Genomic DNA, 72,089 nt, shown 5'->3' on the forward strand with positions numbered 1-72,089 from the left:
CTCAGCAAAGTACTTGCACAAGTTTTCATTAGTTGCTCCAAAAATAATATCATCAACATATATTTGAACAACTATTAAGTCAGTTCCTTCAGATTTTAAAAACAAAGTTTTATCTACTTTACCTCTTTTAAAATCATTTTGAAGAAGGAGCTTAGAGAGCCTCTCATACCAAGCTCTAGGTGCTTGTTTTAGCCCATAAAGAGCTTTATCAAGCTTAAAGACATGATTAGGAAATTGGGGATTTTCAAAACCAGGAGCTTGTTCCACGAACACCTCTTCTTCAAGAAAACCATTTAAGAAAGCACACTTAACATCCATTTGATATAGTTTGAAACCCATAAAAGAGGCAAAACCAATTAAGATTCTAATAACTTCTAATCTAGCAACAGGAGCAAAAGTTTCTTCAAAGTCAATACCTTCTTGCTGATTATAGCCCTTCACAACAAGTCTTGCTTTGTTTCTCACAATTGTTCCATATTCATCCAGCTTGTTCCTGAATACCCACTTGAGCCCTATAACCTTTTTGTATTTAGGTTTTTCTTCAAGATGCCAGACCTTGTTCCTTTCGAACTCATTGAGTTCATCTTGCATGGCAATTATCCAGTCAGCATCCTTTAGTGCTTCATCATGATTCCTTGGCTCAATAATGGATAGGAAGGCTTGAAAGGCACAGAAGTTCCTCAACTGTGATCTGGTCTGAGTTCCTCTACTAATATCACTTATAATAAGGTCTGTTGGATGAGAGCCTCGATATCTGAATGGCTTTGGTTGAAATTATCTGGCAGGAACTTTTATTTGAGGCACTTCTTTTTCAGTTTCTTCTCCATTTTCCTTGTTTCCAGGTTCTCCATGATCTTGTTCCTCCGGGTTTTCTTGATTAGGAACTTCAGCATTTTCTTTATGTTCTTGCTCAGGTTCCTCTCTTACTTCCTTGGTTTGCTTGGAGGTTTATTCATCTTCTTCCCTGTCTCTAATCATACCAATTTCATAATCATTATTGTCTTGTTCCTACACATTCATAAACATATTAGATTCATCAAATATCACATGAATGCTTTCTTCTACACACAATGTATTTTTATTGTAAACTCTGTAAGCTTTGTTATTTGATGCATAGCCAAGGAACACAGCTTCATCACTTCTTTCATCAAATTTTCCTATGTTTCTTTTCCCATTATTATGAACGAAGCACCTGCATCCAAAAGCTCGAAAGTGAGAAATATTGGGTTTCCTGCCTTTAAGCAGTTCATAAAGAGTCTTATTGATGATTGGTCTCATCATAACTCTGTTAATAATATAACATGCAGTATTAATAGCTTCAGCCCAGAAGTTTCTTGGAAGACCGCTTGCTATGAGCATAGTTCTTGCCATGTCTTCTAGAGTCCTGTTCTTCCTTTCAACTACTCCGTTCTGTTGAGGAGTTCTTGGGGCTGAAAAGTTATGATCCATGCCATTTTCTTTGCAAAAGTCATCGAATCTTGAATTCTCAAACTCAGTTCCATGATCTGATCGAATGTGGATAATTTTATTTCCACTTGACTTCTGTACTCTTTTGGCAAAGGACACAAATTCATCAAAAGTTTCATCCTTGCTAGACAGAAAAATCACCCAAGTAAATCTAGAAAAATCATCAATAATAACTAAAACATATTTCTTTCTACTTCTACTTTGAACACGCATGGGACCACACAAATCCATATGAATTAGCTCCAATGGCTTTGTGGTGCTGACCATGTTTTTGCTTTTAAAAGAAGACCTGACTTGCTTGCCTCTCACACATGCATCACAGATATGTTGTGTGAGGAACTTGACTGAGGGAAGCCCTATAACCAAGTTCCTTGCTCTAAGTTTATCCATGAGTGAGAAGCTAGCATGTCCAAAACGTTTATGCCATAATAAGGGATCATCATTAATGGCACTCAAGCAGGTAAGGTTGTTCCTTGGAATAGAGTTTGGATCCACAATGTATGTGTTCCCTTTTCTAGTTCCTTCAAGAACAACCCTTCCTGTTTTATCATTAATGATGTTGCATGAATCAGAGGTAAAACTTACAAAGTTTCCTTTATCACAAAATTGTGATATGCTTAGCAAATTGTGCATCAAACCCTCGACCAAAAGTACATTTTCTATTGAATGAGAACTGGACCTTCCTACTTTTCCTTTAGCAATTACTTCACCCTTTTTGTTGTCTCCAAAGGTCACAGTTCCTCCTGGATAGGCCTCTAGTGAGAGAAACTTTGATTTATCTCCTGTCATATGCTTTGAACAACCACTGTCGAGGTACCACGTGTTGTTCCCCCTTACTAGGACCTGCAAAAGAACTTATTGGTTAGATTCAGGAACCCAGGTTTCCTTGGGTTCCTTGGACGTTGAAGCAATATCAGATTTCTTTACCCAAACTTGCCTAACATTCTTACTAACAGACTGTTCCTTCTTGTTACACGTGGCAACAAGAGGACCAGTTTTACCACAGAAGGTACATACTTTATAACTAGGCAGGTCTACATATTTTTTCTTGCCCTTATGCTTAGAACGTATGAATCCTAGACCTTCAGTTCTTTTGGTTTGAGCATTCTCTATCCACTTAGGAATCCCAAACTGGCTAATGTTTCTTTCTTTTCGAAGCTCAAGTTCCTTCTCCAATTTTTCCTTTTCAATTCTTAACTCGTCAAGATCATATTTTAATTTTTCAAAATCCTCATTAAATTTAGGCAAAGATTCAGAAGAGGAACTTGGAGACACTTCAGCATTAGCAAGTTTGTATTGAGTCAGTTCTACATTAACCATGATATTCTCAAACTTGAGTTTCTCATTCATTTCTTTTAATAGAAGATTTTTGTCAAAAATTTCGAAAAATCTACTTTTAACATCAGTTCGTTGATTCTCAATCCACGTACTGTGTTCCTTGCAGACTTTGAGAGCTCTTTGACATTCACCTAGATGAATACTAGTGTGAGTCCAGTCATCTTCCAATTCAAACACTAAATCAATGAGAGCATCTTTAGTATAAGTTTTAAGCACATTAGGATCAAGGAATACCTCTTTAGAAAGCTCATCGTTGTAAGCCTTTTCATCACGTTTAGCCATCAGACATAGATGAGTTGTTTCTTCTTCAGGTTGTTTCTCTTCATCCTCACTTTCAGAATCTCCCCAGGCAGCAATCATAGCCTTCCTAATGTCTGTTTTATTGAAAGGATTTTTGTTGTAGTTGCTCTTAACTTGTTCCTTTGCCTTCCCTTTACCTTTCTCTGTATCCCAAAGTGGACACTCACGAATAAAGTGCTCTAGAGATCCACATTTGTGACAACCAGAGTCAGCTTTTGAAGTAGAGGGTTTCTTGGTGAAGTTCCTTGACTTGTTGTTTCGGTTGAACATTCTTTTGAACCTTCTCACCAGCATAGCAGCCTCTTCTTCATCGACTTTAGAGTCTTCTTGATCTCCAGCTTTGAGAGCCAAGCCTTTTCCTCAGTTTCCTTCACTGTTGCTTGTTCCTAGATGCAACTCATGAGTTATGAGGGAACCAGCAAGTTGCTCAATATTGAACTTTGTGAAGTCCTTTGTTTTCTTGTAAGGTTGTTACCTTGGCTCTCCATCTTTCATCTTGGGGGAGGCTTCTTAGAACTTTTCTGACCTGCTCATCAATAGGGATTTGCTTTCCAAAAGAAACAAGCTCATTAGTAATGTTAGTAAATCTAGTTAACATTTCCTGAATTGATTCTTTTGGTTGCATTTCAAACCGTTCATATTTTGACATAAGCAAGTCAATCTTAGAGTGTTTTACTTCGTTAGTTCCTTCATGAGTGACTTGAAGTAAATCCTAAATTTCTTTAGCATTTTTACAACCCATAACACGGTTGTGTTCATTGGGTCCAAGTCCACAATGAAGTAATTTAACAGCAAGTGCATTAATTTCCATTTTCTCACAATCTTCCTTATCAAATTCAGACATGGGTTTAGGTACTACCTCATTTTCACCAGTGGTTTTGGTAATTTCGAAATCACCAACTTCGATCACTCTCCAAACCTGGTAGTTGTCGGCTTTGATAAAAATCTCCATCCTGTTTTTCCAATGGGTGTAGAATTTTCCATTGAACATAGGAGGACGCTGCGTAGAGTAACCTTCTTCCAGTTTCTCATGATTGTTCATCTTGATTCCAGGAACTTAACTCGTCAGGGTTTCCTGATTTCTTCGAGGAACCAGCTCTGATACCAATTGTTGACTCGAATGAACAATACAAGAGGGGGGGAGAATTGTATTGTTGAGGAACTAGGGTAATTTTTGCGGAATTCTTAAAGAAACTTAAACAAAAACTTTAAAGTGCAAGAGAGATTTTACGTGAAAAACTTCTTGGCCCTAATCAAGAAGAAAAACCACGACCACAAGGGATTTTAATCACAATTCTTAATAATAATAGGGCAAACAACCTATTACAAATTAAGACTTCTAAACTCAAGTTCCTCAACGAACTTTAGTTCCCCCTCAACTGATCCCTCAATCAGTTGAGCTCTCGAATCTCTCTTTTTCTCCTTGCTTCACTCAAAGCAATAACACACTCTAGAGTTTACCCAAACTCTACCCCAATACAACTCAAGATAAAACTACTAAGATGCTAAGTACAAAGACACTCAAGGACTTAAGTGGATTTTTGACTCTTTTAGAAAAGCTAAGAATTGTAATGCTCAAGTGTGCTTTACAAAACAGAAAATTGATCCTATTTATACAGGAGGAAAGCAGTTGAAAACCTTACGTTTGCCTTAGCTCCCACTATACCACAACTTCCATGAAATAAGGAAGTGCAGTTTGTGGATGCTTGGGCAGCAAGCTGAAGCGCACAATAAGGAAGTGGTTCCTATATTTTCTCAACCTCCTTTACCAAGTAAAAGCCGTTTTTAAAAATAGTTTTACCAAGTCAGATTTTCCAAAATGTTAGGATAAAATCAGAACAGAAAATCTTTTAATAAATAAGATATTTTTACTTAAAAGATATTTTTCCAAAATAAAATTAAATCTTTGTTAAAGAAAGGAAAAATAAAATCTTTATAAACTGAAATTAAATCCACTTAAATCCTATCAATTAACAATGTACTTAACATATATACAAGAAGCCTAAAATAAATAATTAAAGATACAATAGACTCCTTGGAACACAATGAAGCTTCGACTCTGGAGCTTCAGTTCCTCACTCAAGGAACTTGGCTTCTGATTGTCTTCTATGATCGTCCATAGCTCATCCTTTAGACTTGTTCCATGCTATGCTCCATTCTAACTCTAGAACTTCGTTGCATATAAGAACCTGTCAAGTACATCAAAGCTAATAGACAAAAGTTAAAGCCCTTATGGGTTTGCTTAGGTTCCTTGAGTCATCATCAAAACTTAAGATCAACAATATTCCCCCTTTTTGATGAATGACAAACCTAAGCAAACTCACAAAATAAAAATTTTAAAAGACAATCAGAAAACGAAAAACTTATAACAAAAATGAACTAGCTAAATTTAAACAAGGAACTGAATGAAAGTCATAGTTATACCTTCTATTATAAACGGATGGAGAGCTTTTCAACAATTGAGTTTGCCTTCTTTTCCCCCTTTTGGCGTTCATCAAAATTAATGCACACAAATATATATATCTAAACACAGCACCATTTTATTTGTTTGTGTCCAAAGCATAGAACAAAGCACATATAGGCAAAAATAGTATGCAAATAGTCATAAAGCAAGCAAGCAACATCCATATAAACAAACTGATGTTCCTCCAGAACATCAAAAACAAAAGAAAATACCTTGTTTAATTGTTTACATACCAAAAGAAGCAAAATAAACCAAGTTTAATACAGACCAAGATCAAAAGATAGTTTGATATATGAGATAGGCAGAAAATAGGATTAAGCACTAAGTCAAAATTAAAACGTGCTTTGTACGCGGAATCATCTTCTTAATACGATTAAGGAGCTAATTCCGCGTTAAGCAGATTAAAATCATATTTGTGACAAATCACATATTTTATTCAAAATAAAACTCTTTATTATATAATTATCAATCCTAATCTCATTAGAATTAAAAAGAACCTTCTAGATATTTCTAGAGGATTAAAATCAATCCTAACAAATTTAGGAATAATAATTAATAGGCTCTCCTCTAGATCATTGGGCCACATATAAAATCATTTTGGGCCAAATCTAATTTAATCCATAACTTCCTCTTTATTCATCGGAATTGGGCTTATAATATATTGTTGGAAAGCACTTTTCGAGCCCAATCCAACTACACTATTATTGGATCCTTATCATGGACCAAACTAAATTGGACTGGCTATTTTCATAAAATAGAGTAAAAGAAGAAATTTTTTTGAAAACAGAAAGAGAGATATTTTTAATAAAAAAATATCCACATCACTAGACTTTTCACACTTTTACTTCGTTCGATAATCAAATGACGTGAAAGGTATTCATCACTGGGTTTGGTTTTGGTGAGACACATTTGGGTGTTTACACTAATATAATTTAATTTGGAATTAAATTAATTGCTTACTTTTCTCACCCTATCATTTCTCCCATATGGAAAGATAATTGATGTTTTTGGGAGCCTTTGCCTATAAATTCCAACTTTAGGAGTTGGGATTATTCACTTGAGTTGAACTTGATAAGGCATCTCCCAATAGATGGGAAAACCTAAAAGTTCATAATACTATATAGTTTTTTCTGGGTTTAGCCCCGACTAAGCTTTGGGGTCAGGGCCGTCCGGGTCGGGTCTCGAGGGTGTGAGACGTTGGAGGCTTGCACATTTGCGAGACTCTACCCTTTCAAATTCGAGCTCTAAGAAAGAGCCCAGCACACGTCAAGGGTATGATCGTCTTTTCCTCTTTCTCTCTATTAGTTAATTAATTATGTGGTTATTGCTAACTAATATGCATGTTAGTTACTTTAATTTTTGTGCGGATTTTGGGAGGGTTTTGTTCTGAGTGATGTCGGACATCACAAAACCCAACAAAAATAACATTATGATTCAAATAACATAATTTTTTTTTAACAAAAGGTTTACATGAAATAACACATAGTTTTAGCAAAGTCGTAACATGAGACTTTAAGTTAAATAAAACCTTAAGTTAGGAAAATGATGCAGGGTTAAGTAAAATAACATAAGCTTTTAACAAAAATAACACAAGGTTTTAGCTTACAAAATAACACTAGATTTTACGTAAAATTACATGATATTTAGGTTATTTTAGATTTTAACATCACACAAAAACCCGAAAATGGTTTTTAATTAACACCTCCATAAAAAAAAATTATTTTAACACCAGACAAATTTCCAAAAATTTGGTATTACCATCACTTAACTGATTTCGTTTAGGATTCCGTTAAGTGGGCCATAAAGCCACGTGTCACGTTATTATTGACCAAAAAAAGAAAAAAAAAATAAAGATGAAAAACCTAAAACTACCCTTGCCACTACCAGCCACCACTGCGCCACCACCGCCCTCCCCCCAACCCACCACTGCCCTCCCGAACCCACCACCATCGTTGCACCTGCATCCCCAACCCACCTGAACCCTCCGCCTCCCTTTCCCGCAACCACGTCACCCCCAAAAACCACCAAACCCAAAACCCTCGTTCCCCAAAACGGCCACGAATCCGACCTTAAAAGGACGAAATCGTCCGATTAAGGCCACTCTTTCCCAAAACCGACCAATTTCGGCCATTTGTGGCCGGATTCGTGGTCGTTTGGAACGAGGGTTTTGGGTTTAGTGGTTTTTGGGGGCGACACGGTTGCGGGAAAGGGAGGGGGAGGGTTTAGGTGGGTTGGGGCTGCAAGTGCGATGCCGGTGGTGGGTTTAGGGAGGAGGGCGGTGGTGGCGCAGTGGTGGCGTTGTGGTGGTGGCTGGGGTAGTTTTACGTTTTTTTTAAAAAAAATCTTTTTTTTAAACAAATAAAATGGTGACACGTGTCAATGTGGACCATACTTAACGGAATTTGTGGATGGAAATCGTTAAGTGGTGGTAATACCCATTTTTAGTAAGTTTGTCTGGTGTTAAAATCAATTTTTTATGGGGTTGTTAAAAACCATTTTCAAATTTTTGTATGGTGTTAAAATCTAAAATTTTCTAATATTTAAGCAGAATTACATAGTATTTTATTTAGTAAAATAACATAAAGTTTGCATAAAATAACATAATGTTTTAACAAATTCAAAAATAACATAGATTCGATTGAATCAAATCAAATTAACATTTTTAGTTCAAATTAGTAGTACAATTTCAATTAATTAAATTAAAATAAAAAATCAAATTTAAATCTACTTTGTTTTGCTCATTCTTGTTCACAATTGTTGAATCCTTATATTATGATGAATATCAACCATTTTAATGTAGTGAAATTGATTTTCAACTTTGATTGAACAAATTTGTGCTTGTTTGAGTGGTTAAAATAATAATCAAATTTTTTTTTATGGTTTTTGTTGAGAAGAATGAAGGATTTGATGATGCTAATTTAAAATGGTGGGTTGGGAAATTAGAGAGAAAAAAGGTAGGGAGGGAGAAAGTGGCCTCAAGAGAGAAATGATATTGAAATTTTTATTATTTTAGGTTTTATATACTCTCATAGCTTTTTATGTTATTTTATTATAAAGATTTGTTATTTAACGTAATATGTTGGAGTACCGGTAGTACCTAATACTAATTGGAGAAAAAGACCAACAATTAAAAGAAATAATAACTTTCCTTTTAAAGGGATAATTAAGAGGCCATAACAACCAACTATTGATGAGCGTAACTCCCAAATTAATGACATTTTAAACAAATTAATTTAACTCAAGCGAATAAACCTTGAATCTTGTAACAAATACAATATTCTAATAATAATGAATTATCAAAGAAAAAATGGGTACTAAAAAGATAAGAGGCCAACAACCCACATACTTAGCAGTGTATTAAACCACTCCAAAATATACAATGCAAAGATATGGTATTTTATCAATGTGAGACTATCTCTTTTTTTCTTTTTAGATTAATACACATTGACTTGCGAAGATGATTCCATTAATATGTGTCTGGTCATACGATGTGGTTGGTCATACGATGTGGGTGGGTTACTTAGTCGGTCAGTGTTTACTCAATTAGGGGGTTACTTGGTCAGTCATGGGTCAGTCGGCGAGGTTGTGTAACCAGAGTTACTCTATCCGAGGTTACTTGGTCGGTTAAGGGTTATTCAGTCAGTGTTATGGTGTGTGCTACCAAAAGTCCAAAACCTTGTAAAAAAAATAGTTTTAATAATCCCAATTTTGATTGATTTTATTTTAATAATCCTAACTTTGCATTATTCTAAAATAATCCCAACTTTAGAGGGCTGTTTACTTTCTACAATCCCAAACCAGTCAACAAAAATCAATGACATGATACGTACAACAGGTTATGTGTCACATGTCAAAGTGTAATTGATCCAAAAAAAATATAATTTTTATTTAAAAAAAAAAAAAACTAGAAAACCCCTTATCCCTACCAACCTAACCCTCACCCCCTGGCGCCGGCTCGCTGCGCTCATTCCTCCCTTCCCTTGCCCAATGCTGCACCGGTTTCTCCCCCGTCCCCCTACGCTAGTGTTGCGACCCACCCCATCCATAATATCCTCTTTGGTTCTCTGCCTCCATGAAAACACCCAGTCGAAACTCCCTTGACACCACTCCCTCCCTCCCAAAAATCCCTAATTGTCCCCTCCCCACCATCGAAACCACAATGGTTTTGGTGTAGGGGGAAGGGCGGTTAGATGTTTCCGGAGTAGGGGAGGGGTTTTCTTGGTGGTTATATATGTGGGTGTTTCGGGGAGGGGGATGGTGGTTTAGAGGGAGGCGAAAGGGGTGATTCCAGGGGTGAGGGAGGGGCGGTGAGCTGATGAGGGAGGGGGTTGGGTTGGGTGGGTGGTCGGATCGTTTGGGGTGGTTGGGGTTTGGGTGGGTGGTTTTTTTCTTTTTAATTTTATTTTTTTTAACCAATTAACTTGCGACAGGTGTCACTTTAAAAAATCGTTCAACTGATCATCGGTCTTTGTGATTGAAGAAAGATAACAACCCTCAAAGTCGGAATTATTGCAAAATAATCCAAAGTTTAAATTATTAAAAGAAAAGGGAATTTTCCAACGATAGCCCCCTACTTTTTTAGTTTCTCAATGTTAACTTTCAATTTTTAAAATTATCAAATATAACCCCCAATTACTAATTAGCCATTAAATGTGACATTAGTAGGTAAAAAAAGGGTTTAAATTACAATAATTTCCGTTAAGTTGAGGATGAATGAGTTAATTTGCCAACCATGGTTAAAAACAATTAGGGAGAAGCATTAGTGCTGCCAACCAAATTCCTTTTACACCATTTTTGGAAATTCTTGATTATACTTTCTCTGTCTCACAACTCTAGACTCAACATCTCATCAAAGTTGCAGATATTCTACATACTCTTCGTCAAAAACAAGCAAATTCTTCATTCTAGCTTTTGTGGAAAACGATCGAAAACGAGGGATGCAATACATTCGAAGGGTTTTGTGGGTCTTGATGTTTTAATCGAACGATTTATGACTTTTTACCTTCGTATTTTTTAGGGATTCATATTACAAGTAAGTTGATTATACTTTCTCTGTCTCACAACTCTAGACTCAACATCTCATCAAAGCTGTAGCTATTCAACATACTCTTCGTCAAAAACAAGCAAATTCTTCATTCTAGCTTTTGTGGAAAACGATCGAAAACGAGGGATGCAATACATTCGAAGGGTTTTGAGGGTCTTGGTGTTTTAATCGAACGATTTATGACTTTTTACCTTCATATTTTTTAGGGATTCATATTACAAGTAAGTGCATGCTCTCAATTATGGGTAAATAAACAAACTTTGTCAACATTTTGGCAGAATTGTATGTTGGGTTTGTATGTGTCAATTTTGCTAAAAATTTCATATTACGATGATTCATTTTTCTATTACAATGGATTGCAGAAAATTTGAGAGAATCGGGTTGACACTTTGCTTAAATATATAGAAATTGGTGTTGGATTATAAATATGATAATAGAAATTGGTGGAATTGTGAGAGAAACCTTGTAAGTCGTAGCAATATAAAAGATATAGGGAAGAAGGCATGCAAGGTATACGTAGCCGTCACCTATCAATAGGGATGACAATCGGGCGGTGCGAGTGCGGGTGCGGGTACCCCCTCCCCCATACCCGCACCCGCCAAAATATTTTATACCCACCACCTACCCGCCACTCGCGGCGGGTAAAATTTCAATATCCACACCCGCCTAAGAGAGTAGAAACTTAAACCCACACCCGCCTTTTACCCGACAACTCAACATTTTTTTAAAATAAATTTCCTATATAACTTGTCATTATACACTTTAAGTTGTTGTGAATATATAATATAATAGCATAATACAATGTAGTAGGCAATATGTGGGCATTTAGTCGGGTATGTGGATAAGTAGACGGGTAATGGGTGGGTCATGCGGATAATAGGCTGGTATAGCTCAAAATCCACGTCCTACCCACTACCCACAGGAGTAAACACAAAATACGGTCCCTAAACTTTGCCAAAAGTTTGATTTTGGTCCCTATACTTTCAAAAGTCTGATTTTGGTCCCTCAACCACCAATGACTCATCAATTGTGGTGGTTATTGTAATGAGTCAGCAAAGTTTAGGGACTTTGCCATATTTAATTGCCGACTGGACCAAAGTTTAAGGACTTCTAATACTGACTGGACCAAATTTAGGGACTTTGCCTTTTTAATTCAATTGCTACGAACTATGTTAATTAACCATATTTTTAACTTTAATTAATCTAATTATTTTACTCATTCCAATCTTGAATTTATTTAATTTCCCACGTTAATTTTAATAACTTTATGTTCTCTCTCCTCAACTTCTTACCTTCCCCATTTTTTAAGCTCCACCACCTTACATATACATACTACTTCCACTGCCAATCTAGCACCACCCTCTCCCACCGAAAATAACAAGGTGGTGGTCGTCGTGAACTTGACATGGGTTATCCTTCAATTTTTTTCCTTGATTCAAAACTTGTTTGTTTTCAATTTGATTTTTTATTTTATTTTTTTTGTTTAATTTGACTGACATTTTAGATTTGTTGGTAATTGGTTTTTTTTTATTATTATTAATTTTAAGACAGATGTGGTGTTATAATGGTGGCGCCCAGTGGTTGTTTATGTATTGGCGATGGGCTAGTGGTTGTGGTGGTGGTGGTGACTATTGTGGTTATGTTTAGGTAACTGGTAAGGATAAATTATTGAGTGAGTTCGACAATTAGAAAGGTTAATTTTATGGGATTAATACTTGGAATGCATAGAAGTCCCTCAACTTTAGTCCAATCAGCAAGAATAAAATAAAATAAAAAATGCAAAGTCCCTAAACTTTGGCCATGTCAGCAATTAAATAGGCATGAGTCCCTAAACTTTGCTGAGTCATTGAAATAGCCACCACAAATTATGACTTATTGGTGGTTAGTTGAGGGACCAAAATCAGACTTTTGAAACTTGAGGGACCAAAATCAAACTTATACCAAAGTTTAAGGACCGTATTTGGTGTCTGGCGGACCTACCCTTGGTCCAGGTAGGTCACGTGACCTAGCAAAAAAAAAAAATAAAAAATAAAATAAAATAAAAAACAAAAAACACGGACAGTTAGTACTGGAAGGGGAAAAGAAAAACAGAGACCAAATTCAAAATCACGCACTCTCATCCTCTCAAATCTCAATCTCTCTCTTCGCTCTTCGCCACCGCACCGCCACTCGCCGGAGTCGCCGCCGCACCGCCTCGCCGGCTGCTCCATCCGCATACACACACACTCGGCGCTCTTCGACTCTTCTTGCTGCCAGGTAAGTTTGTTTTTAAGTTTTTAAATTTGTAAATTATACCCAAATTGTTGAATTGTTGGGTTGAGTACTTGAATTTGTGATTAATTGAGTTGATTATGTAATTTAATCTAGTTAATTAGTGTGTGTTCTATTGTTTTTTGAAATTGTTGATAATTTATCAATTTAGGGAGTTAGGGTTTCTGATTTTTTAGGAATTGAATTGCTGCTTTTTTTTTTTAGGAATTGAAATTGTTTCCTGTAAATTGATAATTTGATATTATAAATTGTTTCCTGTAAATTGATATTATAAATTGACAGTAAAATTGAGTAATTGATGATTTCATATTAGAACTTAGGGTTTCTGTTTTTTTTTTTTTTTTTGGAATTGATTAGTTTGGATAATTGCATATGTGGATTGTAAATTGAAGCATTTGTGGTTTTCTTAATCTAATTGTTAATGTAACTTAATTTTCAGAATGAAAAGGAAAAAAAATGTGTGATATCACAAGTTTCTTTGGTCCGAAAAATCCTCCTCCACAAAGTCCTCCTCCTCCACAAAATCCTTCTCCTCGTAGAGAGCGAGATATGTTTTTGAATGTTGACATGAATGATATTATAGATCAATATCAAAACATGAAAACTCGTAGTAGAGAGCAATTGTAATTTCCTTTATTTGGTTGTAATATGGATATTTATTACTTTTGGAATGTATTTTTTTTTTAAATATTAGCTTTTTTTTTAATATTCTTGCATTAATTATTGATTAGTAGTCGGTGGTGACCTAACACCCGAAAAATCCTGGATCCGCCCACAGTGTGTATGACTTTTGTATCCATACCCGCCTAGCTTGTACCCATACTGCCCCAACTGGGGTGGGTGCAATGCAAAATTCGCATTTTTATACCCACATGCCATCCCTACCTATCAAGGAGGAAGATCATGGTCAGTTATCATAATGTTGCACCAATGCATGATAATTTCTTGTTAGTTTGTCAATTATCATGGAAGAAATTAGCTTAATTATAATAGTTAACCATGATTAGGATAATTATCATAATCAAACATGCATTTAACCTTTTTTTACCCACCTAATGTCACGTTTAAAGACTAACTAATGTGTACCACCGAGTTTTATTTTGAATTTTGAATATGAACAAATATTATTTGACCTATAAAATATAAACTATATAATTAAAATAAAAAGAACAATAATAATTATGAAACCAAAGAAGTGCTCTCAAATTAAGTATTTAGTATGTTTTAATAGTATATAAAACATAATTAAACAATAGAAAAAATGGTTAGAACATCAATTTATTTTTTATTGGTCTTGTTTTCAAATCTTATAATAAGCATTTTTATTGCCATTAAAACATGTTTGTAGTTTAAAACATGTTTACAGTATAGTGGATGATGTGGCATATATCCAATACATGTGAAGGGTGCCATGTGGCACATATTTCGTTTTAGGAACACTTTTAATTAATAATAATAATAATAATAATAATAATAATAATAATAATAATAATAATAATAATAATAATAATAAGTACAAATTAGTAATTGGGGTTTATATTTGATAATTTAAAAAATTAGAAGTTACCATTGAAAAACTAAAAAAATAGGGTTTTCTAAGCTATGCCCCCGTAATTGTTGAGTTTCTAAGGTATGTCCATACTTTTTCAAAATTACAAAATGCACCCTTCCAACTTAAGGTATTTATTTAATCGTACTCTCTAACCCAACATGAGTATTTGTGTTAATTATTAATTACTCCACTATGGAGAGAATTTTCACACCTAAATTGGGTTAGATTTTATATAAGAGGATTAATGTTAAACATTTTTTCCACATTTTCTCATCTTTTCTTTTTTCTTCTAAAAGCAATTATTAATATTCTCTTGGTGTAATTCTTCTTTTTTCTCATCCACTTTTTAATACTTTATATGTTATTGAAATTACTAACGTCGAGTTAATGTAAAAGAGTACGGTTGATTAAATAATTTAAATTGAAAGACCCAACTTTACTTATAATTTTGAAAAAGCAGGCACACTTAAAAACTCAAGAAAAATAGAACCCGGCAAATCAAAAGAAACAAAAAAAACATTCAAAAGATGAAAAGAGACGGAGACGAGAAGAAGATGAAGAAGAAAGTGGACGAAAAACCATCAGAATTCGAGTTCTGCAAAATATGCAGAATCAACCACAATCAAGGTCGTCGCCACAATTTCTTCCCACGCCACACCAATTCACTCTCCTCACTCTTCACTCGCTTCCATCAGAAGCTCTCCTTCGTCAAATCTTCACTCAGAAACCCTAGCTTCGTTCTCTCTTCTTTGGATTCTCCTGATCGTCTTTGGTGCATCTTTTGTGATTCCGACATTGTTGAATCTGATTCTGCATTTGTTTGGTAAATTTTAATTTTTGTGATTTTTTTTTTGAATTTTTTGGCTGGAATTATGATTGGAGTAACTGTTAAATGTTGCATTTTTACATATATTTCACAAAATTTGGTTATGTTTTCATGTAATTAGTGGTAATGTAATTGAGCATTTGGCGAGTGATGATCATCTGAAGAATTTGAAGCATTTTCTATGGAAGTATGGTGGTGGTATGAACAAAGTGGATTCTTTCAGAATTACGGTTGCTGAGTTAGCTGAGGTAGTTAACTAATTTAGCTTCATTATTTAACTGGCAATTTGTTATTATACTTAATTGTATGTATACTTGTATTTATTTGATGCAATTTTTAGTTTTTGATTGAATGATTTGGTGATCTTTTGTATGCCTATTTACTTTGAACTTTATGATGTGTTCAGATTATTTAGTTTGCAAAAGTGATCGAAAACAAAGGGAAATAACCTATTGTTTAGAGTTTATGTTTAAGGATACATCTATATTTATTTAAGAGATAATAAATGTCCTATCTATCAAGAGTAATGAGTATGTAGTTATAAGTCACATCAAATTGAGATGAAGGGTCTATCTATCAAGACTCAAGAGTATGTAGTTATGTATCACAACTAAGTATTTGAAATTCTATTGTCCAATCCCGAAGATAATTTTGATGAAATTCTTATTTGTGGGAGGATGAGAAATGGTGTTTCTACCATGAAAAAAGTGTTTGGTTTAATTGGCTTGTGTTTCCATGAGTGATTATGCATCAAAAGGCTTCATAAAAAAAAAGGTCTATTGTTGACTTGGTAGCTTAGTTATATACTTATATAGCTTTTTCTCCGTTGTATTTTTCTTGCTAACATCATCCCGACCCCATCGATCATTCTATGTCGCGAAAAATTACCGATGGTGGCAACTACCTCATAATAATGTACTTCCTCCGTTCTTTTTTACTTGATTCGCTTTGACTTTTACACTATTTACCACTCCTCATTTGACCGGGTTTTGTGAATAATATTTAAAGAAAAAGATATTCATGTAAGATATTTTTAAATTCGTCTCAACAAGTACTATCATAATATATTACTTTTATAATTTTTACTTATCGAGAGTTAAAGTTATTGATCGTTAAAGTTTTACATCGGCAAGCGTGATAAAAGAAACAGGTCAAGTAAAAAAGAACAGAGGAAGTATGTTGTTACAGAGCATTCTGCACTTTATACCTTATTATCGTCCATCTTAGAAAGAAAACTAGTTTTTGGCCTGGTCCTGGCTCATTATAACGTGAAATAAGCACTTTCGCTAAGTATGTAAATTCTGAATGAGTTGGAGATATGATGGTTATATACTATAGCAACAACAAAGTCAAGTTATCAAATGAATCAAAGAGAGATATATAAGTAGTCCCTCTCCCACCTGAGATGTAGAGACTCATGGTTGGGTCACTTGGGTGTGGCATATGGCAATGTGGCAATGGAAACTATGTCTTTTTTTCTAGAAAGGGAAGGAGGAGGCATTGGCTTGTCACACTTGAAATATAGGACTGATCATATCATATATTAGTAAATTACCATAAGCCGGAGCTGCCTTTCTTACCTCTTTTAGAGTAAGTAAGAAAATAGACAAATTGATGTTGCTTGGCCTGCTCCTATTTCTAAGGGCCTCCGTTAATCTCAACTACCAAACACCAGATAAAGATGTCTTTATCTATTTTTTTATTTTTATGAATTTCATGAATTGTTGTGCTTAGAGTGTAATTTATGTTATATGCTCTTGACTTCTAGTTTCTAGCCTTCAGCTACTTGCACATTTTTATGCCATTATTTCATTGTTTTGCAGTGGAAGAAGAGGTGTGCAGTACTGAAGAAGGATGTTCCACCATCGAGATCTTCACATGGGCAGTCGTATGATATCCAAACAAATTATGAATTCATGAATAATTCTAACATAAATAATATTCACTTTCTTGAATCACGTCTCTTAAAAGATGTTATACCTTTACAATATGCCACAAATGAGAATTACCAGGTATATCATTCAGATATCTCACAAGCTGGTGAAGTTAGTTCATCTGCGTACGATGTTGCTCCACATACAACTTGGACCCCAGAGCATCATATGGAAACTCAGAGTTTAACATGTATGAGTATGCTTACTTTCAATAGATTATACATAGTTCTTCTTATCCTTTCTCCTTTCTTTTTTCTTTAATGAATATTATGTTGTTAATGGATATTTGTTTTTTTGGTCTGTGCTTTCATGGCAGGTCAAAGTAGGCAACAACCCCTTGCATCTAGCGTGGAAAATGTCTTTGCTGATGGTCTTGTAAAAACAGGGGTAAGTTTGTTGTTAATGGCTTTATGTCTTATCTTATTGACCATTAATTGTTTAGTTTCTTTGTCAATAAACTGGCTTAGATTTTCCCTAAAATGGTGGTTTGGTGATTTGATATGTCAATATGTGCTTAAAATTTACTTTTTCACCTTTACCCCAAAAAAGGAAGAGAAATGAATTCAAACATGAATGGAGGGATAAGAATGAAAAAATTTGACAAGAAATGCAGAATTTGAATGTCATGTTGTCACCTTGATATTACCCCCTTTGTCTTGGATTTATCACACTGATTTGACGAGCGCATGATTTTTATGCACTACAATGAACTTTCTTTATTTTATAAATTATTGTTTATTTATTATAATTTATTTATTTTATATTTTAGTTTGTAGTAAGGTATATGCTATTGTTATTGAAAGTGGGCTATTATTTTTGATTGGTGTCAGTGAGAATCTTTCTGTGTGAATTTTGTTAAGGGAATAGCAAATAAATGGATCTAAGTGAAAATTGTGGATCAATTCTTTTATAGAACTATCACAAGTAGCCTATGACAACTTTATCTTTAAATTGGTGTTACTAATCTAGGAAGGGGGATTAATATTACACTTTTTTGAAATTAGGCTGTATAATTTTTTTTTTGTGTATCTATTTCCATTTTTTATTTTGCTAGACTGCCAGAATCATTAGGGTTGCACAATAGCCTGGACAAAGGAATGGATATGGGTACAAATTTGCATGTCCAATACAAAAAAAATTATAAAATCTGAGGATACATCCAAGATTAGGAAACATATATAGGGACATGAAACATATTAAATATTTCGGATTTTTTACCAAATGCCCTTGAGTTTTTTTTTTTTATTCACTAAATACCCATTAAAATTTTCAAATTCACCATATACCCCTGAATTTAACAAAAATGTCACTAAATGCCCAAATGACTAACGGACGTTAACTCCGTTAGTCATTAAACCTAAAATTGCCACGTGGCAACATTTTATTAGCTGTTTTTTATTATTATTTTTAGCCACCACCATATCCCCGCCGGCGCAGGGTCCAGGGAGACGTGTGTCGGCGTCGCCCCAAACCGACACCCCTCCTAGCCGTCCCCCGCCATCTCCACCATACTAACTGTGCCCCCTTGACATCTCCGTCAAAAACCTCTTCGCTCCCTACCGCTGGCTTCCAAACACTCATCCATGCACTGGCAAACCCAAACCGCCCCTCCCTCTTCCATCTCCACCCCATGAACCACCACGCCAAAACCCCAAAATTAAAAAACGTCCAAAATCAAAACCCTAGATCTTGATTTTAGGGTTTTGATTTTGGGGTTTAAGGCTTTTAGGGTGGTGGTTTCGGCTAAGGTGGGTGGCGGCTACGTGGAGGAGGGTACCTGCCGGCGAAGGGTTTTGGCCGGAGTAGTTCACTGATATTCGGCTAAGGTGGAAAGACGGTGAGGGGTGTTTGATGTTCAACTAAGGTGGAAAGACGGTGAGAGCTAAAGGGTGAGCACCGTGGTTGGCGTCGGTGGGGGATGGAGCAGGGGTTGGCCGGGAAGGCCTAATGTTGGTCGGTGCAAGCGAGGCTGGTAGTTAAAAAGGGGAAGGTGGCTGGTTGGTGGGGTTAGGGGTGTTGGGTTTTATTTATTTATTTTTTTTTGGAAAATTTTCATAAAAAATTTAAATTTTTTTATTGATGAAATAATTAAAATAAATAACCAATCAGGTTCTGCACATGGCATAATTACCCCTAATGACTAACGAAATTAACCATCAATCAATCATTAAGGGCATTTAATGACATTTTTTGTAAAACTCGTGGGTAAATGGTGAATTTCAAAAATTTCATTGGTATTTAATGAGTAAAAAATTAACTCGTGAAACCTCCGTAGATATTTTCTTCTATTATGTTTATGGAAAGATAAACATTTCTAGTATTTCATATGGACCTGTCTTCATTTAATTTTTATTTAAAATGGAAAATAGAGCAAGATAAGGAGCTTGACCGAAAATGCATAAGTTTTCTTGTAAATAATATTTCTTGTGTGATTTTTTAATTGGAATTTCACATTTCTCAATTGTACATTGATAATATTAATATCTTAATTATAATTTAGTAATTAAAAAATGTTTATAGTTTAAAGTTTTATTTAGAGACAAATCTAACAAGATTGCACATGACTATATTTTTTCCAACATATATAAATCACTAAAGACAATCAAAGAGGTGTGGGTGAATAGTATAAATTTTTAGCAGCACTAGTAGCAGTAGTAGTAGTAGCAGCGGAGCGGAGTAGTAGTAGTAGTAGTTACATTACCCTAGTTAAAAGGAGAGGAAAGGTTGAGTGGGTCAAAAAGTAAAAAATAAAAGTAAAAAATACGCATATGTCCCAAGACTCCTAATCACAAAATTACTTCATTCTTATCAACCCTCAACCTTTAGCTTTTTTCTTCTTTCTCTCTTTATTTCTCTAGCTGTGGTACAGTTTGCGACACGCCGACAACAATGGAGTCTGCCTCTAAACTCCGAACTCACGGATTTAGGCTTTTTTATTGGGCGATTCAGTTGTGTATCGGCTTTATCAACCGAATATGCGGAGTTTTTTAAAACTTCGCTACAAAACGGTAAATCTCGTAACGGCAAGCTTCAAATCATGTTATATCTCGGCCGCATCGCGATGTCACGGTCGAGTTTTTATTCTATGCCATGGACCCCACCCACCCACTTGGGGGAGTTTAATTAAATAAAGTTCACTACTCTCTCTCATGTGCTTTACTTTCTTTCTCCTCTTTGAGTTCAACAAAGAACTCTCTCGAATTCAATGGAGGTTTCTCCATTTTTTTTTTTCATTTCTTTCCTTTAGAAAGCAAGTGCTTCACTGGAAATTTAAATCTGAGATAATATCGGTTTATGCGGGCGAATTTTATTTCGTATTGGTTGAATCGGCTTGAATCGCGGCGTTTTAAAAAACACTGTATCAAATCACAAAACTTATATTGGTGGCTTTGAAATCCGTTAAATACCGGCCGAATCGCGACATACTGTCTGCATTTTTATACCATATTATCAGGTACTTGAATTTCTTTTTGTATCATGTCTAAATCTCTTTTGAAGATCCTTTGGAAATTGTTTCCTTATTTTGAACCTCTTTTCCTTTTCCAAGTACTCTTATCTTTAGAACCTATTGAACTTCCACCCTTTTGTGGTTTAGACTCGCAAATTTATTTTGTCCTTTCGGGACATTAAGTTTTAATAGAGCATTTACAAATGGAATATGTGACTTAAGTCACTTTTTTTCGATCAGTAACCGAGTGTGTCAATTGATTTGTTTAACTTTGTAAATGAATTAATTTTTGAACTTACTTTTCACATTGTTAGTTCATCTAATTTCCTTTTTTCTCACCCTTAAATTAGGAAAGTTAATTCATTAAAATGACAATCTGCAAATCAAGTCGTATCCTTGTGGTAGGCTAAGATATTTAATTATTGATGGGGGTTCAAATCTAACATATATTCTCAACCTCGTATAAGGACCCGTCGTTTCCCACACTGGGAGCATGGATTTCTTAAGCAATGATGTGTATTAATTCTTAGACGTTTAATTAATGACTTTGCCTTAATGTTCCATGTATGAACATGTGCTACAGGATGTTCAACATTGATTCCAATGGACATGTAATAATCATTGAGACAAGTAAATCAGGTTTCGACTTAATAACAAGGACACATGTGACCATCTAGTCGAAGCATCGATTATAACCATAAAATTCCTAAATGATTATTTCCTTGCTACAATGGTTCTTGATAAAAGCTCATCAACGGTAACATATATTGGTTTAACTTTTCTCTTTCACAACTTTGTCATCTCTAAGTTTCCACTTCTGATGGGAATGTGAATTTGTGAAATGAACTTCACGACCTCTTCCATATCTCCCAAATCCACGTCTACGGCTCATCCACACCATTGGCCACAACCACGACTGTGATCTCGACATCAACCACTACTATTGGAATGGTCTTTGAATATCGTTTTTCTCTATTGAATGGATCTTCTTCTTCTTCAAAGCAGAGCTTCATTCTTTCTCTTCACTACCTTCCTTAAAATCAATGGTTTCTGGTCATATAATCAAAATAACTCAACTTCTTCAACTTAAGTTTCTTTTCATAAATGGTTGTAAGGCTTCTCATCTTTACATGTTTTTTTTTTTTATTTTATTTTTTTTTTTTAAATTTTTATAGCGGTCTCTTAGGGTGTGTTCTATTCATCTGATTTTTACTTATCTTATCAATCCTTATCTGAACTTATAACACCTTATTAACACTTATTAAAATTTATTTGACCTTATTAACACTTATTAACTCTTATAAGACTTTATTAGACATTATTTTGCCATTCTTGAAACATATTGTATAACATATTGGTAATATGATTATATAACAATATATTACAATAAAAGCAATAAAATATGAAAATATTACTCCCTCTGTTCCCTTTTGGTCTTTACATTTGGAATTATGCGCGATTGTTAAGAAATTGTGTAAAATTGAGGTGAATTGACATAAATGAATCATTCAAAGTACTATTATTGTTAAAAAAAAAAAGGAATATTGTACATGTAGGGTAAAGAAAATAGGAAGAAAGTAGAAGAGAGATGAGAGAGAAAGTAATAATGAGTATTGAAAACCCATTAAAAATATTATAAGCAGTATAATTGCACATCAAAAGTGAAAGGTAATTGAGTATTTAAATTGTATAGTAAGGGATATTTAGTACAAAATCAATGACTTAAAAAGGAAAGATCCTAAATGTAAAGAATAAAAAGGAACACCCTAAATGGAAACGTAGAAATCAAAAGGGAATGGAGGGAGTAGCATTTTTATTATTGAAAATATTAAAACATTAATAAAAAAAAAAAATAGTCAAAAGTGTATGTAGGAATAACACCAAATAAAATTTTAATCTTCTAAAAGTATGATTCTTCATTATCACTGGCATCATTTTCTTCTTTCGTATCATCCTTTACGACACCTCTAACTGACTTCCATATATCTTTTGTTATTTTATCCCGAATACGGTTCATAGCTTTTTCCCTTAACTTATCATACTTATTATAATCTACTCTAGTCTCCATTTCTTCAACCTCTTGAAATATTGGTATCCCTAATTCGTATAGACGGATAAATTTGTGAAGCGTAAATGTTACAACAATGATAGACAATTGAGATGCTTCATCCATCGGTGGCATCATCTTTAAGATCTTCTGTTTTTTCTTTAATATGCCGAAACATCTTTTAATTGTTGAACGTAAAGAGGAATGTCGATAATTATAGTGCTCTAAGTTTCCAATAGGTGGATCCCTTTCTTCAAAATCCGGCAAATGATACCTTAAAGTCTTTGCGGGCTTGATATCCAAGAGTATTTGGATGGATATGATGAGTCAACTAAAAAGTATTTTCCTATTCATTCAGAAGAAAATATTTGTATACACTAAAAATAAGGTAGCATATTTATCTAAGTATTAACAAATTTAAACTTTAAATAGTACCTGCAGGTGGATGGGGGAATTTTTTTTGGTTACATCACCTAAACAATGTGTCCAAACTGCCGTGTCATGTGCACTTCATTCGAAGCCCGCATTAAGAGAAGTAAATAACATGTTAAATGAACACGAACCATGACATTCCATGTTTTGTTTTGTTTACGTCCTCTATATGGTTACCACCAACATCATCAACAATTTCTTCTATATGAGTATCATCTAAAGCTTCGAAATAATCCTAAGAATGAATTTTTTTTTTAAAAAAAATATAAGAACAAAACAAATGTAGCATGTTAGGATAAACATTTTCACTAATTAAATACATTAGAATTGTTACCTTGAATAATGGCTAATATAATGAATTGTTTTTAATTTTCGGTGGTGTTTCATTGAAACTCTTATATGGTCGAATTATATCACAAGATAATGAAACCAAAGCTTTCAACGTTGTTCTAAATTAATCGAATGTTGTAATCTCTCTGCAGCATCATGATATGAATCAGCTTTAAGCATCGTGAACAGACATACATATATCGACTTGCTCTTCCACGTGTATAAATCGATCATCATATAATTTTTCTTTCTCTCTTAATACATCAACAAGGTTTATGAAAATATCTTTATCAACCCTTAGCTACTCTTTGCACAAATTAGGATGTCCAGTCAATAACCTATGTATCCACTCACTTCCAGGTTCACCCCCTACATGTAGAAGCATTCAGTCTATTTGGGTAAGTATTCACTTCAACTCGTGTAAGCCAATATACGTCATACAATTTTGGTGCAATGTTTCGTCCATTTTATAAATCAAAATAAAAGTTAATTTCTTTTTTAAAAAAAAAAAATCAATGAATACGTAATTAATAATATGTGACTCTTCATACTTGTCTTTGAAACATAATAAAATAAAGTTTCACATATCATAATAAAAACACATTTATCAAAATTTATTAGTTACCAAAATTTAACTTATTTCATATTGGAAAAAATGAAACTAACACACCCAAACTTTAAAATAACAAGTGCTAAGCATCTTAGACGACTTATGATAGTATAATAATCATCATCCAAGTTATCCCTGAAGCTAGGCCTATAGCAATCATCTGGGTGAGATTTTTTTTCTTCAAATACATGATTCTAAACTCTCATTATCCGGAAGAGACGAAAAAAAACCACTTTCATCTAGATCACGTAAGAATTTAACACTTGAAGAATGAAAGACTTTCCGTGATTGCTACTTGCCTGCATTCCTTCCAATATTGAAATTATTTTTTCATCTTATGATGGAGATGGTCTAGGTTGTGTCTTAGAGCAACCGACTTGCATGTTTCTTCTTAAATAATCCATGCAAGTTTCAATGTCATCCTTCACACTCTTTCTGCTAGAGGTAGCACCGCAATCTGAACTCTTATGTTTGTTAGAAGATATGCTCTCAGTATCTTCCATATTATTATCTTTGGTTCTAAGTTCTTCATGAGAATCCCCATATCCTTCCTTAGAATCATCTTAAACAAGAATCATGGGTTGTTTGTGTTTGGTTTGTATGTCTGGTCCTCCAATGGCGGGAGACCAAGATTTGTTACTTGTCGCATACGTCCCAACAAATATATCATACAATTTATCCTCAAACATCAAGGGTTTCTTTACAAAGCTTGAAGAGTTCTTATATATCTATAAGCCAATACAATAAAAAAAAAAAAAATTATATTATTCCAAGTAATAATAACAAAAATATAAGTAGGAAAAGCAAAATTTATAACCTAAATACCTTTATAAATGCCTGCCACTTCTCATCTTTTGAATCAATCACACCGTAACCCGTTTCTTAATTCCAACCAATTCCAGTCCAACTTTTAAGTTCGTTCCAAGCTTTAAATTTTGTTCTAATGTCACTATAAAAGTTTTCCAATTGTTTCTTTTTGAAGTCTTTCCGTGTTTGTGCATTCAAACGTAATAGAATTGTGTCCCAATTATACTTGCCACCTCTTGACCATTTGTTTTCTTTTATTAAATCCAAAAATATCTCAATATCCTCATTGTTCCATGATGTCCTTCGCTTAGATTCCCTTGTGGTTTTGCTAATAAATAAAATATTCAAAGCAATGTTAACTAGTTGAAGTCAATAAGATACTAATATGGGTGATGTTGGGACTTACAAACAAATATAGGTGCTAAGAGCTAAAATGCACAAAACAACAAACACTCTAAAGCAATACTTTAAAAACCAAGGTACACGTACAATTCAATTCAGAAATTCGTGTAAGTTAGCAAATCATATCCTTGTATATGAAATAAATATTACCAATGATAATGGGAGATAGTATAACATATTTGAAATTAGTAGCTAATATTTCATGAGATGATTCACGATGATCAAATCACACTTTTTTTTTTAGCTGCGAAAATAACAAATTCGTATAAGTTAGCAAATTCATGACTTTACTATCCATTCAATAATTAATAATATGAGAAAAAGCAGTAGCTACATTGTCTCCATTTTTTATCTTAAAGCTAGTGAAATTTAATCCACTTATTAAGTACGGAGTAGTTCTTATTTTTAATTAAAGATATATGGTGATTGGAAAAAAAATGATTTTGGACTCCTACACCATAGTTATTTACATGATTCTTTGATTTCATTCGTTGTCCTTATTGTATCTTTAGCTTTTCATGCAAGTATGGACTACATAATACTACCTCCGTTTTTATTTAGTTGACACGTTTTGACTTTAACACTATTCACACACCTCCTTTTGACCGTGTTTTGTGCTTTATACGTAATGAAAAATATAGTCGTGTGAGATCTTGTTAGATTCGTCACATTATATATTTTCAAAATATCAACTTTTGTTTATCGATAATTAAAGATATTGATGATTGAATAAGTGCATTGGCAAACGTGACTAAAAAAACATATCAACTAAAAAGAAACGGAGGAAGTATGATTTATTGTATTTAATATTTTTTTAGGGGCCGTTTGGTTGGGGGTAATCAGGAAAGGGAATGGGAATCAACTGGCCCGATTCCCTTTGTTGATGTTTGTTTACCACTTTCTTTCATTCCCTTTCCTCTCTTCATTACCCCAAATCCCTCTAAGTTCATTCCCCACCCCCCCCCCCCTCTAGACTTTTCCATTCCATTCCCTAGCCACCACCACATCACCACCTTCCTACCTCCACACACCACCGAGAAACCCAACCACCGCACCACCCATTGCTTCGCCGCCTCTCCGACGACGTTCGTCGCGTCTCCGACGACCTTCGCCGCGTCTCCCCCTCCCCGTAAAACACTCTTCTCCTCACGCAAACACTAACCCAGCCCCTAAAAATCCCTCCCTCTCCCTGCAAAACCGCCGTCCGACCCTCCCCCACCCTCAAAACCCTAGGGTCGGACGGCGGTTTTGCGGGGAGAGGGAGGGATTTCTAGGGGCTGGGTTAGTTTCTAGGGTTTTCGGGGTTGATTCTCAGGGAAGAGAGTGATGCGCGTGTGCGGTGGAGGGCGGCGAATGTGCGGCGGAGGGCGGCGAAGGTGCGGCTGGTGGTTTGGTGGACGGATGGTGGCTACAAAAGGTGGAAAGTGAATGAATTAGGTGGTTGTGGGGTGGTTGTGGGGTGGTGGGTTGATGAGATTGTTTCCCTTTGTTTCTAAAACAAACAACATAGAGAATATTGGGTATTTTCATTCCATTCACTTCCATTCCCTTTGTTCATTCCATTCCGTTTACCCCGGGTGAACCAAACGGCCCCTTAGTACAATATATAAGTTAAAAATACTACAAAATAAAGTATGTACATGTAAAAAAAAATGAACAAATGTGATGTAAAAAAAACACGGCAAGCACGCATCTATACTCTGTCTCACTAGTGGTCATCTTAATTTAGCAATCACTTATTCACGTATCATGTATTACACAAACGTATGAAAATAAAAATGTCGATGATAATGTAAAATAAAAATCATGTTTTGCTAAACTAAGATTGTTATAGAATTCAGCTTAAATTTCCATTGAAAAAAAATAAAATTAAAAATCAAAAACATAAATTTAAAGGCATTATATAGACTTACGTGGCTTGTTTGTCGATCAAGTACACTTTTTATTGAAACTACCTCCGTCTAGAAAAATGTAGTATAAAAAATAGTATATTAGTATCAAAATAGTAAAGTTATCTAAAATACTCATAAACAAGCTCTCGTACCTTCTTGGTGTTTTGTGAAGATACACCTAAATAGTTATTGAATAAGAAAAAGTATGTGCGTATATATATACACAATGGTAACTAATTGCATCCATGAAGAAACTAAAGCCACTATTTTATAGCTTAGAAATAGTGTGTACTTGACTTTTAACAACATGCAATTAATCACTATTCTATAGCTTAGGAATAGTAAAAAGTTAACGGTTAACAACTACTATTTTATAGTTTAGAAATAGTATAATTTTCCTTTGGTTTGTTGTTGTTTTGACTTTCATTCTCATTAATTTCCCTTTGTTTTTTTACAAAAATAATGAACTTGTTTATTTGCATGACTTTTATTTTAGCAAAATTTATGTGATTGGCATGTTAGTCTTACTATAACTTATGAGTATAACGTTAGTTTAATTATTAGTTTTTATGCAAACGCTATTTTATTCTTATATGAAATAATGATAATAAAACACATTAAAATTGACAAAAAAAAAAAAAAAAAAGTGAGAAGCAATCTTAAATAGTAATAATTCTATATAAATATAATAAGTGGAAATAAGGTGGGGAGAACGTTAATTTAGAACTTATTAACCCTGAACTTATCTGAACTTATTAAACCTGAAATAAGTGAAAATGGCAGACCCTTAGTTGGCGATGTTGATGAATCATTATTTTTTCTTAGATTCCTTGATTGAGTTTGTTCTGAAATCTCTGTGATATCGTTCTACTTTTAAACAATATTTTCTCTTTTTCCTTTTCCTTTTCTTGGTCATCCCATTTTCAATTCTCCTTCATTGAATGATCATTTATACGTAGTATAATTTATACATACCATTCTACTCTTCAAACACAATTTTTGGTAATTGGATTATATAATTTATAAGCTTTGGACTTAGTTTTTAAAAGACGGCCAAGCACAAGGCATAATGATGATGCTTTGGCGCCTTAGCTCTTTGAGGCTCAAAGACCTAGATAAGGCGCGTGTCTTTGTGCTTTGTTCTAAGTTACTTCTTGTGCCTTTGCGCCTTATATTGCACTTTATGTTTTAAAGCATCAATAGCTATTTATTTTCCCCAAAGTATACCATGAGACTTTGTTATGGGCAGGTTTTCTTCAATTCTAGTGGAGAGAAAAATCCCATATACTGTAATTCGATTTGATAAACTCTTGTTATTGATCACATGGCCCTTTCACCTTTTCTCATAATTTCATTTTTACACTTATTTAATAAAAATTATTATTTCTTTTCTATATGAATAAAGTGCGCCTCACCTACAAAAGGCAGGCACCTTCGCCTTGCGCCTAGGCTATGAGGACTCTTTTCGCATTGCACCCTTTAAAACTAAGGCTTTGGATTGTGAACTGTATCCAATGAAGATACATTTTTCACCTCGATTATCTAACTTCTTTCTCTATGCTTTGGGTATTTTAGCATAGGCTATGCACTCAAACACTCGAAAATGTTCTAACATTTGGGTTCTTAGTTCTCACCACTCCATGCTTCTTGTGGAGTTATATTCTTCACACTTTTCGTTGCACAACGATTTAGAATATAAGTTGTGCATATAACTTCTACCCAAAATTGCTTCGGTAATCCTTTGTCTTACAAGATGCTTTGCGTCATGTCTAAAATTTAATGTATACTCACCCCTCGATTTTAGTGTGTTCAATTTATATCCGCTCTCTAGCTTCACTTAAGCCACAAATTGCACAAATGTATCAAATTGTACCTCGGTATTAAGTTGCAGCGGAAACATGTGATTCTTCGCCATTTTTTATTTAGCAATAAGTCTTCCACTTTTATCTTTAAGGGTCCACCTGGATTCCAAGAACTAATTAAGGGAGTAAAAAAAAAATGGGGCAAAAATTACACTGGGGTTTGTTATGGGTGATATTTACTTTTTCAAGAGTTAAAAGCAAAACTTTCTTTCGCTTCATCCTCCATGGCAAGCAAAGCTTGAAATAGAGCTACACCATTGAACGGACCACCAAATCAACCACCTTATAAACCCAATCCCACCTTGCAAACTACCATTAATGCCCTACATCTTGAAAAAAAAAAAAAAAAGGAGAGGCGAAAGAAAGAAAAAATTCATCAAAAATATTTAATGAAGGTATAATTCAACTCCTTCGTGGTAAAGTTTGAGCGTGAAGGTTGTTGATCCGATGAAATTATTGGTCAATTTTGACCGCAAATGAGTTAAATTTAACACAACTTGTTCATAAAAAATGGAGTAAAGATGAGACGACGATAGAAGGGAGATCGTGGTTGTAGTCGGTAAGAAGCCATGGCACTGGGTGGCGGCGAAAGGTTGAAGATGAGCTGGTGCCTGGTCGTAGGAGATAAAAGAGAAAGAGGAGAGAGTAGTTGTTGAGGGGAAAATCATTACCCTTGGGGGGCCTGGGTAATTTTTACCCCTATTTTTAGGGGAAAAACATTACCCTAGGAGAGAGTAGTAGTTTGTCTTGTCGATTTTTATTTTTTTCTTTGATCTAGTAACAATGTAGGACTTTCCTCATTGTTTTTTGAAGATTAACGTAATTTGAACGATTTCCCTAATCCTTTTGTTTCCTCCAACACTCAGATGCACAATGTCCATATTTTTGATGATAATAGTATTGAATGTATTTTGTTTTACCACATTCTTTGAAATTCCTTCCTTTGTTTGACTCTCTTCCATGGCCAAAATTTCTCTCACTACTTTGGTTGTAGTTACCACGACCTCTTCCTTGTTCACAAAATCCACGTCGTTGATTTCCACCTCTTTATTCATTTGATGACAACTTTGATTCAAGAGCATGTTCTATCACGGCTGGTAAATCATTATTCTTAATTCTTTGTTCATGCGCTCGAAGCGATCCAAGAAGCTTTTCCATTGATAATGTATCAATGTCTTTAGATTCTTCAATTGAAGTTAATACATGTTGAATCTTTTATTACAAGATTGTAGTACTTTCTTGACGATCTTAGCATCTTTAATCATTTCTCTATATTTTTTTGCTGGTTAACATATGTCATTTTGATATCTTTAAATTCACCTCGTAATGCTTGTAAATGGATTTTTCTAACTTTCTTAACTCCTTTAAATATTGTTGCGAGAGCATCCCAAGCTTCCTTGCTTGTGGTTGCATTCGAGGTTTTCACAAATGTTTCGCGGTCTAATCCTGCATAGATAAAAAATAATGTGCTTTAATCTTTCTTCTGATTTTCTGTAAACTCGTCTTTCTTTTTTTTAGTCAGTGCCGCTTTTGTCTCATCTGTTGATTTTTCAAACCCATCATTAACAATTTCCCACAAATCATGAGACCAAATAATGCTTTCATTTTAATGCACCAATCTTCATATTAGTCTTTGGATAATTGGGGTACTTGTGGCTAAACAAAATAGGTAGACATTTTGAGATATTGGTAAATAACCTCGCTCTGATACCTAGTATAGGAGTAACACAATTTATGAATTGTTAACTCAAATAATAAAAAAGATAAATGAAGGAGAAGCAAATATGGGTTACAACCTAAGATAACTAAATTTCAATTATGTGGAATATATATATTCATCAAATACAAGACAATAAAGAGTCCATTTATGTAGGAGTTACAAAAAGAAGTAAAGTCATAGGGAGTTACAAAGGGAGTCATAAACGTTGAGAGAGTTACAAAATAATAATGGATATTCAATATAGTATTTTACAACAGTTCATACTTTTTAGTCATAGTTAAATCATTAATCACTTTCCTCCACTACCTATCATAGGTTTATAGCATATGTAAATGATGTTAAAACAATTTGCAAAGTTGTTTGATCATCATCTAATGCAGTAGTTGAATGCTACAATTCAACCAATACACGCTACATTATCAAGCAGCTCACACCATAGAATAAAAACTCGGTTGTGACATCGCGATGCGGCCGAGATGTAATGGATTTGAAGCTTGTCGTTACGAGATTTACCGTTTTGTAACGGAGTTTTAAAAAACCCCGCATTTTCGGTTGATACGGCCGATATAGAACTAAACCCCCCCCCCCCCCCCCAAAAAAAAAAAAACTTAAATCCGTGAGTTGGTTGGAGTTAAAGAGGTAGACTCCATTGTTGCCGGCATGTCGCAAGCTGTATAACCGCATAGAGAAATAAAAAGAGAAAAAAGAAGAAAGCGAAAGGTTGAGGGTTGATAAGAACGAGGTAATTTTGTGGTTAGGAGTCTTGGGATAGTTATTATTAATAAAAGGTGGGATAGTTGTGTATTTTTTACTTTTTATTTTTGACTTTTTGACCCACTCAACCTCTCCTTTTAACTATAGTACTGTAATTACTTCATACGAAGTGCTACATTACTTTGTTTTTTTTTTTTAAAAACCCTATATTACTTTTTCAGCTCTTATTATTATTATCGTTATTTTATGATAAATTGAATTTTAATCTATTTAGAAAGAAAATATCTATAAAAAAAATTTAGACAAATTATCTAAAAATTTAAACTAAAAATTTAAACATATTATCTAAAAATATTTTTTTTTTTGATATTTGTAATAATAAAAAATCCTACCGCGATGACTACTATGCGGTCCGCGATCAACGCATCGATTCCGTTACCGTATCACCGCGAATGTTCCCGCGATCGCGACCAATACCACATTTCTATTCTATGGCTCACACTAACTGAGCTAGCGTTGGTGTGTCATGCAATGACAATAAAATGTAGTTTAAGCTTTTTTTATTATTATTATTATTTTGTATTTATTTATTTATTTATTTTTATCCATGGGGAAGGCCACAGCCCGAGTAGCCCACCCTTGGATCTGTCCTTGACCACTGGAGCTGCATTTGATTCTCCTCTTTTGCTTCTTCAACACTGTATTCTTCACAAATCTTGATGTTAGTTTCCTATTTGATGTGCTAGATACCTGCTTTTTTCCTTGTAAATGGATGCACCATAATTTTACCAATAACACTGATTTTGTGATGGCATCTATATCATGTCAGGTCTGTCAGAAACAAAGCATTGTCAGCAGAGAGCCTTTTACTGAGGGTAAACTGCCATTTTCTGGCCTCATAATTTTTCAACACTAAATCTACAAAATGCTGTTAGAATTGCTGTAAGGGGTTGTGACAAATGTTGATAGTGCCTGCTTGTCATGTTATTTTATTATCTGGTTATATTCTATACAGGTTACCATAGTCTCAGTCGAATATCTTCTGGAGGTATGGATGTTATGAATGGAAATGTTCATTCTGGGGCGCTGCCTCCTTGGCTTGAAGGATTTGAGGCCTGTAATGAGCATGAGCAATCAAGAGGGCCGAAGGTGAATGTTACTGAAAAGAATAGGAAAAAGACCAACAAATTGAACCCAAAGAGAGTAGGGGCTGCATGGGCAGAGAAAAGGAAAGCAGAATTGGAGATGGAGAAGAGAGGAGAGATAATTGCTAATAGCTCTGATGCTAACTGGCTACCTAACTTTGGCGGGGTTTGGCAATCAGGCAGCCGAAAAGAATCAATGAAAGAATTTAAGAAGGAAAAGCTAAATGTCTTGAAAGCAGAAAGTAAAGTTGAGTCTGAGATGAAGTTGCATCCTTATATCAGCAAACGGATGGTAAATTCTTTGCATAACCTTCATATCTTTTGTATTGGCTGCCTATTTTCGTTGTGAAATATTTTATACTTCTTTTTGGTCTTGATTAACCAATTTGATGATTCCCTAGTTGAATCATCGTCTGATTTTTGGCCCTCCATTTGTTGTGGAAAATAATGCAACTCTTAATTATCAAGGAAGAGGAGAAAAGAAAGTCTTAAGATAATTTTTATCCCTGACCAGCAACATTAACATGAAGTGGGTATTTGGTAGGTTGTGCCACTCCACAACCACAGTCCAACTCACCACAACCACCACCACCACAACAGCTACCTACACAATCAACGCATCCCCTTCACCACCAGACCAACACCATTTATCAATGAACGCCCTATTTTCCTCTAATTTGAAATAGGCAAGCAAAGGACCATTTATCAATGAACGCCCTATTTTCCTCTAATTTGAAATAGGCAAGCAAAGGAGAGAAAAAAAAAAGGAAAAAAAAAAAAAGAAAAAAACCACTGCCCACCAAGCACCATCAAATGTTAGCATAAATTTTAACAAATTCGAGTGCTTGGAAGTCGAATTCGACTATGGTGGTTTTAGATGTGGAACCTTCTAAATTCGATCATAAAGCCACGATTTTGGTAAATGTTGTTGAGTATTTGCGGTGAGGACACTTTATGGTGAGGGTGGTGGAGATGGTAGAGGAGTGATGAAGGATGGTGGTGTGAGGTGAGGTGAGATAGGATGAGTAATACTATATGGGTATATAGTTTTATTAGGTACAAAAGATGAGGGTAAATAAGGGGAAGTAGAGTCTAAAAATTGCCCAAAGAGGAAACAGATCAAGTAAAAAGCCTAAAAAGTAATACAGGTCAAGTAATAAAGAGCGGAGGAAGTATATCCATTAGACCCTCTGTCTGGAATATAGCATAGCTATCTACTTCATATTAGTAACAAGTGCATATACTTGATACTTAAATGAGCAATTTTGGTTTTTGTGTAACATACTTCCTCTTTTCTTATGTAAGTGTATCTCTTGTATTTTCACAAAGTTTTAGGCAAGTAAATTAAAGTGAATGTTTTAGTGTGCTAGTGGGGTGAAGTTGGAAATTTAAAACTTCCGAATAAGGCAAGTGATGCACTTGTTTTAAATTGGAGGAAGTAATTTAAAACCAGAAAATTCTGAAAAAGTGTGTATATGTAAATAATGGATATTCCTGTGTTGATTTACGCAGCATACTAGTAGTGTTTGGATAGAAATCATAAAGGGAAAGAAAGTAGAGAGAAGGCGAAGGGAAGGAATGAGCTTGCAATTTCCTTCCAAATATCTTCAACAGTGGGAGCATTTTGTATATTGATAGGGAAGTGAAAGGAATCTGTCCAATCTCCTCTCCTCCCCTTCCCCCATGTCATATCCAGAAAAGGGATAATAATCCCTCACTTACGAGTTACGACTTCCTTTCGCTTCCATCCCCATCCCCACCCCCTCCCTCTCCCCCAAACACCAAAAGCCCCTACCCTACGTTGGTGGATAAAATGTTGCATAAATGGATACTATAATGGAATTGTAGTAAAACTCTGAAATTATTATTGCCACCCCACAGTTAAATTTCGTTCTAATTATATCGTGTTAGATTTGTGGCTCTGCCTTTTATTTTAATCAAAGAATTTATCCTTTTATTTTTTTATTTATTTTATTCTTTAAACAGCGGCAAGATACAAATGACAATTCCAAAGATGTTCAGAAGACTGGTGATTTCTCCTAATACTGATCAACTCCTGGTAATGAGTTAGTGAACACTGTACAATTGAGGATTGTGATGTTTTATTGGTATGTGGTGTTACTGGGTTGTGTGTTAAGCTGAAAGCTGCAAAGTCATTTTGTTTAGAAGACTGGTGATTTCTCCTAATATTGATCAACTCCTGGTAAGGAGTTTGTAAACACTGTACAATTGAGGACTGCGATGTTTTTTTGGTACATTGTGTTACTGGGTTGTGTGTTAAGCTGAAGCTGCAAAGTCCATTTATCCTCATGGTAATGTGTAGCTGTAAAGTCCATTTGTCCTCATGGTAATGTGACGCTGCTAACAGTGCTAACAGAGGTTTCCATTTACTAATTTGGAATCATATTGTAGTATAGTGATCTAATTTAAATTGTCAAAAATCTGTACTGGATATGATGTTTTGTGATCATACAAGTTCTTATTGAATCTTTTGAGTATATTCTTTAGATGATAGATGTAAGTGTCCCTCTGTGTTAAGCGGAGTGTACATTCATGCGTGTTTTCCTGCTATATCTCTAACCCTTTAAAAAGAGGGAAGTTCTCCAACATGAAAGGAATAGTGATGTGAGTCTATAGTCAATCATGTAAAAGTTGCAAGTGTTTCAAACTTTCAACACAGAAACGTGGAAGAAATGATATGCTATACTACACTGCACATGTAAATAATAGTCTTACATGCCTGTAATTTTTATAAGTTACTATCTCAGATGTACCTATCTTGTATACAGGTTTCATTCAGTCATTCGTGGTGGGTGCCACTGATGGATAAATCTTCTGCACTCCTGTTGACTCCTTTGCATGTCATAACACCATATAGAGATTGTTTTCTTTGCTGTAAAGTATAATACGTATGATGCACTTTCCTGCTTGTAAACTCATTTGCAGCGTGATCAAATCTTCACTGTATAAGATGATGGAATAGCCACTTATGTTTTTTGTGATCAAGAACAAAAGCTGGTGGAATGCCATTGCTGACCACCTTTAATCTTGAAATTCCAGTATCTCCCTTTTGATGAATCTAAATTTTCTTCACACAGGAACTCCCGGGAAAACCATTTTTCTATCATCCGGTCTACGTCATGTAATACCACATTTGTTGTGATATTCCCTGCTCTCGCTATCATACTTGATGTGTAGATAGCCGTCATCCTTCCGGGTGCTTCTGGTCGATCACTACCTGGTCCATCAATAAGTATCACATCCCATATGCTTCTATAGACCTCATTCGGCAAGTTTGTTAGTGCCAATTTGCAGCTTGATGTTTCTATAGGCCTAGAATTAGGTGCACAGGCAGCTCCATCTCTTGCATGTTTTAGCAATCTGTATGCTTCTTTGGCCTTCACATCATAACTGACCTTGTAAATCCTGGTGCTGTTTGACCTTCTAACTCTTACTTTTTCAGGGGTGTCCTCCAGAATAACAGTGGTTCCTGCAGAATTAATCTTTGCCAAGCGACGGTATTGGGGTTCCCAACCAAAGATTAGAAGGTTGCAGGGTGCCCTCTGAGTGATGATGTCTGATAGAAACCGATATTCCTTTTTTGTGATCGGATTTCTATTTGGAGGAAAAGTGGAAGCCCTTGTATGGGATGTAGCTTCCTTGCAGCTTGATTCTGATAAATTGCACGTCTTTAAAAAACCTGCCCATCCAGAGCGTGGTGATGGAGAATAAGAGGTAATAGCAAACCTTAGAAGCCTGAAGATGGACATAGAAGCAAGGACGAAAACAAGTATGTGGATTAATCTCTTACTTGTGAGAGTGATTTCCATTCTTTTCAGCTGCCTACGTTTGGTTGAATCCGAGGAGTTTACAGTTGATCTGGGCAATACTGGAGGACAGATCTGGGGAGTGTGGCAAGCGGATGAAGTCTCTGGAGGCATTATTTTCTTGTGATGTATTCTACTATTGATGAAATGAGATATAGCATCATATTTTCATGATGTGGAACTTATGAAGCTTTCAAAACTGATGGGTAGTTATGTTGATGGTGAGGCTTGGGTTATTTTTTTTGACCAAATGAACATAATTTGGCTTCCATTCCAAGGGTTCTTTTTCTGTTATGCTTCTTGCTTCCCACCTAATTTGCTGAAGGCGTTGCCATATTTGTGGGATTCAACCGCTACATTAAAACATACTTGTATTTAAGTTAGGAAATCATAGTACTCAAGTGTTTTGGTATCACTTTTACATCAGACGGTTGTTAGATTGATTGAAAATGAAGGTTTCTGCCAAACTTAAAAGCTCACTTTAGGTTGTTTAAGGCTCTATTTGGTTTGATAGAGAGTAGAGGAAACTATTGCTTTTTTACTCTTAAAAGGAAGAGCTATTCTTGCACTCTGTTTTCCAAAGCTTATCGTCCAAATACTTCATGCTCGATTAAAACATACAATTACATGATCTGATGTATTGCTGCAGCTATTGCTCATATAGATTTATAAATTCCCGCATTAATGCATTGATATAAACAAGAGACGAATTTATAGACAGCCAAACAATCTAAATGTGGTTTGATTTATTGGGTCAAATATCGTTTTCAAAGCAACTGATTGCCATCGTCATCTTGTAGACTTGTGCTAACAAAAAAGAGCCAACGAGTGTATTTCGCAAGAGAACATACATAGCTCAAAGACCACTTTTGTGAAATCTTTGAGCTAATCATCCATAGTAATACCTCAAAAACAACAAAAAAGTTTTATCATAGTAGTAGCAAGCAGCATGTGAACAACAAACTAACCTAAAGAGAACAGTCATTACCTCTCTAAACATATTATTATACATACAGATTTAAGCATCATCATCGATAATGCGATTAATAAGATGTTCTTCCATCACCCTCATTAATGATATCTTTGAAGGCGGCACCACTTGGGATCATAGGCAGCACATGCTCTTGATGAGGTACAATCACATCCAGCAGGTATGGCCCCGGAGTATCCAACATTTTCTGCATGGCAGCCCTCAACTCGCTTACCTTGGTAACACGGGCAGCAGGAATATCACAGGCTTCAGCGAATTTGAGCATATCGGGGAAGATTTCAGCCTCTTTGGCAGGGTTTCCAAGGTATGTATGCGCTCTATTGGCTTTGTAGAATCTGTCTTCCCATTGAACCACCATACCTAAATGTTGATTGTTTAAGAGCATTATCTTAACAGGCAGGTTTTCCACCCTAATAGTAGCTAATTCTTGCACATTCATGATGAAACTCCCATCCCCATCAATATCGACAACCACTGACTCTGGTCGAGCCACAGCTGCTCCAATGGCAGCTGGTAGCCCAAACCCCATGGCTCCTAAACCACCTGAGGTCAGCCATTGTCGAGGGTTTCGATACTTGTAATGCTGGGCAGCCCACATTTGATGTTGCCCAACACCAGTACTTATAACAGCATTACCATCGGTCAGCTCATCGAGCATCTGAATGGCGTATTGGGGAGGAATAGCCTCACCAAAGGTCTTAAAACTCAATGGAAACTTCTTCTTCTGCTCACCCAACTCCTCCCTCCAACTAGAGTAATCTAAATTCAACTTCCCTTTTCGAGACTCCAAAATCTTATTCATACCCTTCAACGCCAGCTTAACATCAGCACAAATCGACACATGAGGCTGCTTATTCTTCCCAATCTCAGCAGAATCAATATCAATGTGCACAATCTTAGCTCGGCTAGCAAACGCCTCGAGCTTCCCTGTCACACGATCATCAAACCTAACCCCGAAAGCAAGCAGCAAATCCGCCTTATCAACAGCATAATTCGCGTACACAGTCCCGTGCATTCCCAACATATGAAGGGACAATTCATCATTACAAGGGTAAGCTCCTAACCCCATCAAAGTACTAGCCACCGGAATCCCTGTCAATTCGACGAATTTCCTCAATTCCTCACTAGAATTCAAACACCCACCTCCCACATACAACACAGGCTTCTTAGCCTCACTCATCAACCTCACAATCTGCTCAAGAAGCCCTTCCTCATTCGCCGAAAACTTCGATTTTGGCAGCCTAGAAACATACCCACCAAGCTTAATAGGCTGATCCCAATTAGGGACAACCAATTGTTGCTGAATATCTTTAGGAATATCAATCAAAACAGGTCCAGGCCTACCAGAATTAGCTAAATAAAACGCTTCCTTAACAACTCTAGGAATATCTTCAACATCTAAAACCAAATAATTATGCTTAGTGATAGAACGAGTAACCTCAACAATAGGAGTCTCCTGAAATGCATCAGTTCCAATCATTCGGCGAGGCACCTGACCAGTGATCGCAACCAAAGGGACAGAATCAAGCAGCGCATCCGCGAGCCCCGAAACAAGATTAGTAGCTCCAGGACCAGAGGTCGCAATGCACACACCCACGCGCCCAGTAGCTCGAGCATAGCCTTCCGCGGCGAAAACTCCACCTTGCTCGTGCCGGGGCAGGACGTTCCTGATAGAACCAGAGCGCGTCAGAGCTTGATGAATCTCCATTGATGCACCACCAGGGTAAGCAAACACATTGGTAACACCTTCACGCTCCAAAGCTTCAACGAGGACATCACAGCCTTTTCTGGGTTCATCAGGGGCAAATCGGGAAACGTAAGATTGGGGGTTTTCATCGGTGAGAGGGGAAGGAACAGCGGTTTGGGTAGCGGATGGCGGTTTTGGGTTAGCGGATTGAGAGGCGGAGATTTGGAGAGGGCGGCGGAGGAAGGAAGATGGCGTTTTGGGGTTAGTGGGAAAAGGGAGGGAGTAAATGGAGGATTGGGGTTTAGGGGTTTTGGAAGAGAGGGTTGGGAAAGGGGAGAAAGAAGGGTTTGAGGAAGTAGCCGCCATTGATGAAGGCATTGAAGGTTGAAGAGAGAGAAATCGAAGAAGAAGAGAAGGGGTGATGATGAGTGTGATCTGGTTTTGTTAATAGGGTTTATTTTTGTAACGAGTGGAGGCGCTCAACTTTTGTTTTCAGCCATGGAAATGAACTAAAGTAGCATTGGGAATTTTATTTTTTTTTTTTTAAAAAAAAAAAAATTAAATTTATAAAAAAAAGACTTTGGGGTTAGAAATATTTTTGTCATGTCTTAAATATTTGATTTGAGAGTGAGGGATAGCTCAAGTGGTTAGAGCTCCCCTCACGGTTCCAAGAGATCTTGGCATCGATTCTCATCACCCGCCCTTGTGCCTCTCTAAGCACCAAAAAAAAAAAAAATATTTGATTCGAATCCATGGGGCATGGATACACCTACCCACTGGGTGAGGAATTTTAAAGGGAGGAATGTTAGGCATTCAGAAATGCATAACAAAGGGTATTCTTGTAATTATGCATATGTACAAACGAATAAATATTCTGATATCATTGGATGATCAAATGGTACCATTGAATATACAGTGATACTATATGTGCACATAATGATATTATTTATGCGTAAATAGTACCACTGGGGATTCAATGGTACTATATAAACTTTTAGTGGAACAATCAGCATGTGGTCCCCCATCACGTGATACAATCTGATAAAAAAAATAGGTGTGGTCCACCTACATGTCTCTCTCTTCCTATCTCTCTCCTCTTTTCTCTCTCTACCATGTGTTTTTATAATATTTTAATCAATGTTATGCATTAGTAAATGCATAACTTTTCTCCATTTCTAGTTCCTCCCCACTGGGTAGTTTACCCGGTTGATGTGGAACTGACGTGGCAATGATGTGTAATTTTTTTAATAAAAAAAAAACTGTTTATTTGACCCACTTTTAACACCATAAAATCATTAATAATGCAATTTAATTTTCCAATAAGCATAATACAGGGAACTAGACAACATATTTAATGCATTCCAATTTTCTAAATCTAAATCATTAAAGTGAAGTTTTAATTTACTGTACAACACTAAATAATTTTTATTTTTATTTTTTATTTTTTTAAAAAAAGACCATTTGCATTCTTCATGAGTACAACAAGAAGGTGCTAACTATTCTTCTTTATTGACAAAGTCTTGCATGATTTTCGTTATCAAAAAAATATACTCCATAATTATACAAGCTTCAATCAAAACAATTATTCTGTAATTTGGCTTCAAGTGATGATGTCCTTCCGATAACAATATTAAAGGAGTTTATCACAGGTTAGTAAACTATTTTTTATGTCATAATCTATCAATTTGTTGTGGTATGAAATAATCTTCTTGAAAGCAGATATAGTTTATATTTAATCATATACTTATGTGATAACTTAAATTATTAAGAACGATTTTTTTTATAGTCAATATTTTAATTTTAATCAAAATAATACTAGTTTAAAAAATCAGTTATTTGATAGTTATTCTATAACATTTTATTTATGATATTTGAAAACATTGTAAACGATTTTTTTTTACACGATATTTTTATGTGAAACGATTTTTTTTAATCAAACAATAAAAAAACATATAACTACGGGCTTGTTTGGCATCATTTTTGGTTTTTAGTTTCCTGTTTTTTTTTAAAACTAAAAACTAAAAACAGGAAACAAGAAAAAGATGTTTCCACTTTTTTGTTGTCAGTTTTCAAAATTATTATGATTTTAATAAGTTTAAAAAAAATTTTATTCATTATGTGACATATATCATATATTTTTATACAACAAAAAACTAAAAAACAGAAAACCACAGCAATGCCAAACGAACCCTACATTTTTTTTTTTTGAGGGAATAAACATATAGCTATATTATTGAACAAGATAATAGGAAACAAATTCTTAAAATATCTACATGATAAAAGCAAATAATAGGAGATAAGTATTATCATGAAAACTAAATATTATAAGAATAACTTTCAATTCCCTTGTCTCATACGTCAAACCCCCTGCTTAGACTTTTAGGTTGTTCTATTTTGTTTTCTTTTATTTTTGGATGTGTCCCTCATTTGCCAAAAAAAAAATTATAAGAATAATAACGTGTAACTTAGAATTTTTTACCAAAAAGAAAAGTCTTTGACTGTTGAAATATTATTCAAGTAAACAGATTCATTATTTTTTAAAAAAAAATATGATTTTTTTTTTCAATTTCTCCCTTTAATAATGATTGACTAATTATAATATATATTGTATGCAGAAATTTGAAAATGGATGAGAGTGGTATTAAAGTAGTACCATCCACAATAGATCTTAATATGGAGTATCAAGGTGAAGACAGTGAATACGATAGTTCCGATATGGACTTTGATATTAATTCGGAACCGGATTTTATTTGTGACGAAGTGAATGAAAATATTGATGTGTTGAGAGATGATGATGATACAAATGGAACTAATGAAAGTCATCCTATGCTAGAAAAACTTGCTCCTCCAAATGTAGGGATGATTTTTTGCGTCTTATGAAGATGTCATTGGGTATTATCATGAATTTGGAAAACAAAATGGGTTCCAAATGAAAATCAGAAGTAGAGAAAATGTCAAAGGTACTGAATGTGGTAATAAGTATGATTGCACAAGGTTGAGGCTAGTATGTAAGAAAGAAGGAAAGTTTGTTCCTAGGGGGAAGGATCCATCAAAGCCTACACGAAGTGAAGTTACCGGTTGTAAAGCTAAAATTACAGCTACATTTGACAAAAGTAGCGGGGAATAGAAACTCACCACGGTAGTGTTAGAGCATAACCATCCCATAGACCCTTCAAATTCTAAATTTATGCGGAATTATAGATTCATTAGTCCACATAACAAGGATATTATACTAACTAATGAAAAGGCATGAGTACCTATTGGAAGAAATTTTGCTACATTTGCGGTACGATATGGAGGATTTGGTGCAGTTCCCTTCTCTGAGAAAGATCGTAGAAATTTGATTTCTAAGCATAGACGTTTGTGCCTTAAAGAAGGAGACTTTTCTGCTATGGAGAAGCATTTCATGGACATGTCTACTAAAGACAAAAAAATTTTCTACAAGTATGACACAAGCGATGGTACACTTAAAAATGTATTTTGGGCGGATGGGAGATGTAGAGCTGCATATCGTGATTTTGGAGATGTGGTATCATTTGATACGACATACTTAAGAAATAGGTATAGGATGCCCTTTTGTCCTTTTATAGGAGTGAATCATCATGGTCAATTGATATTGCTTGGGTGTGCTCTAATTTCGGGTGAGGACACGAAAAATTATATTTGGTTGTTTAAGACCTGGCTAGCTTGTATGTCGGGAAAAGCTCCAAATGGTATTGTCACAGATCAATGCATGGCTATAGGTAAACTTCCTACCACTTTATAAATAACTTGCATAACTTTTTCATTTATATATTTGCATGCATGGATTAATAATGTGTACAATAAATAACTTGTTGTGCATATATATTTGCATGCATGGATTAATAATTTATACAGTGAATAGTTTGTACATTTTGCTAAGCTTTTATTTGGTTTTGTTGTGTGTAGCTACGATTGATAGCAACATTACCCAAAATTATGGTGAATGATTAAGTTTTAATATATATATCTCCTTTTTCCTTAAAAAAAAGTGTATTTGCATAGTGATAGGCATAATATTATACTAATTAATCTTTCTTTATTTTATAATAAATTATATATGTGGTGTTTGTTGGTAATTAGTAGCTAGAATTTGTCTGTATTAGTGATAGTATCTACCTTGATGTTGTTTTGAAATAATTAAATATTCTATTTACCTCAGGGAGTGCTATAAGGGAGGTATTTCCAAACACAAAACATAGATGGTGCATTTGGCATATTATGAGAAATGCAAAAAAGCACTTGAATTTTCATGAAGATAGAGATATAATCCGTAGAGAGTTGCGTCGGACTCTCCATGATTCTCTTCATGTTGAAGAGTTTGAGAAAAAAATGGAAGGATGTTATTGAAAAGCATAAGTTACAACAAATTAATTGGTTTAACGAGATGTTTAATCTAAGACATCGGTGGGTTCCCATATATTTCAAAAATGACTTTTGGGTTGGAATGTCTAGTACACAACGTAGTGAGAGCATGAATTTATTTTTCAAAGCATTTGTGAACCTTAATACTACCTTGAAAGAATTTGTTGAGCAATATTGTCTTGCATTAGGAAAACGAGCCAATGAGGAGGAAAATGAAACATTTCGTTCAATGAATAAGCCAACCCTATGCTTCACCGAATTTGTGAGCGAGAGTGTATTTCAACGTCTTTATACCTCAAAAAAAATTGAAGAGTTTCAAGAACAAGTGCGTATGGTTACATATACAAGTGCAACTAAATCCCATGATAATGGAAGTGTTTGTGTTTATGATGTAGTGACCAAGAAGGCTAAATGGCCATGCATACAAAAATTTAAAGTGACCTTTGACCGTGATTCATATGATGTGAAGTGTGATTGTAGAAACTTTGAATGTAGAGGGATCATGTGTTGTCATGTGGTTCGTGTATATCATGAGGAGGATATATTATGTGTTCCTGAAAAGTATATCTTAAATCGATGGAGAAAAGACTTGGTTAGGGACTACACAAAAATTGTAGTGCCATATTTTACACCGGACAAAGATCCACATGCAAAGAGATATTTAGCATTGCATAAGGAATTTGAGGAAATTGCCTCTATGGCAACAATTGATGATAAACTATACTCTTTTCTTTTGGAGAATTTGGTTAAATTGAGGCAACAAGTGAAAGCATTGGTTGAAGAATCTCAAGAACTACCCCGGATTGTGAGTACACTTGGTAAAGTTTATGGAAGACACCCCTCACTTAGAGGTGAAGTTGACAGAGATAATCAAAGGGAAAATGTAGATCAGCAAAATGTCAAAGATCCAGAAGATCGTAGAGGAAAAGGAAAAAAACCAAGTCATAGAAAAGGGTATGACTATGACAAACAAACTACGAAATACAAGAAGAATGCAAGTCAACAAACAAATGAACAGGTATATATTAATAACATCTTTTTCAATCTAATGTTCCATATTGGTTTTTCATATGAGTATATTTAACTTAAGCATTAACTTCCCTTATCATATGTGTATACTTTTATTTTGTAATACATTGTCTTTCTATTTTAATAGGAACGATATCAATTAAGTGGGATGCCCTTTTCAATGATGTCAAACTATATGGCTAGCTCTTCACAAGTAAGTTGATTTTTAGTGAATTTTTAGGCCGTTGTTTCAATATTATGCTAAATGAAACTAAAATGCATTTTTGGTTATCTAAACAAGATTATAATCGATATGGACATAATATGAATTACTACCCTTCTTCTCATGTGGCTCTAGTACGTTACATTTTCTCAATTTTATTATTATTTATTCCTTTATAAAAGGCAAGGATTATACATGATGTGTATAATAATTAGTTGAAGCAAAAGTATAATTTTTCCTTGCAGGTTATACGACCCGATATTGGTACATATGCAAATTTTATGACTACTAACCCTCCAATGCATACAACGCCAGTAAGTTACGGAGTATTTTGTTGAGAAATTATTATTCCTTATTTTGTTGCTATTTTAGATTCCAAAGAGTTTAACTTTTTTTTTTTTTTTTTTTTTTTTTTTTTTTTTTTGTGTGTGTGTGTGTTGTATTTCATAAGTTTGCTGGACACACAACAACGAGACCAAGTGAGTGACTAAAAAAAATCTAGCTTATCATAAACTAGTTACGTTTAATTATATATCTATATGTATTCATGTATGTTTATATCTTCTTTGACAAACATTTACAGGTTACAACTATTTTGGCCCACGAGTAGGAGAAAAAAGGTTCCAATTCAATTGACGGATAAAGTCGAGCAAACTGGACAATGGATTATTTAAGAATGACTAGTTACTTATTTATATCATTTGAGTATTTGATTTAAAAAAAGTACAATTTTACTATTGGTTTTTTTTTTGGATAATGTACAATTTTACTATGTCATTCATCTTATAATCCTTTGTGGTGAACGTTTTATCATAATAATTACTTTGACTAATTTTATGAAGCATATCCTTTTTATTTGTTATGCTTTCTTATTTTAATTAGCGGTTAAGCATATCTTTTTTTAATGAACAGATCAATTAGCTACAATATTATGTATCTAAATATTCCTATAATTATGGCTGATATAATGCTATAACCGTAGAATATAAATTGTGCAAACTTTTTATATGTTAATCTTTGTAGATATATATGCATACTTATCTAAATTAGCGGTTAAAAATTGTTTTTAATTTTAGAAAACCTTTAAAGAATATTTTATATACACTAGCATATTCCTAGAATTATGGCTAACATGATGCATTGATGCTAGCACTATAACCGTACGTCAAACGTTTAATTTTTTTTTTTTTTGAAGGCAGACATGTACGTCTATAATAAAAATCTGTTGTGGATTTTTTTTTTTAATTTTTTTAAAAGAGATGTATGTACATCTTTGTAAGGTAGACAATTATGCATACTTTAATAACATAAACAAGATTAAGATATGTTCGTCTTTGTAGTTTTTCTTCATATAAAATAGTCATGATTTTAAAATGTCAAAACTTGTAATTTAACAACAACTCGAGATATAAAATCAAGTTTGAAACAGATTGAACCAAAAAAAAAAATTGTAATTTAACTTATAAATTTTAATCCTTAAACATGTAAATTGTAATTAAAAACCCACTCAACATGTAAAATTTAAATTCAACTCACGATTTAAAAAATACCTTATTTAGAGAACACATTTTACAATTCTATTGCAATTCACTAATTTGCATATACCTTGTATTTTGTTTTATCTTGTTTCTATTAATTTTTTTTAATACAACTTCATGGAATAAACTGACGACAATAGAATTATTGACCTACCTCATGACAATGAAAAGAAAACAACAGAAGAATGAAAACATAAATAGAAATAAAAACCATGTTAATTAAATAAAAACATAATTCTCCATTAATCTCAAAACCGATGACCATAGACAGTACAAGACTTAGTACGACATGACATTGAAATAAAACATATAAATAAAAACATAAATAGAAATAAAAACATAATTGAAATAAAATCTTAAATAAGAACATAATTCTCCATGGCCATCTTAAACAAACTAAAAACCAAATCAGTCTAGATAGACAATCTCATGAATTTTGGTGGGCTGTGTAACTTCCCCGGTGGCCGTTGTAGTCTTTCCTCCCGGCGACACTATCACTCCAGAAACAAATTCTCCAATTTGTTTAGTTTTTTTGGCAGAGGGAGGGGTCTTTGAAAAAAGCTTCTTTCTCAATTTGGTAGGGGTTTTAGAATCATTTTTTACACCACACTTAGGAGTAAAACAATCCTTTTCCACAAAAATTTCAAGTAGCATACCTAGTGGTTCATCCTCCATGAATAACATATCTTCTAGAAATTGAGGACCCATGACCTTTGTGATGCGCTTGAAAAGATTTTTAACCTCATTTGTTTGTTGGGTAAGGCTAGCAGTGGATCCATCGTACAAAGACTTCAAAGCAATTGGTGAAAGTGAAACAGATTTTGAATTCTCCATATCTCACCAAAGATTTTTGAGTAAAAGACTGATTTTGTATGTAAAGTTTGTACGGGTATGAAACTTATTGGAAGGTAGTGTAATATAATTTATAGGAAATTATCAAAGACTAGATTCAAAGTAAGAGTGGAATATGAAGTGTCTTATCTTGTTTTTCAATATTTGATTTCATCTGGGAATTGTACAGAGGTGGATACCAAAAGTTTTTTCAAGTTTTCCAAAAAACTCCATTATTGCTAAGTGTAGGCGTTGCTCGAAGTGCGCCTACGTTAAAAGCATGTGTGAATATGCTTGGCACTCATAGGAAGTGGGAATTGACATTACGATTAGGGACAAATAAAGTAGGGAGCCGCCAACAAGTTTTTAAGGAACTTGTAAACCGTTCACGGATCATAAAAGGCAACCACGAATAAGGGACAACGAAGGCAACAACGATTGACCCGTGAAGCCTACACCCCATTCATAATCCATGAGATTACTAACTCCATATGGTTCTGAACCACGAAAGGAGGATCGGGGATGATGGTACGAAGTGATTCATGGAGTCACATTCGCCCGTATTGGCCTCTACTCGATTCTTATATTGAAAAGCATTCATGCGATCTCAAAGGCATACAAACAATAATTCAATTCGCTCCAAACTATTATTTAACTAAATTGGTTTAAAATTAATGCACACATAATTCTAAAAATTTGGTGATCACTTCAATTAATAATAAGGTTAAAAAGGATCCTAAACCGGTTGTCCAAATTACCTTATTAGTCGTGATTTTCAATTACATATTCCCTTTAACATGCAATATGGTGATCATAAATATAATAGAACAAATATTAATATTAAAACCAATTTATTCACAATTCTAACAACATAAAATCGTTAGAAAAATAATAATAATAATAATAAAAGAGCATGATCCTTACTTTGAATCTGTTTGCTTGCAACTACAAAATAATAAACGAGTTAGTAACTTCAAGGAAATAATAAAACAATAACTAAATTAAATTAAATGAAATAAGGTTGATTTTGGGGCCAAACCCTCAAACGATTCTACCTTTCACACCTTGGCTTAAGGACAGAACCTCGAGTAAAATATGGACTCCTTTCAGTGCTCGAAGAAGGAATTTTGAAGTGAAAAGGGTAGGCTAGTGTTTAGGTTAATAGCATAGAAGAGAGAAAATAAGAATAATAAAATTCTGGTTGCCCCGTACATCAGAAATGAGGGGGTATTTATAAGGAAATGTGCTGAGGGAGCACACGGAACCCTAAAATGATAAAAACCCTAAAAAAGTATCCCGTGACACGGTCAGACTGTACCGTGACACGGTTAGAGAGTACCGTCAGACGGTACATATTCCCGTGACACGGTACAGTTTTGGAGTGACGCGGGAAATTTTCATAAAACGGAACAGAAAACACGTTAAGGGTTTACGCGGAAAGGACACGGAACATCCCGTGTCACGGCAGACCTCCCGTGTCACGGAAAGTCCCACCGTCAGACGGGAAGGGTTCCCGTGACACGGTCAGGCTGTACCGTGACACGGTCAGTTCCAGTCTATTTTTCCGTCTAAATTCATTTTTAACCCTAATTTCTTTCGGCTTTTAAGTGCCGATTGATAATTTCGGGCTTTTTCTGACTTTTAATATTCGGGCTAAAATAAGAAAATAATGAAATAAAAATAAATAAAATATTTGGGCCAAAAATAAATAATAAAATAATAAAATAAAAAGGTTTGGGCTTAAAATTAATTAACAAGCTTGGGCTAAAATTAAAACTATGCTTTTACCAAATACCAAGACTAATCCATGGACCTTTCAAAAATAAGAATTTAATAAAATACGATTTTTTAAGCACTCTCGGGATTAAATACTAAACCCGACCAACAGTGGCGGTGAAAGGTTATTTATCATCGGGTTTGGTTTTGGGGAGACATTTTTAGGTGTCTACAGAAGCCCCCACTTTGACTGAGTTTATAGAAACCCTAGTTTCGAAAACGATAGTCAAAGTAGTCGATAGGGACGGAGAATGATTTAAGACGTTCTGCGATCCTAAATCACTCTGTATACGCCGATACCTGCCGAAAAATGTTAGTTCTACAGATAAAAGAGTAAAGGAATAGAATACGTATCTGGCACCAGTGTGTCGGTGACAAACAAGTTTGGTATTTTCCTATGCTTGAAGGAATCTACCGAGTGACATTGATTGAAACGCTTTCCATGCTTGAGGAAAGCCGACTGAAGAGTTTGGCAGTTTTCTAAGCCTGAATAAAACTACCGGATAATACCTTCCATGCCTGAGGAAAGTCGACGAACGAATTTGGTGTCATTCTATGCTTGAAGAATTCCACCGATAATGCCTTCCATGCTTGAGGAAAGCCGACAAAGGAATTTTGTGGTTTTCTATACTTGAAGAAAAATCCACTGATGATGCTTTCCATGCCTGAGGAAAGCCGACTTGGCGGTTTTCTATACTTGAAGAAAAATCCACCGATAACGCTTTCCAAGCCTGAGGAAAGCCGACTTGGCGGTTTTCTATACTTGAAGAAAAATCCACCGATAACGCTTTCCAAGCCTGAGGAAAGCCGACTGATGAATATGGTGTCATTCTATGCTTGAAGAATTCCACCGATAATGCCTTCCATGCTTGAGGAAAAAGCCGATTTGGCGGTTTTCTATACTTGAAGAAAAATCCACCGGATAATACTTTCCATGCTTGAGGAAAGTCGAAAGATGATGAGATTGCAAGTCTCTGTGTATCGAGAACCTTGCGTCATGAAATGATGGTGGTCCGCTTATCCCCGGACATGGTCTGTAGATGGTCCGCTTGTCCCCGAACGTGGGCTGTAGATGGTCCGTTTGTCCCCGGACGTGGGTTGTAGATGGTCCGTTTGTCCCCGGACGTGGGCTGTAGATAAGACCTGCAAAAATAAATTTGCCAATGGACTCGTATATACTGTGATTGACTTGACCACTAACTTGACCAAGTTTGACTTGATGTGACATGACATGTGTATGACTTGTGAGTGTGTATGTGTGTGTATATGTGTGTGTGCAGACACAAGCAAACGAAGATGCAAAAGCAAAAATTTCCGTCAATTTTTGTCATGAGTGGAGGGTACCGACTTTCTCCCGAAAAAGAAAGATGTGAAAACTGAACTTTTATTTTCGAACTTCCTTCGATGAAAACTTGGAAATAGTTTTTTGAACTTCCCCAAAATAAAATAATGAAAAGGGAGAGAAGTTTTGAACTTCCTCCTTGAGCAAGACGAAATGATTTGTATGGATTGAATTGTTTGTCCTGAAAATAATGTATGCATGATGCATGTTCTTAGACCAGGAGGCTAAGGACAATTACATCATGTGACACGATAGATGAATGAACTTAAGTCATGGAGCTAAGCATCATATATGGTGTAAAGAAGCGATTTTGAACGTCACTTAGGTCTGGAAGCTAAGCACGTATAGTGATTATTGCATAATGAACGTTGCTTAGATCAAGGAGCTAAGCACGATATGCTTTGTATGATTAAAAATCATTGATATATAAATGTTTCTTAGCACATTATGCGAAACAATGAACATTGCTCAGGTCAGGAAGCTAAGCAAGTATACCATGATTCTTCTACGAAATGATTCGTATGGATTGAATTGTTTGTCCTGAAAATAATGTATGCATGATGCATGTTCTTAGGCCAGGAGGCTAAGGACAATTACATCATGTGACACGATAGATGAATGAACTTAAGTCATAAAGCTAAGCATCATATATGGTGTAAAGAAGCGATTTTGAACGTCACTTAGGTCTGGAAGCTAAGCACGTATAGGGATTATTGCATAATGAACGTTGCTTAGGTCAAGGAGATAAACACGATATGCTTTGTATGATTAAAACTCATTGATATATAAATGTTTCTTAGCACATTATGCGAAACAATGAACATTGCTCAGGTCAGAAAGCTAAGCAAGTATGCAATGTTTCTTCTACTGAATGTTGTCTTTAAATATGATGAAGCATGCACAGTGTTGAAACAAGATTTCATGATAAAGGGCTCTTAAAGGGAAGGATGATTGATATGGATATGGATGTGTGAGTGAAGTGTGTGAATGTGATACTAAGGCTGGCTGCAAGGGTTATAGCGATGGAAAGAGATGTGAGAAGAGTTAAAGATGATGACTCTTCAGGCTGGGTAAGCTAATGTGATTTGGGTTCAAGCCCCCAAGTCTAGCTCTAAATGGGTAGGGATAAGCATTGGATATTCTTTGACTCGATCATGCATGGATATGAATATGAATGTGGCCGCACCTCGATGTGAGGTTGCCTACGTATCCGTTAGGAATCAGGCCGAACGTAGCTCTAACCGAACTTTGCACAAGTGTATGTACACCTCAAAGAGGTCTTTCAAGGGTTGTAATGTGGTTAAGTTGATGGTTTAAGGGAAAAAGGGGTAAAAGGCTCAAGACCCGAGAGAAGCCCCCAAGATGTGTAATTGTGAATTTGAAAATTTTGAATTTTGCAAGTTTATTTTCAACACATTTTTTTTTTTTTTTTTTTTTTATATTCTTTTGTATCAATGTAGGCAATCTCAGGTCATGCGGTCCATCACTCACTTAGCATTCATGTTTCTCAGGCACGGTACCAAGCACTCGATGAGAGACGCAATTTGAGACATGTTCATATCAAAGACATTGGAACACTTGCCTTTAGACATTGTTTTATTGTTGCTTTGCTGCTTTTTTTTTACTTGCTTTTTGAATGTTATACAATTACACATCTTCCAATCCCAGGGTTGAGTGAATGTGGGTTGAAGAAATGAAGGCCAAACGTTAAACGAGGCTCAAAGTGGTTGATGAAGAACTGGATATGTGATTGAGTGGTTAATGGGGAATGACAGGGTTGCAAAGGTGCCTCAAATCATTGGTGTACCTTGTGTTTAGTTCGGCAATTTTTTTATTTTTATTTTTATTTTTATTTTTTTTATTTTTTTTTATTTTTTATTTTTTTTTTTGCTAATCACATGATCGAATGTAAGAAAGAGATGCTCATTTATGAAGAAGGTAAGAAATGTGACACATAGACACATGGATAACGGGAACCTATGCTAGACTTATTGGGGGGGAGAGGGTCGAAACAAAAGAATAAAACAAAGCATGAAATCTTGCACGAAGGATCTGTGTGCCTTGTATTCATTACTTCTTGCCGCCTGGAGGGACAGGAAGTTTATTTGCATCCATCAAGTCTTGAATGACGTCCTTCAAATTCCAACATTGCTCGGTAGTGTGGCCCCTTCCTTGATGGCACTTGCAATGGGCATTGGGATTGCATTTGGCGCTCCTTTCTTCTGGAAATGGCCCAATAGGTGTGAGCAGGCCTTAACTGTAAAGGCGATCAAAGGCCGCATCATAAGTCATTCCTAAAGGAGTGTAAGTTCTTTTCTTCTTGGGCAATGGAGTAAGAGCTAACACTTCATTGAGATCAGCTTGGCTTATATTGTTGGTAGTATTTTCGTGCTTAGAAGACGAAGAAGAAGGATGGTCGTTCTTCTTGTTTTTCCAAGTGTTATTATTGTTACTACCAGCAGTCTTTATTAGCTCATCCTCGATATTGATGTCGATGTCGTATACAGCTTCGCAAGTGTTCAGTGGAAGAAATTTGAGATGTTCCCTATATTTATAAGTCAGATTTTGAATAAAGAGGCGAACCATCTCTCTTTCTTTGGGGGGATCTACCAAGAGTGAAGCTGTTTCCCTCCACCTGTTCAGGTACGCGGTGAAGCCTTCATTCTCTTTCTGTTTGAGAATGGAGAGTTCACGTTCAGAAGTTTTAGTTTGAATGTTACACTTGTAACGATTCATGAAACTTTCGGTGACATCTTGCCAAGTCGCAGTACGCTTGGCATCTAGGGAATAGAACCATTGTTGGCAAGCATGTTCTAAGGAGAGAGGGAACACCGTAGGGAAGAGTGTTACGTCCAATCCCTTAAGAGCCATGGTTGCAGAGAACGCCTTCAAATGGAATATTGGATTGTCAGTAGGCTTGAACTTTGGAATATCAGCAGTGGAGAACTTTTCAGGGAGTCTATCCTTCACATTCAAAGGAGTGGGAGGCCGTTCCACATAAAGTGAAATCCTCAGAAATCTTACTCATTTGTTCCTTTAGTTTGTCAAGGGTGGAAACAGTGGCCTTGTTTTGTTCCATGGTAGTGACCCTAGTGGTAAGGGTTTGCATCATGGAAGACAGTGCCTCAATGGATTTGTTGATGTTCTCAATGTCTTCTTTAGTGGCCATTGAAAGGTGATGAGTAACGGAGATGACAAAGTTCTCTTTGAACGCCTATTAGATCTGAGAGATTGTTGCGGTAATGACTCGAACCGTATTGATCTATCTCTGTTCCTTGAACAAGTACTATGAAATAAAACAATTCACTTAATTGTTTGACTCATTGCTCAAGATAGGAAAGGAAGGAAAAAAATAGACATTTGAAAACAGGTGAGAAAACTCCACTCATTTTTTTATTATGACGAAAAAAAGGGTGCATGGACCTAATATACGATCATAAACGACCTGGTGCACGACTCGAGTCGGAACATAAAGAAAGTGTGTGGACTATATTTGACTCGTGAGTGACTAAGTGATATTATAAGACTCGTGGTATGATCGTATGGCTAGACATGTGAACAATAACCAAAATGACTGACGCGAGGACCAAATTAACACGGAAGACTTGACTGACACTTTCTTTTTTTTGATAGGGGGTGACGTGGCACGGGACACTTCTCCCGTCAGACGGGATAAATTCCCGTGTCACGGCAAAAAAAAAAAAAAAAAAAAATTCATAGGGGGTGACGTGGCACGGGACACTTCTCCCGTCAGACGGGATAAATTCCCATGTCACGGTAAAAAATATAATTTTTTTTTTCATAGGGGGTGACGTGGCACGGGACACCTCTCCCGTCAGACGGGATAAATTCCCGTGTCACGGCAAAAAAAATAATTTTTTTTTTGTTTTTTTTTCATAGGGGGTGACGTGGCACGGGACACTTCTCCCGTCAGACGGGATAAATTCCCGTGTCACGGCAAAAAAAAATATATTTTTTTTTCATAGGGGGGTGACGTGGCACGGGACACTTCTCCCGTCAGACGGGATAAATTCCCGTGTCACGGCAAAAAAAATAATTTTGAAACGTTGCTTGTTTATTTTTAAAGGGAGGATACCATCCGACTTACTCTAAAAAAAAAACGACACAAAAACAAGACTTCCCTAAAATGCGGTCAAAAAAAGTGGTGCACGACTTAAAGCAAAAAAGTGTGTGAACACGACATGTGAGTGATTAAGTGAGGTTATGGACGCGTGTTTTGACCGTATAGCTAGACACGACTCAAAACTGGACACAACATTCGCACAAAAATCGAGAAAAAGACTGACAGGACACTTTCTTGGGCACCGTGTCACGGTGCAGACTGTCGTGACACGGTGCAGTCTACCGTCAAATGGTAGACTTTCCCGTGTCACGGCACTGTTCACCGTGACACGGCAGAACATGTCGTGACACGGTGCGCAGTTCCAGGTCAATTTTGTGAATTTTCAGATTTTAATCGATTTTAAGCCCGTACTAATTACTATGTGAGAATAAAAACCCTCGGTCATGGGTTAAACAAAAAGAGCAAACGCATGAGGGTTAGCACCAAAACAACACATAGCATTTAGACACGATGATGTAAAAAAGTTCGCAACCTAAAGTCAAGATCTATGTTCAACTATTGGTCAAGCTTTGGGTGTCAAAAGGGTACCATGGTTAAGAGTTTGGACGCGTTAGCAAGGCAGCCTCCCTTGAGGGTGTATGCCAACGGGCGGCTCCGCGAGTTCGTGATGAAATCGAACTCGACTCCATGGTTTGGGTGGATTTAATGACTCGGATGAACCCTTATTGCCATGAGCGTTTTTGGGTTGATAGAGCTTAAATCCCCCGGGGCTAAGACGCATGTAGAACACATACGTTTTTTCAGAAAAATCGAAGGAAGTCGACTGTGAGAAAAGAAAATAAACCACCGGTCAGATTTTAGGACTGCCGTGACACGGCAGAAATTCCAGTGTCACGGTACAGTGTACCGTCAGACGGTACACTGTACCGTGACACGGCAGACTTTGCCGTGACACGGCAGTCAAAAAATCTGACTGGTGCCCTTTTTGCTTTTGCGCGCAACCGAGTTATCCAATTTTTCCTACGGGACAGACCTGAATGCGACGTTAAAACGTCTATGCAGATGCAAAAATGCCAAATTAATCACAGGAATATTTTTTCAAGAATCTTTCAAGTCTCATCCACTCATCTTAATCAAATACCGATCACTCTAATCGATAAATAATTAAGAATCCTCCCCAGTGGAGTCGCCAAATTGTAGGCGTCGCTCGAAGTGCGCCTACGTTAAAAGCATGTGTGAATATGCTTGGCACTCATAGGAAGTGGGAATTGACATTACGATTAGGGACAAATAAAGTAGGGAGCCGCCAACAAGTTTTTAAGGAACTTGTAAACCGTTCACGGATCATAAAAGGCAACCACGAATAAGGGACAACGAAGGCAACAACGATTGACCCGTGAAGCCTACACCCCATTCATAATCCATGAGATTACTAACTCCATATGGTTCTGAACCACGAAAGGAGGATCGGGGATGATGGTACGAAGTGATTCATGGAGTCACATTCGCCCGTATTGGCCTCTACTCGATTCTTATATTGAAAAGCATTCCTGCGATCTCAAAGGCATACAAACAATAATTTAATTCGCTCCAAACTATTATTTAACTAAATTGGTTTAAAATTAATGCACACATAATTCTAAAAATTTGGTGATCACTTCAATTAATAATAAGGTTAAAAAGGATCCTAAACCGGTTGTCCAAATTACCTTATTAGTCGTGATTTTCAATTACATATTCCCTTTAACATGCAATATGATGATCATAAATATAATAGAACAAATATTAATATTAAAACCAATTTATTCACAATTCTAACAACATAAAATCGTTAGAAAAATAATAATAATAATAAAAGAGCATGATCCTTACTTTGAATCTGTTTGCTTGCAACTACAAAATAATAAACGAGTTAGTAACTTCAAGGAAATAATAAAACAATAACTAAATTAAATTAAATGAAATAAGGTTGATTTTGGGGCCAAACCCTCAAACGATTCTACCTTTCACGCCTTGGCTTAAGGACAGAACCTCGAGTAAAATATGGACTCCTTTCAGTGCTTGAAGAAGGAATTTTGAAGTGAAAAGGGTAGGCTAGTGTTTAGGTTAATAGCATAGAAGAGAGAAAATAAGAATAATAAAATTCTGGTTGCCCCGTACATCAGAAATGAGGGGGTATTTATAGGGAAATGTGCTGAGGGAGCACACGGAACCCTAAAATGATAAAAACCCTAAAAAAGTATCCCGTGACACGGTCAGACTGTACCGTGACACGGTTAGACAGTATCGTCAGACGGTACATATTCCCGTGACACGGTACAGTTTTGGAGTGACGCGGGAAATTTTCATAAAACGGAACAGAAAACGCGTTAATGGTTTACGCGGAAAGGACACGGAACATCCCGTGTCACGGCAGACCTCCCGTGTCACGGAAAGTCCCACCGTCAGACGGGAAGGGTTCCCGTGACACGGTCAGGCTGTACCGTGACACGGTCAGTTCCAGTCTATTTTTCCGTCTAAATTCATTTTTAACCCTAATTTCTTTCGGCTTTTAAGTGCCGATTGATAATTTCGGGCTTTTTTCTGACTTTTAATATTCGGGCTAAAATAAGAAAATAATGAAATAAAAATAAATAAAATATTTGGGCCAAAAATAAATAATAAAATAATAAAATAAAAAGGTTTGGGCTTAAAATTAATTAACAAGCTTGGGCTAAAATTAAAACTATGATTTTACCAAATACCAAGACTAATCCATGGACCTTTCAAAAATAAGAATTTAATAAAATACGATTTTTTAAGCACTCTCGGGATTAAATACTAAACCCGACCAACAGTGGCGGTGAAATGTTATTTATCATCGGGTTTGGTTTTGGGGAGACATTTTTAGGTGTCTACACTAAGAAACATTGGGAAGGGGTCAATCGTCTGTTTGTTTTTTTATTATTATATTTATAATTTTTTTTTTTGAGATAAATTTTGAATAAATGGGGTATAACCGTTTTACTCTAAAAAAAAATATGTAGTGTAATTTTGGTTTTCTTTTCTATAAGGTTGCGACATAATTACATGAATGGATTTTTTTGTTTTTTTTTAATTTTTTTTTCGTTTTTTTTAAATACAAGGTTTGCCTTTTTTAGGAAATTAAACTAAATACACCCTTTAAAAAAAATAAACAAAATACTAAATAATAACATATACAGGTCATTAAAAAAAATAACATATTTAATGGGAAACAAAAATTTTATCAAGTGTGTTTAAATTTGTTCAAAATGAAAGATGAAACTAATAAAAATGGGGGGGGGGGGGAATTAAGCACATGAAATGGAAAAAAAAATTCACATTAAATATTAAGGTAAAGTGATTATTTTTTAATTGCTTTAAAAAAAAAGTGATTTTTTTAAATAATGAAAGAAAATGCTTTTAGTTTGTTCTAACTTTTTTTTTTTCACACGTAGATTTGTTCTAACTGAAAAATGAAGATAATAGAAATGAGAAAAAAAATAAAATTTAGCATATGAACTAGGATTTTGGAAAAATGTAATAGTTTATCAATACATGTTAAGTTAAAGTGATTATAACATAAATAATGAAACAAACTGCGTTTAAATTTGTTCAAACCAAAAGATGAAATTAGTAGTATACCGATGAAATTCATGTATATAAAGCTGGGAAAATACATAAAGGTTAGTTTAAAATAATAAAAAAAAAATAGTAAAATGTAACATTAGAATATATAATCTAGATAACAACACGAGATATAAAATGCGTTTAGGTTTGAAATCGTTCGAATTTTATTTAGACCAATTCCAATCTTACCTGAATAATGATTGGATTTGGAAAAGTCGAGTCTAATCGGATCCTAATTTTGAAAACAGTTCATCTGACTTACTTCGAATTATATTTCGATTTGGATCTACTCATCAAAATTACTAATTGGATCTGTATTTGGTTTAGATTTGTATCATACTTTTGGATTTTGGTCTTTAATTACCAAGTCAATCATATGATTGCATCCCATGACATAATTTAGCTAGATTGACATCTAACCAAGCACAGGTTAAGTTCTTTAACCTAGGTTTGATTAGGATTATTCGAGCTCAAGTCAAACTTAACTGAAGCTTCAATTTGGCAATTCAAGTTTTGCATGATCTAAAATTTTGATGCTATTGAAAGTCAGATCATATATAGGTGTCATGGATTCATAAGAACCTTCGATAGAAACATTCGATTGTAACAATATTCAAATTTAGATTCTAACAAACATGATAAATTTGGATCATATGCAGCTGAACTGTTTGGAGATGAACTAAACTGAATAGAGCTGAAATGAATAGTTTATGAGAAAAGGAAATTAGGATATAAGTTAATTGAACTATACTGAACTGAACTGATTGGAGCTGAACTGAAATTAACCTGAAGTGAACATGCCCTAAATTCAAAAAAGTTCAGATGAAATCAATTCAATTCATTTCAAATAAGTTCAGTTAAGTTCAGATAAATCTAGATAAGTGAAATTAAAGAAAATAGAACGCACCCAAAATCTTGGTTAAGTTAATTGCTTGTTATATTGTCGTACTCCCTCTATTAAACTTCATCATCACGTCCCCTTCTAATTCAATTTTGTTATATTGTACTCCCTCTATTAAACCTAAATGTTAGTATATTTAATGTATCTAACAAAATTATGGGTCTGTTCACAGTTACTTAATTTCAGTTCAGTTTAGTTCAGCTCCAATCAATCAATTTAGTTCAGTTCAGTTCAGTTCAGCTCCGTATTTCCTTCTCGCATAAAATATTCATTTTAGCTCAGTTCAGTTTAGCAATTCAGCTCCAATCAGTTCAAGTTCAACTCCAATAAGTTCAGCTCAGTTCAGTTAATGTGAACATGCCCTATGTTTTAATAATTATGCATGAAACAACTTTATGTATGATGAAATATAAACAATTTTTCATATTCATAACATAAGCAATCATGACATAAAGTTTTCTTTGCTATGAAGGTTCACCCTTTTTTCCTTAAATAAGGTACGGAGTAGTAGCATACTAGTATACACCGTTTTTTATAATCGTATGTTATTGGATGTTATACCTTATCTTAATGCTTGGTTATTTCGCGTAATATGCATTCGTACAATCATACTCTTATGAGTATCAAGTAATTATATTATTAAGTTTTTAACATTTTTTTACTATTACATTTCATAACAAATTTTATTGAAAATTCCATAAGATATAATTTTAAGAATATATTATACGTTGTACTCGTATCCTCTATTTTAAAAACTCCGGAGGAGATACTCTCTATTCAAATCTTTTGAAGATGTGAAGAACCCGAAGCACTGTTCCTTAACAAATGTATCTTTATAAGAATTAATATTAACAAATGTATCTTGATAAGAATTAATATAACAAATGTTCCTCCCAAAAGCACCCGAAGAACAATTGATAGAACTTCATTCTTGAATATACTTCAATTATGTATCAACTAATAATAGAAATTAATATTATCATAAGAAACAAAGTTGATCATATAAGAAATACCTTTCTAAGTCATGGTCATATAAAATAGAGTTGTCTCCACTAGTACGATAAAGGGGTAGGCCAAGTCTACCAATTAATCTTTCTCAAAAATATATATATATATATATATATATATATATATATATATATATATATATATATATATATATATATATATATATATATATATATATATATAATTAAGAATGAAAATTAATGGTGCCAAGGGATTCTCAGTTATTCACCATGCAACCTGTTGAATCATTAGTTTAGTAGCTTGATGAGGTAAAATCAGTCATTGGGAGAGAAGGAACAACAAAAGCCACAAATACCAAAATATTATCCTCTTTCCTCCAACAAAGCATTAATTGTGTTTTAATTCCTTTAAATGACATGTACATGCCACATATTATAAGCAATGCCACATTGTTTGCCAACTCACATGGGTAGACTACCTAGTGGGTGAATTAAGTTTTCTCCGAATCCATGTCATCTCATTTGAAAATCCAAGAAATTATTTGCAAATCTATGCAAATGTATGGTTTGATTTATCATGTAGAATAAAAAATACTCCGTATAGTATTGTACAAATTAAAATATATTTTAAATATGGATTCATAAGAATTTAGGTTTGTCTCTTAAAAAAAAAATTAGGTTTGTCATTAACTACATGGTCAAAACATTAGCGCAGATTGCGAAGGTCTCTACTTAGAAAGATGCAAATACATCGAAAATCACTGCTCATATCAACTTAAAGAGATGGGGTGTCGACTATGCCAAATATGCAATTTAGTTATGATTTTTATTATAATGTTATGTTAATATCTAAATTTTGTGGTTTACAAATATTTATTATTAGGAAAAATGGAAATAAAATAATCCCACCTTTGCGTGGTATGACAAAAACAATCTCACCTTTTGATTATTACGAGACAATCCCACCTTGGTATGCCATCTTCTTTTAACAGACCTTTTTACCTACAACCTGTTATACAAGTTAAAATGTTACTGGTATTTTTATTTTTTGTAAAGCCACGTGTCGCCTAACAATTGGTCAAAATAAAAAAAATTTAAAAACAAAAACAAGTAAAAAAAAAAAAGAAAAAAAAACCCAAAACCCACAAGGCACAACCCTCCCCCAACCAGGCAACCACCGTGAAAACCGTTAACCCTAACCCTAGCCCCACCAAAAATTGGTCGACCGCCACCCTAAACCCCCGCAAACGGTCGGCCAAAATCCCCTGGCCCAAATCCCACCTCCATAACCACCATAGCCACCACCGAATTCATCCCCTACACTAATTCCCACCCCGAAACCACCATAACCACCACCGAAATCAATCCCTGAGCCAAATGCCAACCCGAAACCACCATAACCACTAGGGGTGTTCAAAAATATCCGGTCCGAAATATCCGATCCGAAAATCCAATGATCCGATCCGAAATTTCGGATATCCGATCCGGTTTTTAAGGTTTTGGATTTTCGGATCGGATTTTGTCCGAAAATTTTAACTACCCGATCCGAAAACCCAACTATCCGATCCAAATATCCGACTATCCGATCCGAAAATCCGGATATCCGATCCGAAATTTTCGGATCGGATTTGGATCGCAATTTCTCTGATCCGAAAATTTCGGATATCCGAATTTTCGGATCGGATCGGATATCCGAAATTGAACATCCCTAATAACCATCACCGAAATCAATCCCTAAACCAAATCCCACCCCGAAAACTCCATAACCACCACAACCATCACCCTAGAAAACCTCCGTCGCCCCGCCGAAATTCCCGTAGCCAACCACCTACCCAACCTCCTTAACTACACAGAAAAACCCCATCTCAGCCCCGAAAACCCCCTTAAACATCCTAAAAACACAACCTTGGTGCCGGTCGGCTGTTTTCGATGGCTAAGGAGAGCGGCCGACGGTTTTCGGTGGTGGCTAGGGGCTGGGTTAGGTTTTCACAATGGGGGTTGGTGGTTGTTTTTTCTTTTTTGTTTTGTAATTTGTATTTTTTTTTAATTTATTTTTGCTTTTTTTATTATTTACAAAATTGAAATGAACCTGTTAAAATCTGACAAGTGGCATGTAACCTACAAAAATAGGTCACCAACAAGTTAAGGTCAATTAAAAGAAGATGGCATACCAAGGTGGGATTGTCTCGTAATAATCGAAAGGTAGGATTGTTTTTGTCAGACCACGCAAAGGTGGGATTATTTATTTCCATTTTTCCTTATTATTATTATAGATGTCGTATGACTATAATGATATTATTTCTTCCCATAAAAAAAATATTTTTAAAATTTTAAATTACAGTGCTCATTTTCCTATAACATTACATGTTAGTTCATTTTAATTAAATCGATAACTAGTGATTTTTCAAGAGGACTCCTCTTGTTATCTTTTTCTTAATTTAATGTTTAAAGGAAAAATTAACAACATGACATGATAAATGAGAAATCAACATTGATAAACATGATATGTTTAGCTAAGGGTAGTATAATACCTTTAGTTGAGTTGTAAGGAGCATTTACATAAATTTACAAAACAAAAAGTATACATTGTTTAAGAGTGATAGAGAAAATTCATTAATTTTTTTTGCCAAGCTTAGCTTCAATGGAAAGGTATCAACAAAAGGTATCATTAATTTTTTGGTGAGATTCATAATTAGATTTTTTTTTTTTTTTTTTTTTTATTTTTAATTAGGGTAATGCTAGGGCTGCATATAAGAATTTAATATACTTCCTTTTTTAGTATTAAGTTGGGAATATATCGACAATTCACGAGTTTATTTATTGTCAAATTTTCCATTTTTAGCTTTTTTTTCCGTCAAAAAAGACGCTAAAAATGGGAAAATTGACAATAAATAAACATTTATTTTACTCGTGAATTGTCGATATAGAGCTGCATATATCTTTTTCCTTAATTGATTATCGTTTTAATGCATATCATTTTTCGAAAATAATATCAAGCAAAATGGTTTTTTTTTTTTTTTTTTTTTTTTTTTGTAAGATTTAAGCAAGTTTTTAAATAACCCAAGTTTTAAAAACATTTCTCCTAGTTAGCCCAAAGTAAAAATAAGAATATTCCTACTTAAGCCCAAAAGGTACCAAAACCCAATCTTTTTAAGATTAGGGAATTAATTAACTAAAAGCCCATCTTAATAAAACTTAAAAACCCTCTTACTACTACTAATATTCTACGAACTACATTTCAACCAAAAAAAAACAAAAAAATAAAAATAAAAACTCAAGCAACTCTCTGTCAGACGCACGAGTGGCACGATCAAGAAGCCCAACGACCCAACCAGTCAACCGTACTACCGGGAAGCCACCTCGGTACCCTCTCCTCCTTCCTCCTTTAATTTTTTTCTTCTTATTTTCCATGTTTCAAATTAAGATTCAAAGTTTTTGTTTGTTTTTATTTATGTTATTGATTCAATGATCTTTCTTAAGCATGATTAAATCTTATAAAAGCAAGCGAAATTATCAAGATCATTAATTGTAATACATGGATTAAATTTACAGATTTTATTGTTTATAATATAGGATTAAAAGTAGGTTAATTTTTTTTTAAGGGTTTTGAATGTGTTAACTAATGTTATTAGTTATTTTATGGTTATGATATGTTGAAGTTTTGTCAAAAAAAAATGATATGTTGAAACTTTATTATTTGTGATTGATATTAATTTTTAGATCATAAATTTATGAATTTTGGGCTTAAACTAACTATGTTTTTAGGGTTTTATTTTTACTAGGTAACTATATTATTACATACTATAATGTGCTTAAAATACAAAGTATATACTTTTTATTTTGAGGGAAGACAAAGTATATACTTCGTATATGCAGATAACTTGTAAATTATAATAAAACAAAAAAATATTAACAATAAAAACCATAAAAAAAAAATAAAAAAAAACCCTAATTACAAGTACAAAATTAAGTCTTGGTTCCCTTAAAAAAAGTCTTGAAATATTAAGCCTAATGAATTTAAGTCTTCAATCTAATTGTCCGCATCTCTCGTTTCAAGTAATAGAATTCTTCTTACCATCTTATATACTTGTAAAACAAATGCAATTATGATGTCATCATTTTCAATCTCAAATTCATGTAGTATGAAAGTGAATGTATTCATCAAAGGGTCATTACTCATCTAATTAAAAAATAGTCTCAAATAACATATTTTGTCATTATGCATGGGTGTATTTTCTTCATATACAAATAAAGGGTATAGTACTATAGTTACATTATTTGTCATGGCTTAGCTTGAATACTTGATATTAGACGACCACTAAACAAGTAATCATCTCAACATATTGACCAAAGAGTATTACAGACAATGTATTTGTAGTGACACCAATTTTACATTGATTCTATATTTATTATTGTTAATATGATATCATTAAGTTTAATGATGCGTAAAGTAGATTAATATTTTATTTTTATTTTTTTTTAAAAAATAATAAAAATGTTAAAATAACTTTTTTTTTAAAGAAAAATGTTAAAATACCTTGGCCTACACAAGGAGGGTCACATTCCACGCATATCAACTCTCTATGAATGTCGAGCGCATATTTTATACCAAATAAGCATAGGAGAATTAATGGATAACAATTTTGCTAGTGCTCGAATTTATTTTACCTAAAAATAAATCAACAAATATTAAACACCTCGTGTAGATAATGTCAAATAAAAAAATGGTCGATATATGCAAAGCTAAAAATCGATTTAACTTGATCCTTTTAGCATAAAACACCATGTATTTCCATTTGAGAGATACCATTGGCATGGCTAATGAATAACTGACTCCAGTTGATATGTTTTTGGACATATCCATCATCTGCAAATCTATATGAGTTATATAATTAAATACATAAGTATACAACTTTAAATTACATTGTTGATTATGATGTTTTTAGGCTTACCATCCATGTAGATCATTAGTTTCACCAATATCAAGATTAATAAAGAGTCTAGTACGTCTAACAATCTAAAGACATGTACCTATTGAAAGGCCAGTATTATTATTTTAAGCAATGATAATAAAGTAAATGACGTTATAGTCTTTCTATGTTTATCTAATAATAATAATAATAATAATAATAATAATAATAATAATAATAATAATAAAACCGTATTAGGAGCAAATTGATACCATGGATGCACTTAACATATTATCCGAATAAAAAACAAACTTGATCATGAGAAAACCTATCCCATATAGCTAGCCTCATTATTTCCATATATGCTGCAAATCAAAATAAGTCATTTGATTAGAAAAAATTGCTTAACATTGGATAGTTTGTTATAAATATATATAAACATATTGTAAATTATACGTGTAATATGCTCTTATTTTGTGTTTCAGAGTAACATAGCTCTTTTGATGTCTCTCACCTAAGACTTTATATGGTTCAGAAACATAAATAACTGACTATAGGGAATAGATTTCAAGCTTTAATACCCTGCTTGAACCCCACTGTGATCATACACTAAAGTACGGTGGCGTCCAAAAGGGAAGAAGATAGAGCAAAAGAGTCGCCAACAAGTTTTTTTAGGAACTTGTAAACCGTTCACGAGGTGAAGGTTACACCCCTTAACGATCCAAGAGATCGTCAACTCCATAAGGTCTAGAACCAAATAAGGGTTCGGGGATGAAGGTACAAATCCAACCTAAAAGAGATTGAATCTGCCCTAATAATAGGCCTCTACTTTATTCTGATCGTATTCATGTGCGCTTTTTAATTAACATGCAATAAATAGGTTTAACCCTAAACCTGTTTATCTATGTTGGTTGAATTTAATGCACAAATAAACTATTATTGGCGATCACTTGAATTATAATCAAATTAACCCTAACAAGATTATTAATTATCTTATTAAGCGTGATTACAAGTACAAATTCCCTTTAAACATGCATAAAAAGGTGTGATCAAACAATAAAAATAAATATCAAGCAACATAATAATAAATAAAATTATAATCATCATAAATAAAATAATCATGATCGAAATAATAATAATCATAATCATCATAAATCATAACAATTATAATCATAATCATATTCATGTTAATGTAAAAGCATAATAATAATAGCAAGATCCTAGGCATGATACTAACAAGATTAATAACAAACCCTAGCATGTCACAAAGCAATAAAAATCAAATCTTTAACCCTAACATGATACTAACAATCATAAATATTAGGAAGAACATAGGAAGCATCGTAACAATCATAATAAGCATATTTGATATTATAACCTTTTCCCTAAACATGATACTAGGAATATCATAATAACAATTTAAACATGATTTCTACATCATAATATCAATTAATCAATTAAAGTACTTACTTTGATGCCTCGTACCTCTTTCTAATAACAAAATACACACGTTAGTAACTTCAAGGAAAATAATAAATCAAACAATTAAATTAAATAATTGAAAGAGAGATTTGGGACCAAATCCTCAGAAATTAAACCTTTCACGTCTAGGGCGAAGGCAACTTCGAATATGGCTAGGTGTTTCTAGATCTTGTGAATGCGGAATTTTGTATGTAAAAAGCAAGTTTAGAAAAGAGAGAGAAAGATGGATGATTAAAGAGAATTAGAGAATTAACGATTGCGAATGAAAACTTATTGTAGGTGAATTCGTGAGAATTGGTGAATGAAAACGGAGTTTTTGATACGTTATTTATAAAGAAAATCAGCCAAAAAGATAAAATATCAAAACAGAGCACTTGGCGCACGCAAAACAAGATTGGCGCACGCAAAAAAGAGCTGGCGCCAGCACCAGCTAATGGCTAGCACCAAGCGCCAATGGCTGGCGCCAGGCGCCAAGCCTGGTTCCAGGCGCCAATGCCTGGAGTCAGGCGCCAGGCCTGTTTTTGACGCGTTTTCGAAAATTAGATAAGTTTGCCGTACTGGAGGATAAAATCGTATCTTTTCCTCGAAAATGCTATTTGATTTTAATTAAAACTCTGAAAAGTCAACAAAAGTCAATTTATCAATGCTAATTGAATTAGGAATGAAAAGAACCTTCTAGAAGAATATAGAAGACTAAAACCATTCCTAATTGCATTAGGAATGATAAATCATATTAGGCCCTCCTCTAGATCATTGGGCCGTACATAAGGCTCAAACCGGGCCCAGTTTAGTAAATTGGCCATAACTTCCTCAATATTCATCGGAATTGGGCTTATAATATATCGTTGGAAAGCTCTTGTCAAGCCGCATCCAACTACACTACTATTGGACCCATATCATGGACCAACCAAACTGGATTGGCTGTTTTCTTAAAATAAGTTTTCAAAAACAGAGAGAAGAGAAAAGAAATTAAAACTATCCGCAACACTAAACTTTCCACACTTTCGCTTTATTCGATTATGATTCGACGCGAAAGGTATTCATCACTGGGTTTGGTTTTGGGGAGACACAAATGGGTGTCTACACCGATCGACTAACATATGTGTAAATTATTATCAAGAAAAAAAATATGACTATTAAAATCTGAAAAAATTAAATAATATAAAATATTTTTATTAGGGACTTTTAATTACTGAAAGACACATACCAATGAGAGGAGAATTTCTCATGTGAAATTACTACAGAATGTGACAAAATTCAATAAACCTAAAAATGTACCTTGGGATCTCATCACAATCATCAAAAACTTCTGTTATCATGGTCTTGTTACCCAATTTCAACCTCATTTGGTTATTGGCATATTTGTGAGATGCATCCAGAGGCATAAGCTCTAGCTGAGCAGTCGAATAAATTTTTTCTTGTTTCAAAATGTCTTTATATTTAGGAAATTTTCACATTTGCTACCACCTAAAAGGCCTCACTTCAGATTTGCTACCTATTTAAATTTTTTTTTCACTTTGCTACCACCTAAATCAGACTTTGTTAAAAATCACTACCACTTAACGGAATCCGTTAGGATTTCCGTTAAGTTTATTTAAAAAAAAAATTAAAAAAAACCAGCAACCCCACCCACCCCCTCCCCTAATCTGCCACCCTCTCCCTCCCCTAATCTGCCACCCTCCCCCCCTTCCAGCGGCCGGCGCCTAAAGATTCGGCCGGCGCCGGCGACCTCACCCCCTCCCTTTTCCCCACCCAAAATTGACAATCCTAATCCTAAGCCGACACCCCCTAACCCAGACCACCACCGCCACCGTAACCCCCAAAACCCATACCAACACCACCGTAACCCCCTTTCCCCTTCCCTCCACTGGAAATCGGCCCCCCTCCCCTGATTCCCCCACCGCCCTTCCCCTACCCTTTTCGGCCATCCCTAACCCTAAACCACCACCCCAAAACCACCACAACCGAAACCCTAAAATTCGTTTAGGGTGGTTTTTGGGGTGGTGGTTTAGGGTTAGGGACGGCCGAAAAGGGGAGGGGGTCGATTTCGGTGGGGGAATCAGGGGAGGGGGTCGATTTTCGGTGGAGGGAAGGGGAAAGGGGGTGGTTTTCGTTCGGGGTGGGGGTCGGAGCTCAAGAACGGGAAAGGGAAAGGGGGGATTGGATGCGCATAGGGTGGGGGAAAGGGAGGGGGTGGGTTCGCGCGGCGGCGCCGGCGCCGGCAGGGGGAGGGGGGAGGTGAGGGGTGGCAGTGAGGAGGAGGGGTGGCTGCAAGGTGGTTGGAGGGGTGGCTAAACGGTGGAGTGGGCCCACTAACGGAAATAGTAACAGAATAAGGCATGTGGTAGTGATTTTTAACAAACTCTGTTTTAGGTGGTAGTAAAAAAAAATATTTTAAACAGGTAGCAAATGTGAAGCGTGGTGTTTTTAGTGGTAGCAAATGTGAAAATTTCCTTATATTTATCAATATCAACATTAAATGATGTGACTTGAACTTTATGCTGAAAGTGAGAAAATATTCATAAGTCTTTATATATATGAATATCTTGAAAAAAAAAAAGCCCTAAATAAATCTATAGTTCAAACCTATGTGTCAATAAATATCATAATCCGAACCATGAACAATAGACATAATTTGCACTACTTCTTCTCTAGCTTGTTCATTCACCACCCATAATAAAGGCACTCTCATATTAACCTTCAACGTTTAGAATAGGTAATAAAATGACATGGTGTGTATATTGTGTCCATTTATTGCATTTAAACATCAATGAAGTAGGCATAAAAAAATAATAAACATATTATATCATTACAGATCCTACCTTACACATGTAAAGAGGTCATATGAATAGTATAGATAATAAAATAAATATTTAATAAAAAAAAAAAAAAGGAGCATTAACATAATAAGGAGAGTTATTAACTTTTTTTTTTTTGAAAAAAAAAAGTCTAGCTCTAAAATTAAACTAAAACAAACATTGCTAAGAATTACTAAATAAATAATATATCAAAACTAGATACATAGCTATTTTACACTGTTTAATACTTCCTTATATACAATGTTTTTAGTCAAACTGTTAGAAACATTCTTATTTTGTAATAAGATTTTTAGCCCCGAAGGAGATGTAACTCTTGACATTGCAACATATTATTAACCATGACTAAACACATGCTTTGTGAAAAAAATGTCAACTTTGCTCAATGTTTGTCCTTGACTTTTATTTATTGTCATGGCAAAGGCTAATTTTAATGGAAATTGCCTTTTTTTTGGAAAGAAAGATCTATCTTCTTGTTAGAAGGTGTTAAATCAATTTGCAGAATCAATACTAATTCTCTAGCTCTTGGACCTGTGATAACTTGTGCTTCAATTACCCTATAGTGACCTTGTGGGGCTTATGGATTAATAGAAATGGTAAGGTTTTTAGGGGTGATGATAGTGGTCCTCTAGCTCTTCAACGACATATTGACAAGGCAAGGGGAGACCTTGGTATTTTCAGGGATAAGGTGGGTAATCAAGAGGCAATTGTCCCTGCTTCAACCCCACCAGGCTTTAGCTTTGCATCTTTAGGGAGGGAGGTCTACCAGCTCCAGACAATTGGGGTTAGCACTCAAGGAATTATAATTCTCCTAGATGGGTCTTGGCAGAAGAATACTGGGAATGCAGGCTTAGGGTGGGGGCCTCTCAGCGATAGTGGGGAGTTTCAAGAAGGAGGAGGGCATTACTGTAAAGCAGTTTCGGCTATCCATGCGGAAGCTCTTGCTTGCCTAATGGCCATTCGGTGGGCAAAAAGGAAAAACTGGCCGAAAATTGTAATGTACTCAGACTCGGCTAACCTGATCCTGGGCAATATTCAACATCCGGACATTAATATACTATGGACCATCAAGGGATATACAAAGAGAGGCTACTAGCTTTCAAATCTGCGTTGTGTGGAAGGTAAGTAGAGACCAAGTTCGCGGAGCTCACCTGATTGCAAATGGATGTAGAATTAATTTAACTAGCTTTACTACTTAGTTTCTTTTCTTTGTGCTGTTGTCAAAAAAAAAAAAATTACCCTATGACCGAACTTCTTGATTATAAGACGGGTTGATCCATTGCACAACCCTATTGATTGTTTCATATTTCGCATCACTTAAATTTGAAAACTTTATCAATGCTATCAAGAACTGTGCAAAGATATTATAGCTCGGATAATTTGGGTCATACAAGAGATGGTGGGTCCCTTAATAGCATGGAGCCTATGGAATAATTATTAAACTCATTAAATATTTTAGATCATTGCTTAGAGTTGAAAGTTGGTGCCCCGAGAATACTGATGCGAAATATGAAACAATCAACAAGGTTGTACAATGGAACACGCCTTATAATCAAGCAGTTGGGTCATAGGGTGATTGAAACACAATTAGTTATCACAGGTCCAAGGGGTAGAGAATTAGTATTGATTCCACGAATTGATTTAACACTTTCTAATGAGAAGATAAATCTTCCTCTCAAAAGAAGGCAATTTCCATTAGAATTAACATTTGCCATGATTATAAATATTAAATAATAATCAAGGACAAACGTTGAGCAAAGTTGACATTTTTCTCCCAAGGCTTGTGTATGTTTAGTCATTATGGTCAATTATATGTTGCAATGTCAAGAGTTACATCTCTTTTTGAACTAAATTCACACCGTACTACAAAATAAGGATGTTTGTAACAAGTTGACTAAAAATATTGTATATAAGGAAGTATAAACAGTGTAAAATAGCTATGTACCTAGTTTTGTTATAATATTTATTTAGTAGTTCTTAGCAATGTTTGTTTTAGAGTAATTTTAGAATTATACTTTTGTCCAAAAAAAAAAAAAAAAAAAACTCTTTTTCATGTTAGTGCTCCCTTTTTATTTTATTAAAGATTTCTTTCGTTATCTATACTATTGATATGACCTCTTTACATGTGCAAGAGAGGATCAATAATGATATAAGCTTGTTTATTATTTTTTTATGCCTACTTAAATGATGTTAAATGCAATAAATAGACACAATATACACACATGTCGTTTTATTACCCTTTCTAAACATTGAAAGTGAATATGAGAGTGCACTTATGGGTGGTGAATAAACAAGTTAGAGCTAAAAGTGCAAATTATGTCCATTATTCATGGAGTAAGGTATTTATTGAGACAGAGGTTTGAATTATAGTTTTACCTGATGCTTATTTTGTTTTTGTTTTTTTTTTTCTTCAAAATATTCATAAATATATACACTTATATATAATATCTCACTTTTCTAGGAGATGAAGTTCAACTCACATTATTTGATGTTGATATTGATAAATATAAAGATATTTTGAGACAAGGATAAATTTATTCGATTGCTCAGCTAAGGCTTATGCCTTCGGATGCATCCTACAAATATGATAATAATCAAATGAGATTGAAATTTGGTAACAAGATCATGATAACAGAAGTTCTTGATGATTGTGATGATATCCCAAGGTACAATATTAGGTTATTGAATTTTGCCACATTCCTCGGTACCTTCACATGCGCAATTCTCCTCTCATTAGTATGTGTCTTTCTGTAATTAAAATGTACCTAACATAAATATTTTATATGATTTATAAAATTATTTTTCAAGTTTTAATATTCATATAATTTTTTCTATTTTATATGATTTATAAAATTATTTTTCAAGTTTTAATATTCATATAATTTTTTCTTGATGATAAATGTACATAAATGTTATTGGATTGGTTATTTATGTGTTTGAACCTTACATAGTCTTGAAACGAGGAAAAGTTTATATGATTGCTCAGCTAGAGCCCTCCAGATACATCTTACAAATATGTCAATAACCAAATGTGGTTGAAATTTGGTAACAAGACCATGATAACAGAAACCAGCCATGACCAAC

General features: G+C 34.7%; 4 protein-coding genes across 7 annotated transcripts; 2 read left to right on the forward strand and 2 right to left on the reverse strand.

Moving 5' to 3' along the window:
- The first annotated feature begins 12,672 nt into the window (after positions 1-12,672).
- On the forward strand, positions 12,673-35,834 carry LOC145600112 (TITAN-like protein). Of its 4 annotated transcripts, none has more exons than XM_081656016.1 (9): positions 12,673-12,869; positions 14,897-15,259; positions 15,384-15,510; positions 17,086-17,386; positions 17,513-17,583; positions 32,290-32,335; positions 32,476-32,897; positions 34,592-34,671; positions 35,704-35,834. In XM_081656016.1, the coding sequence occupies exons 2-8, from the start codon at positions 14,964-14,966 to the stop codon at positions 34,646-34,648; spliced, it is 1,320 nt and encodes a 439-aa protein (XP_081512142.1). In that variant the 5' UTR covers positions 12,673-12,869; positions 14,897-14,963; the 3' UTR covers positions 34,649-34,671; positions 35,704-35,834. The 4 variants fall into 4 exon arrangements, with proteins under 4 accessions (XP_081512142.1, XP_081512135.1, XP_081512151.1 ...); XM_081656009.1 differs by having other exon boundaries at positions 34,592-34,664; positions 35,704-35,831; XM_081656025.1 differs by lacking the exon at positions 35,704-35,834 and adding an exon at positions 35,395-35,488 and having other exon boundaries at positions 34,592-34,664.
- Positions 35,608-36,546, reverse strand: LOC145574859 (arabinogalactan O-methyltransferase 2-like). The gene has a single exon (XM_081632725.1). It carries the CDS (start codon positions 36,544-36,546, stop codon positions 35,608-35,610), a length of 939 nt encoding a protein of 312 aa, XP_081488851.1.
- Positions 36,547-37,240: 694 nt separating this feature from the next.
- On the reverse strand, positions 37,241-39,572 carry LOC145600101 (acetolactate synthase 1, chloroplastic-like). The gene has a single exon (XM_081655989.1). It carries the CDS (start codon positions 39,486-39,488, stop codon positions 37,476-37,478), a length of 2,013 nt encoding a protein of 670 aa, XP_081512115.1. The 5' UTR covers positions 39,489-39,572; the 3' UTR covers positions 37,241-37,475.
- A 4,006-nt stretch (positions 39,573-43,578) lies between these two features.
- LOC145574865 (protein FAR-RED IMPAIRED RESPONSE 1-like) lies at positions 43,579-45,337 on the forward strand. The gene is made up of 4 exons (XM_081632738.1): positions 43,579-44,514; positions 44,653-44,718; positions 44,973-45,041; positions 45,311-45,337. Exons 1-4 carry the CDS (start codon positions 43,579-43,581, stop codon positions 45,335-45,337), a joined length of 1,098 nt encoding a protein of 365 aa, XP_081488864.1.
- The last annotated feature ends 26,752 nt before the right edge of the window (positions 45,338-72,089 follow it).

This window comes from Chenopodium album, chromosome 2, assembly GCF_948465745.1.
Source record: "Chenopodium album chromosome 2, dcCheAlbu1.1, whole genome shotgun sequence".
Classification (NCBI taxonomy): Eukaryota; Viridiplantae; Streptophyta; class Magnoliopsida; order Caryophyllales; family Amaranthaceae; genus Chenopodium; species Chenopodium album.

What these genes read in the sequence shown, in the direction of transcription:
- LOC145600112 (XM_081656016.1), top strand. Translation starts at nt 14,964, where the DNA reads ATGAAAAGAGACGGAGACGAGAAGAAGATGAAGAAGAAAGTGGACGAA. An exon ending in TCTGATTCTGCATTTGTTTG is followed by an intron (nt 15,260 to 15,383) that starts GTAAATTTTAAT and finishes TCATGTAATTAG; the next exon opens with TGGTAATGTAATTGAGCATT. An exon ending in ATGGTCTTGTAAAAACAGGG is followed by an intron (nt 17,584 to 32,289) that starts GTAAGTTTGTTG and finishes ATATCATGTCAG; the next exon opens with GTCTGTCAGAAACAAAGCAT.
- LOC145574859 (XM_081632725.1), bottom strand. Translation starts at nt 36,546, where the DNA reads ATGCCTCCAGAGACTTCATCCGCTTGCCACACTCCCCAGATCTGTCCT.
- LOC145600101 (XM_081655989.1), bottom strand. Translation starts at nt 39,488, where the DNA reads ATGCCTTCATCAATGGCGGCTACTTCCTCAAACCCTTCTTTCTCCCCT.
- LOC145574865 (XM_081632738.1), top strand. Translation starts at nt 43,579, where the DNA reads ATGTCTAGTACACAACGTAGTGAGAGCATGAATTTATTTTTCAAAGCA. An exon ending in ATATGGCTAGCTCTTCACAA is followed by an intron (nt 44,719 to 44,972) that starts GTAAGTTGATTT and finishes TTTTCCTTGCAG; the next exon opens with GTTATACGACCCGATATTGG. An exon ending in CTCCAATGCATACAACGCCA is followed by an intron (nt 45,042 to 45,310) that starts GTAAGTTACGGA and finishes AAACATTTACAG; the next exon opens with GTTACAACTATTTTGGCCCA.